The sequence below is a fragment of the Diospyros lotus genome, chromosome 2, assembly GCF_014633365.1.
Source record: "Diospyros lotus cultivar Yz01 chromosome 2, ASM1463336v1, whole genome shotgun sequence".
NCBI classification, from domain to species: domain Eukaryota; kingdom Viridiplantae; phylum Streptophyta; class Magnoliopsida; order Ericales; family Ebenaceae; genus Diospyros; species Diospyros lotus.
The window spans coordinates 20,058,031-20,130,119 of record NC_068339.1 but is presented as its reverse complement, the minus strand read 5'-3'; the positions used below and the strand labels follow the sequence as shown (position 1 = coordinate 20,130,119).

General features: G+C 37.9%; 3 protein-coding genes across 4 annotated transcripts; 2 read left to right on the top strand and 1 right to left on the bottom strand.

The window, feature by feature from the left end:
- Window positions 1–16,007: 16,007 nt before the first annotated feature.
- LOC127795116 (nonsense-mediated mRNA decay factor SMG7-like) lies at window positions 16,008–25,557 on the top strand. The gene is made up of 6 exons (XM_052326575.1): window positions 16,008–16,148; window positions 17,897–18,050; window positions 18,164–18,757; window positions 18,867–18,989; window positions 19,114–19,325; window positions 23,281–25,557. The coding sequence occupies exons 2-6, from the start codon at window positions 17,988–17,990 to the stop codon at window positions 25,265–25,267; spliced, it is 2,979 nt and encodes a 992-aa protein (XP_052182535.1). The 5' UTR covers window positions 16,008–16,148; window positions 17,897–17,987; the 3' UTR covers window positions 25,268–25,557.
- An 11,752-nt stretch (window positions 25,558–37,309) lies between these two features.
- On the top strand, window positions 37,310–50,167 carry LOC127795521 (uncharacterized). Its single transcript, XM_052327263.1, has 3 exons — window positions 37,310–37,509; window positions 37,600–37,757; window positions 49,695–50,167. The coding sequence occupies exons 1-3, from the start codon at window positions 37,429–37,431 to the stop codon at window positions 49,792–49,794; spliced, it is 339 nt and encodes a 112-aa protein (XP_052183223.1). The 5' UTR covers window positions 37,310–37,428; the 3' UTR covers window positions 49,795–50,167.
- A 914-nt stretch (window positions 50,168–51,081) lies between these two features.
- Window positions 51,082–63,359, bottom strand: LOC127795699 (30S ribosomal protein S5, chloroplastic). 2 transcript variants are annotated; one of them, XM_052327546.1, is made up of 3 exons: window positions 62,591–63,359; window positions 51,816–52,077; window positions 51,082–51,439 (listed from the first exon to the last, which is right to left on the bottom strand). In XM_052327546.1, the coding sequence occupies exons 1-2, from the start codon at window positions 63,256–63,258 to the stop codon at window positions 51,828–51,830; spliced, it is 918 nt and encodes a 305-aa protein (XP_052183506.1). In that variant the 5' UTR covers window positions 63,259–63,359; the 3' UTR covers window positions 51,082–51,439; window positions 51,816–51,827. The 2 variants fall into 2 exon arrangements, with proteins under 2 accessions (XP_052183506.1, XP_052183505.1); XM_052327545.1 differs by lacking the exon at window positions 51,082–51,439 and having other exon boundaries at window positions 51,673–52,077.
- Window positions 63,360–72,089: the final 8,730 nt, after the last annotated feature.

The window sequence follows — 72,089 nt, the reverse complement described above, 5'->3', positions numbered from 1 at the left end:
CCGAGCTTGCTAGGAGACTTAGGCATCGGATCAGCCAAATAGTCGGGTCTAGCTTAAAAGCATAGCATCAGACTCAATTAAGGGATCTCGGTGAGCCTATAGGCACAGGCTTTGGTGCATCCGGTAATCTAGGGACGGATCATAGCGCTGGCTATTGTGTCCTCCATGTCTGTCTCTCAAGTTAGTCTACCTCAGGGAATCTGGGTTTGGCTAATGGTTCGACGTGAGATTCCTACCAGACATCCGAGTTTATAGGGAGACCTAGGTGCCAGATCAACTAAGAAGTTGGGTCTAGCCAAAAAGGCATGGCACCTAATTCAAACGATGGATCTGGGTGAGTTTGCAGGCATAGGCTTCGGATGTTCTGGTGATCCCAGGCCAACTCGTGGTCATTGGCACTATATTGCAACTAAGTGACCCAACTCCGATAAGCGAGATCATGGCAGAACTGTCATAGGGTTGCTCTATCCCTCTTCACTCCTTCCTTGGGCCAGTTTACCTCAGGGGATCTGGGTTTGGCCAGTGGTCCAGCGCAGGATACCTACCAGACATCTAAGTTTGTTGGGAGACCTATGTGCCAGATTAACCAAGGAGTTGAGTTTAGCCAAAACGGCATAGTACTGAACTCAAATGAGAGATCTAGGTGAGTCTGCGGGCATGAGCATCAGATCTTTTGGTGATCCCAGGCCAGCTCGTGATCATCAGCACCGGATTGCCACTAGGCGACTTGACCTTCGGGAACGGGCTTATGCTAGAGCTATCATGTGATCGCTTTATTTCTTTTTCGCCTTCCTAGGACAAGTCTACCTCATGGAATCTGGGTTTGGCTAGTGATTCGGAGAGGGATTCCTACCGGACATCCGAGTTTGCCGAGAGACCTAGGTGCTGGATCAACCAAAGAGTTGTGTCTAACCAAAAAGACATAGCACCGAACTCAAACGAGGGATCTAAGTGAGTTTGCGGGCATAGGCATCGGATGTTCCGGTGATCTCGGTCCAGATCGTAATCATCGGCACCATATTACCACTAGGCGACTCAACCCTCGGGAGCAGGCTGTGCTTCAGCCGCCGTACTTGCATCATGTTCTATAACACATACAAATAATCTGGGCCCATGGAGATTTTACGTGACTCGACTTATAGTTTTTCCTACTTCACAAGAATACATGGGGTATATTCTTTTATTTATTGAGAGATTTTATTACAATGGAAAATTAAAGAAAATCTCGGCCCCCAGCCGGATTGAGTAACGCTTCTATTGACAGGCTCGGCTTTGCGTCTCACGCTTCGTCCCCTTCCCTGAGGTTAATGATTGGTGAAGCTAGGAAGTACCTCTTGAGGTGCACGGTGTTCCAAGCTTTTCCTATTGCTTCGCCTTATATTGTTTGTAGTATATATGCACGTGTTGAGACCTAACATCTTCTAAATTATGTAGGGTTCTTCGCAATTCGGGCTAGATTTCCCTTCCTCTTCTATTACATTCCTCTGCGTCCAAAATTTTGATTTGGACGATAAACTGTTATACTCGGTCGAATAGTTCAGTCACAGAATTTGGCTCGGAGAAGACTAAGGATCTTCTAAACGGGACGTATGTGGTTTCGTTTAACAAGGTTGATGCCGCCAATCCAATTGGGAGATCCCTTACTTCATGCATCGTGGCTCTGAATCGCTCGATATATTGTTTTAGGGATTCATTCGACTTTTGTTGCAAGGTCATTAAATATATAACATTCTTCTTCGAGAGAGATAAATGGAGAATGCATTTAGGAATTCTTTTTTCAATTGTTCGAATGATCGTATATGTCATGCTACTAGTTTAGTGAACCACTGCTGAGCTTGTCCTACCAGGGAAAGCGGGAAAGCCCTGCACCTAGTGACCTCATTCCATCCATGTAATACGGCCACTGCGACAAAAGTGTTGTAAGTGCTTCTCGGGGTCCTCCCTTCCCCAGTATACCAAAAGTTGCGGCAGTTTGAACCTTAGTTACATTAGTTGCCTTTGGAGTTCCTCAGATAGAGGAAACCCTTTCGGGGGAGTCACCTTTAGAACCATCATTACCTGTTTTGGCTCTAGCACATCGTCTATGAGGAATTTGATGTCAGACGCTCTGAGTATTTCATGTTATTCTTCATTTTGGCAAAGAGATGGGTCATAGGAACTCTTGAGTAGGTGCTTTCTACTGTCTCTTTATACATGGGAGCTTTCATTGCCCTCCTATCATGTCTCCTTCTCGAGTTTATTATTTCTGGGACTTGGCTATTCAGCCCTGAAGTTTTGATTCTTATCCCCTGCCGAGTGGTCCTTGGAGGATCATCTTGGGATCTCTAATGCTCTTTCCTTGTATCAGTTTGTCTAATATGGAGAATGTGAATGTCTGGCATCAGTTCACGTAACAAAGCAGTGACTCCCTGTAGTCTTCTCATATTCTCCTCATTGTTCATCTTGAGTTCATCATTCTGTTGTTCCAGCTCCTCAAAATTCTTATGCAATAGTTCATAATCTGAGAATAAAACTATGGATGGAGCTATCCCTGAAGTCACCATGAGGTTTCCATTTGGAATTGAAGACTGCCCAAATGAGTGTTGTTCCTGGCTAGTGGGCGATGCATGTGGGACTTGTTTCCCTTGCCCTGTCGCATGTCTTCCTAATCTAACTATGTGTACTTTTCCCTGTTTTGAACCTTCCATGCCCCCCAGTCTGGCTGTCTGGTTGCCTTCGAGCATAGGAAAGTTCCCTGAATGCACTTCATTGTCGGGGTGATCTTCTGAAAATGCTGGTACTGTAAGGTGCACTTGACTCGGGCTTCTTGTGGCTCCCGTCTTGGTACGAGCGCTCATTCAGGTGTGGTTAGGTGGGTTCGCCAAACCGATTGATTGTGTTCATCTCGGCATCTTGTGTTAAGATTGCCTTTTTGTTATGTTTCCCACAGACGATGCCAAAATGTTGTTGCTAAAAATACAACAATTAAAATTTGTGATGTGGGATCCATTCGAGCTCGGTGTCGGGTGAAGTTAGGTTGTCGTAAGAGAAGTTGCCTCAAGGGAGTTTGCCACTAGGATGCTCGCTGCAAGGATTTCGCCATTAGCTCTTCTACCATAAGGCTTCGCCACTAGCTCTTTTGCCATAAGGTTTTGCCACAAGGCTTCATCACAAGGTTTTGCCATGAGGTCTCACCACAAGGCTTCGCCACTAGCTCTCACCATAAGGTTTTGCCTTCGTCGCTAGGTCTCACCATAAGGTTTTTGCCTTCGCTTCTAGGTTCACCGCAAGGATTTGGCCCGGTTGATGCTCAGAAAATGGGTTAGAAGGATCGCAGTAATCTTCCCCCGCGAAGACCCTCCTATGCCAAAGTCAGTCTAAGATTCCAATCACTATTCACGAAAATAGTAAATGTGCATTCAAAGTGTCTCGATTTTATCAAAAATGGAAGTCCTCTTCAATGTCCTGTAGTTGGGTATTTATAGGGCACTACTCTTAAGGATGGCTAGTGTTGACACGTGTAAATTACTGAATGGGTCAAATTTAACCAAAGAAAATGGGGGGTCAATTACCACGAAGCCACCGCGGGGCAGCTCGCAATAGGCTACTACGAGGCTAGCCCTTGCGGCTAGCCTTGCTGCGAGGTTGGCCCATTGTGGCCAGCTCTCGTCTAGCCTTGTCGCTAGGCTGGCCCCTTGCAGCCAGTCTTGTGGTGAGGATGGCCCTGGCGGCCAGCCTGTTGCAAGGCTGGCCTTTACAGCTAGCTTGCGACGAGCTTGCCGCGAGTATAGCTGTAATACCCGAGAAATTCTAAAGGACTCAAGGGTAATTTATCTTGGGGAAAAAATGGAATTTAAGGATAAATTGAGAATATAACGATAATTTATTACCGTATGGATGACCGAAACGACTGCCGGGAGTGTCCTGGAGCCGAGATGCCAAGAAAAATGATGTGGCATTAACAAACACCCCAAGATAAGATTTATGGTGCAGAAAGAAATTGGATCGGGAACAGTTTTCGGTACAGCAAAATAGCAGCTGCCAATTAGGCTGCAATACCGAATTATTATAGACGACTTCTTGGAAGTCAACGGAAGCTTGAGGAGGCTTCGGTTTTTCATGAGGAACAACATTTCAAAGGTTTTAGGAAGAAACGAGAGGGTTTGAGGCCAAAACGAAGATTCAGGCCTAAGTGCAGTTTTTTGAAAATTGCTAGAGGGGGGCCGAAACGAGGTTGTTTTGAAATCTTCGTGGGTCAAAATGATATTTTAGGACTTGAGGGTCTTAAATGCAATTATGGAAAGTTTAGGGGTTAAGTGGAAAAGGGCCAAAATGAGAATACCAAAAATAGGGGGGTAAATCTGCAAAAAACGAAAATGGCAGCCATGGAATCTAACCATGGCACGGATGATCGCCGACCGGCTATCTGAGGCACGGGATGGCACAAGAGTGGTCGTGGGTCCAACTTTTGTAAAGGCCTAGCCGACAACGGCCAATGGGTTGGCCAGAAAAGCAAAAGAAAGCGGCCGAAAGTTGGCCGGATTTTTCGTGCGCCTGCAACTCCTTTTTTTGGTTGGATAAGGGTGCCTCAAAGTCGATCTAGGGTAGGTAAACCTTCCTAAGGCAATGGGTTGTCCGGGAAAGGGCTTTTGGAAGCTCGATTTTGCCTATAAATAAGGCTAGGGTTTGGCCGAAAATGAGGAAGAGATGAGCTTCAAATCGGCTATGATATTGAACGAATTGGAGCTCCAAAATAAGGGTCTTATGAATCCCATGAGGTGTAGAGTGTTTCTGGTAAGTTTGGGGCATTTTGGTCAAGGTTTGGTGGCCGTTCGAAGCTCGCCAGAGTTTGGAGGGTGGGTGGGTTGGCCGAGTGTAACACCCCGCCTCGCCGGGCGTGTCACTATAAGGGTATTTTCGGGAATCTTTTTTTTTTTATTTAACATCATCATGCACGGTGCTTCATGAACAACCTTCACATGCACGCACAAGATCCCGAAAATCCCAGTCTTGCCCGTTTAACTTAACAAGATCAATAATCTTAACAACTAAACGAGAGATATCATAATGCAGCAGATACATTAACATCAAACACCGTGATTCTTACATAGCATTTCCATAACGAAATACGTAATACAAGTAACCAAATGATAACAACGTTATCGTACAACTATTTATACACACGCTAGAATACATACAAAAACCCCAAAGTTTACAACAACTATCAATCTAAGCACTGTTGACCTTCAACCGGCCATGTCCTTGCCCTCGCAGCAGTCCTTGACTGGAACATTGAACGTTCCACGGGCATAACCCAAGTTAGATGACAAAACATCTAAATGACGGCATGAAACAATTTACAAAATGCATGAAAGACATACGAGCATGGCATACAAAGACAACGACAACGTGCAACACGTCTAACTTGAGAAATCTCCCTGACATACTTGACCTCCCGTGGAAAATCCAATCCACACACCGTTGGGGTTGACCTTGCTGCGACATACTTAATCTCTCGAGTGCCTTACCGTGTCACTCGTTCACTTGGATTAACCTTGTCCCATTCTCAAGTAGACCTCGTCCCGTCCCATACGGACCCAACAACGACACGGAAACCAATGCCCTAATGATATGAAAAATCACACGCCATACACCGACTCTTTTGCAAGTAAAAATAGTTGATGCAATATACCACATGATCAATATGCAAATGATGCCATATATATACATAAATAAAACGCATAAGCATAGCATCCCGAGTTCTGGTCTCGAGTGGCCTACCGTGTCACTCGTCCACCTAAACCCGCTACACTTACACCAAGACATGTACAAAATAAAGGTAAAACTAGGGTCAAATCACTCACCTCGAACATATTCAAATCGCCTCAATCCTCGTGCACTGTCTCGATTTGCATGCCAAATCCCAAATACTTGAACTTATACGCAATCTCGAGCCACAACACTTCCTAAACACCATATTTAATTAAGGAAGCATTAAAATCTATTTTCCTCAATTTTTCCATAATTTTCTCTAATTTTTCCTATTTTTCAAACATTTCTTCCCCTCGAAAAATCTTAATAAATACCGAACACCCAGTTCTTCCAAATATTTTTATACCAATATTTCTAAAATAATTTTGTAAAAATAATGGAATTAATTTCAGGCCCCGATTGTACCTCACGTGCCCTCACGCGCTGGCGCGTGGGTGAGGCTGAAGTCCGCGCGTGCACACGCGCCAGCTGCCTTCTCCAATCTTCTTCTCTGGCCACGGTCACCGGCGATGACCTCCGATGCCCGATCTGAGTACCGAGGCTTGAAGCCCTTCTCCACCCGACCTCAATGGAGCCTTCAACCACCGAAAATAATCGCCGGAAGAAGCCTTAAAAGGTTGTTGCAGGTCGCGGCTCCGTCGAGCCCGACTTTCCGACCATCTCGTTGAAACTCGAAGAATCCTATGCCAAACTCTCCCATTTTCTCCAGAAATGCTCCCCACAATGCAAAGATCAAAATCCCCCTATCCTCTTTGCTCGATTCAACCCAAAACGCCCTGAATTTCTCTCGATTCCTTTTGAAACCCTCGGCCTTGGTTACTTATTTATACCCGTTTTCGACGTCGATTTCCACCAAATCTCAATTGATCTTATCCCCTTATCCCCAAATCTAGCCTTTAATCCCATCGAATAGCCTTAAATAATGAGATATGGCCTTCGAAAAATTTGACCGAATCGGCGGTCACTTTCTCCATTAATACTGGTCACTTCGAGGCTTTCTCCGGCCAATAGCAAGCTTCAATGGCTTTATCATCACGTGGAGGCTACTCTGAAGCTTCCAGGCGACCTTCTCGACGCCTCCAGAGGTGGCTACCGGCGGCCATGTGTGGCTGTCGCGTTCACACTATGAAGTTTTGGTTTATTTCACTTTCACCCCCTATTTTCTTCAAATGCCATTTTTACCCTTTCCATGATACCCCTGATAAATCCAACTATACCACTAAGACCCACAAGATTAGTACTTCTCATTTGATTCTCAAAACTCCCAAAAAATTACCGTTTTGACCTTCCTCTGGCAAATTTAGAAAATTGCACTTAGGCTCGGCTGATCGATTTGATCTCAAATCCATTCGTTTCAACCCGAAATCACTTAAGGGTTGTTCTATACATAAAATATAGGTCCTTAGCATGCTCCTTTGACCTTCCGGATGTCTCCTACGTCGATTTGGTTTTCTCAGCCCAGTCGTCAGCTGTACCAAAAACTGTTTCCAATCCCACTTATTTCGTCACTAAAAATCATAATTCAATTCACCTGTCGATACTATACCATTTTCTTTGGCTATCTAGGGTCCGGGGTACTCCCTCCGACCGATTCAGTTGTTTAAAACTGCGTTAGTGTGTCCTATAGCCTTATTCTTTTGATAATTCCAGTTATAACTTTCATTAAATACCATTTATACCTTTAATAATTTCCTGGGTATTACACCGAGAGTTTGGCCCGCCGGTTGGAGGTCTTCCAGACCTCATTTGAAGCTCAAACTTGGCCATGATGATCGAATGGTCAAGAGGAACAAGCTGGTGGAGTCATCTCAGATCACTGGCCTGGCCGGCGCTGGAAAAGATGACCGGCGCGTGGGACACATGCGCTGGTCAGCACGCGCAGCCCACGCGCCAGCACGTGTGGGCGCGTGGAATGGCCTAAGAATCTGAGAAAAATCTCTAAATTCCTAGAAATTCGTGATCTTGGAGTGTGTGCAAAAAGATTAGGATTTGGGATTCCCGATGTCTTGGTTTTAGTATCAAAGAACCTCGTTTTGTGTGAAAACGCAACATCCGGGTAAGTTCAGTATTTTTCCTTTGAAGTTTATAGTCTATTATGAATTGTTATGAAGATAGATTTGAGAAAATAGTCCCGAGGAATTTATTGAGATTTTTGGAAAGGAAAAATGAGAGAAAATGAAGAAAAAATGAAATAAATGGAATATTGAGGATATTTAGTGATTAAATATCATTTTATGATTGAGGTGATCGAGATGATGTGATTGGTGTAATTTTTGAGAGTTAGCAGAAGAATCGAGGTCGGGCACGCATATCGAGGCGACGCACGCTTTTCAAGGTATCTTGATCTTTAGGGCAAAGATGAGTTTTCCTATCCTACATGATATGATTGTTTATTATGCATGATATTTATGAAAGATATGATTCATTTTGTCATATTGCATGGAAAGTCGTGATAATTGCATGGCACGATATTGTTGTCACGTTGATATTTGTGCATGGGAATGGGATGTCGCCCCAGAGTCTATTCGTAATTCCCCTAGGGCAATGATGGAATAACGTTAGGCTTATCCTGCAGAGGTTTGAGATTTGTCTAGGATTCCGTGCCGGGCTGGTGGGCCTAAGAAGTTACATTAAGAGCAAATGTTGTTCATGTTATTACATCATGTATTCGTATATATATATTTTGGACCCTCACTAGAAGTTTTATCTTCTAATAGGTTATGTCCCTGGAACATTCAACGTTCCAATTTAGACTTGCAACTTAGGCAAGGAGCAGGTTGAGATGAGACGGCACGTGATGGCGTGGCCGATGGATTCAGTGAGTTGATTCGGATATGTTTTAACTGGTATTTTATTGATGATTAGCCTTGTTAGAATAATTTGGAATCTCCATGTATTTATGTATTTCAATATTGAGGATATGATGTTAACTATGGTATGGATTCTTATGTTATAAATAAAGTGATTTGATTATGTACCATATCAGGTTTCGATTATCGCTTCCGCATTTTTAATGAATTGCTGGGGTTTTTGTTTGGAACTCGGTACTTAAGGTTTAAGTTACATACCGAGAAAGAATGAAAAATAATTTATGTATATTTTGGGCCCCAGCATAGTGACACGCTCTGTATGTTAGATATGAGCCTTAAAGACCAATTCTAGTGACACAAAGGGACTCGATCTTGTAATTCTTTAAATATTATTTAAATGGCAAGTTTATGTTTTATTTAAATTGCAATATGATTTAAATTATAAAACATACATCCATTAGTATAATAAGGAGTGGATACCATTCTTAAGCGTTAAGAATACGAGTTACGGATAATCCACAGTTCGTTATACTATAAACATGTTCCTGGCCATAGAATTCCTAATTTGGATAATAGCAACTCGTAAAGGCTAGCACATCGTCTTCTTCCTTATTCAGTATGAGATACTGAAAGATAAGGTTGGTGAGTCTCGTGCCATTCTATATGAGATATAGAAGGAAGATGAGTGGGTGCTCGTTACAAGAACGAGTTCACTGAACGAGACTGTTAACATTAAATCACATGGGTTATTTCTCACAGGTCAATGATTTAATGTTAGCTGCGATTTTTGCAACTAGTCCTTAGACCTGAGATGACATAGATATCTGTGTATTGGTGGATTAAGATATCAACGATATTATGTGGTTGTTCTAATCAAGGATAATCATACGTATCTATGTGCCTGATTCAGTGATACATGAGGTATGTGTGCATCAGACATGGGATCTATCATCTCGAGATTTATAAGGAAGATATCTTATGCGATCCAGTAATCACTTGACGATAAATCCTTGGCCGAGGTGATATGACGATGGAATTTGTTCCATACGGGTTGTGTCATAATTAGTCAAGATTGGTTTTGGATTTGGTCATATGACGAGATTAAGAGATTCGACCTACTGACCATGATCTCATATCTTGTCGAGATATAGGATGATAGAGGGATTGTATTGCATGGTAACATAGTAAAAGGTTCACAATACCCGCTTCACAATAAATTGGATAACCATGACATATTGCTAGATGTCACTCGTGATTTACAAGAATTAATTGTTGATTATTATTGTTGCCAATTTATTTGTGAACCCAGAAAGTCCCACCCAAAAAGAAATCACTTTCAAAGAGTAAATAGATAAATTAGTAATTTTATAATTACTAATAATAGTGCATTTATTTATAAGATAAATAAGAATAATTAAATAATTATATTATGAATATAATTGTTTAATTATTAATTGGGTTGGGCCTTTTACCAGTACATTAGGCTTGGCCCAATTACATTAAATGGAATAGGCTTGAGAAGCCCAACCCATTTAATATATATATAAAAGCTCTCCATCTCTTCATTTACTTCACTTGATGTCTTCTTGAATCACTTGAAAGTTCAGAGAGTTTTGAAGAAGTGTTCTTGAATCCAAAGAGGTAAGTTAGAAATTTATGTGAAAACTTTCTTTGCTTATCATTCTCTTTGAAATTCTTGGATAGAAGTGATTTCGGGTGGACCGACTCGGCATCCTACACTTGGAGGATTAAACAGCGGGAAATCTAATGGTGAAATCGGATTTTATCAAAAGAGGTAACTTTTCATTTTTGTTTCCAATTAGTTAAACTATAATTTCTAAAAAACGGGATACCTGCAAACTAAATTTTAATTTCCGCTGCGCATATGATAAGATCTATGTAATTCCAACACTGTAAGAGAAAATCGAGGTGTTACAATGACCCTTGTGGCCAGCACCTGCTGGCCGCAAGGCTAAACCTTTCTTTCAGAAAAGGTTTTATTTTATTTTAAAAAATCCTACATTTTTCCCATCAATTTTTCATAGCACAACAATTTTATTTTATTACTTCATACATTTGTTATGCAGACAAAGGAATTAAACCGCGAGTCCAATGAATTTGAGATTTTCAAGAGAACCCATACTCGAAAGGATTATCAAGGATAAAAAGTACGAGTTGATAATAGATGAAAGGGTGTCACGATAATTGTATTTATGTACATCATTACAATTTAATGATTTTTTTATTAATTAACAACGTCAATGTTTTTATTTATATAGGAGGCGTTCGAGAAATTAAATACAGAGGCATCTTCAGCATCAATCGGTGGTAGCGAGTCGTCCTCTCCACTTATAGTCGACGAGCGTCACATCTTTTATCAGACTGTCTTTGATAGGAGCAAGAAAGGTTGTGTTTACGTTCTCGGCTCTCAAGCTGGGTAATCCTACATTGTTAGATCTGATAGCAGCTCTAGTGGTTCATATGGGTTGCTATCGGAATTAGAACAAATGAGACTAAGGGTCACCCAGATGAATGAGGAGCTGTATTCTGCTCAGACCGAGGTGCGAAACAAGAATGTACAACTACGTCAGTGGCAACAACAAACGATGGCATGATAAGAGCAGATGAATAGATAGATGATGACGTTATAATAATCTGGACTGTCAACTCACTCTTATCAACAATCTGGATCGTCGACTTAACCTGGACTAAGAGACCAGTTTTATGATAATGAGAAACAAAATGATGATTTCAATGATGATGATTATAACTTAATATTTATGATTATATTTTATTAATTAAATTAATCGATTTGAATTTCATATTCATTTTTGTTATTTTATATATTTATATGAATTTTAATTTTTTAATCTTTAAATTAATGATAAATAAATTTTTATTTTCTATTCACTTAATTAAAATAAATTGTTAAATTATCATAAATTTCATTTATATATATAAATTTATTTTTAAATAAATAGAAAATATAAACAATTTTTTATATTAAATAAATATAAATTTATAATTTATATTCTTAATATATATTTTTTATTTACGTTTAATTTTTTAATTTATTTATGAATATATTAAAAATAAACAATATATTTATTTTATTTATAGATTTTTTAAACAATTTAATTTTTATACATTTAAGTTTAAATTTATTTATATTAAAAAATAAATATTTTTTATTTTTTATTTAGTGACGAAACAATATGTATCACTAAATCAACAACCGTCTTTATCTAATCCCACGCTCGCTGAAATTAGCGATGAGATATTAACCTGTTGCTGAATTAACGACGGGATAACTCCGTCACTAATTTTAGTAACGAGTGAAATTCTTGTCGCTGAATCAACAACAATCTTTTCTCATTGCTAAAATCAGTGACGATCTTTATCCCGTCACTAAAATCAACGACAGGGTTATATAGCAATGGGACAATGATTGTCGCTAATTGCATCACTAAATTTCGTTGCTGAATTTTAGTGACAGAATTTTTCATCTTTAAAACGTTGATTTTTTGTAGTGAGTTAAAAAGTCATCAAGCTCAAGTTTGAGCTCGAGCCCGACTCATTTATATTTTATGAGCATTAGATGAATCTTAAGTAAATTTTATACAAACTTTAAACGAGTTTTGTGCAAGTCTTAGGTGAGATTTAACAAGCATTTTCGTATGTTTAAATTTAAAGGTAAATTACATCTAATATTTCTAGGATTTGATAAAATAACATAGACACATTGTATTGCTAATTTGGTGTGTAAATTAACAATTTTATCCTCATTTATAAACTTTTCTCATCTCTCTTTTCTATCATCTCTCTATTCTCACTCTTCCTCCTCTTTCTCTTTCCCCCCTTTCCTCCCTTGCTTCTCTGTCTCTATTTCATTTGGTGATGGCCACCTACTATGGTTGGACCAATGACCATAATCGATTTGATGTTATGACGACCTCGCCCTTGAAGACCCTAATTGAGGAAACCAAGGGGGAAGTGTCAGAAAGAAAGGTACTTGCTGGAGTCATCTAAGGAAACACCACATCCATCTCTTGTTTAACAACAATGTTACATACACAAAATTACACAACGTTCAGTTGGATTATGTACAGTTAGGCCATACACCCATAACAACTCAAAAAAAGTAATACACAGCCCACAAAATAAGACAACAATTGTAGAATAACATCGCCAACATTCCCTTCCTAGGATCTTCTAAATGGAACTGCTCTGTACACATCTAGGTACTGAACCCCATACTGCTAGGTTCCCCCTTGGGCCTAAGGAGAGGGCCGAGATTAGGCTTGGACGGTCCATCCCTCTTTTTTAGCCTTGCCTCTACCTGGAATGATGCAAGTACAAGTGAACCACAAAGCCCAGCAAGCATAATGGAATAGAAGGTAGCAAGAGTATCAAGGACAACATAGTGTAAAGAATATTCCCACCCATACACAAAAGAAAAGGGTAGCTAGGTCCTATGTATCACAACCATGTAACAATATGCACCCATGATTTGCTTGTACTAAGCCACAATTGACCATATATAATAAATAAGGTGCACATGCCCATAAGCCCTGTTATAACCATAAACATAATAAAGGAATGAAGTCTCTCACGAGTCCAATATCATTGCCCACTCGAGTTTTTAGTTTTAAGCCATTAAGGATATATTCCAATGGATCCTGTTCACAATGTGCAGCAAGTACCACATGCGTTCCAAAACCATACCATGTATAAGCACAATCATCATGTCTGACAAAACCCATACGTAAGACCACTTATAAACATCATGCACAATGCCAACATAACCATAAAATCATGTTTAAAATGCATAGGTAGACCCAAGGTCAGAGAAACATGACTTAAGAGGAAGCAAAGGGACATTTTAGCTTGTAAGAAACATTTGGGCAGAAAACTCAAGCAACCGGTCAATAGTTCCTTAGGTAGCTGTCGACTGACAGATCCAAAGAACCCTCGAAATCTTGACCTTTCACGCCCAAAACCATGGCAAAATGGAATAAAACTTTGCTAACTCTTTATCATAGCAAAAAAAAGCATCATTTCCACGGAGAGTAAGGAGAATAAGCCCTATTGAACACATTTACAAAGAGGATAACCAAGCGAAATGAAGTAAATCATAACCATGTGGCCAGGGGCGGATCTAGGAACAGATCTGGGGCAGGGCTAGCCCCCCAGATCCATAATCCATTAATGAGGCTGGGAGAGAAGTGCCTAATCTTTCAGAACTATACCTAATAAATCTGGGGGGAGGGAGGGCTGTAGCCCGTGCCTACCACCCCTAAATCCGCCCTTGCATGTGGCTATTTTGCACCTCAAAATATAGGGTTTTCACAAAATGATTTCAAAGGCTTCAACTCAAGACTTTCAAACCATTAAAAAGAAAGAGAGCTTGCCTTTGTTTCACCCTTTATCAAGCCCTAGCCCTTATTTATCTTCAACACAAGCTTATAAACTACCATACAAAGGGGATTACGTTCATTTTAAGCCATAAAATAAGGAAAATAGAGTTTCTAAGTTAAAGATGGTTGGAAATTAAGTTCCTACCGAATTAATTTCCCCTTTTTAGGAGCCTTGGAAGTCATAAGAAAAAGAGAAATTGAAGGAAGAAGAACCCTAGGAACTGGAGAGTTTCCCCCAATCTTTTCCACCGCCTCCAACACACCACTTCTAGCATTTGCTATATATATATATACATATAGTACTTTGTCTTATTTTAATCCCCCACTTTCAACCCCACTTACATATTTAATACACATATTTGGTACCTAATTTACGTGAGTTTGGGATCCATTTACCTTGCATTTCTGCAACTTGTTGCTTTCATCCTTTGACTTTTGACTATTCCACCCTTTTGCTTGCTCTTTTTAACTTGTCAACCAATTTCCCTTTTATCTTATTTAATCCATTTATGCTTCACCTACTATATGCCAAGTAATTCCTCAAGTTATTTTATCACATATAAAGTAATTCGCACGATAAAAATACCTAAGTGGCTCTAACCCATTATCGGGGCGTTATAGATGTAGAGAACAATGAGGTTATTTTCAACCCCAACCTGACCTTGACTTTAATTCCACAATGTGGTTTTGAGTTTACCTAATCACACCAAAAGTACGAGGGAAAAAATAGTGACTTTGGTTTAAGACAAATAAAGTGATTCTTATTCACAATGGTGGCAATTTTCTTTTTCAATGATGGTAGGGTATCTTTATCTCTATCTCTATCTCTCTCTAATGGATGAAATCAATTAATGGAAGAGTTGATGAAAACCCCATCACCAATGGGGTTATGCTCGCTCTCTCTTTCCCCTACTTCATGGGTTCTTTCAATAAAAAACTAGATTTGGGCTTAGTTCTTCTATCAATTTAGATTCCTTTGAAAAGATTTCAAATTCTTCGTCAAGGCGACAACATTTAGATATGGTAATTTAAAGTGGCATCACTTAAAATTTGTGATTTGAAATATTTAAACTTCAAATTCATTTATCTAAATAATTAAATTTTAAATTTTATATTTATATTTTTAATTCAACTAAATTTTAAAAGTTCTAAAAAAATTCAAATGTGAGTAATTCAAATTAAAACTTTCATGAGATATAAATTTGAATAGAATAATTTAAAATTTGTAATTTGAAATAATCAAACTTCAAATTAATTTATCCAAACAATTTAACTCTAATTGTGAAAATTTCAAATGTTAGTAGTTCAAACTAAAACTTTTAATGGATACACTTGGACAGGTTAATTTATAATCCTACCATTTGAAAATTTTAATTGAAATATTGAAATTTCACGTTCATTTAGCTGAACAATTCATTTTTAAATGTAAAAATGATTTTGAAACAATAATTTCAAATTAAAAAATTTATAACATATATTTTGATAGATTTATTTAGCCAAAGAATTCAATTTTAATGAAGAGTTAGTAAGGAATTATAAGGTGACATTAAGAATAAGAATAGTCGAAGATAAAGGTGTTTTTAGTAAATTTTATATAAATTATTTGATTGGAAGGAGGTTTGCATCTAAATGTGGAATTTTTTATTTTTGAAAAAAATTATTTCCTGTTTTATTTTATATGTGAGGAGTTATCTAACATATATATAGTTATTAAATCAAATCATGGAGACTTTATTAAAATACAGATATAGATTGCGTAAATCACATCCCATCCCAACATTAACAAAATAGTCATGCTACTGACTACTCAATATTATTATTATTACCAAAATTAATGGTTTAATAATTTAGCCCATTCGGATCGGAATGGGAATCGGATCCCCATTTCGGCACCAGTGTCACTGCCCGAATCCTCGCTCACTTTGTTATTGTCCTAGTAACAGGAAATAACAGAAAATGGAAGGGCCAAGATAGTAATTTCACGCATCTCATCCGGACCAGCCACCTTTTACTTTTCTGATTTTTTTCTCGCTCTTTTGTCTTTGGCCAAAGCTTGTTTTCACTTGCTCTCTCTCTCTCTCGGAAGCAGTGTTATTATACCTTCAAAGTCTCTCCAATTAATTTGATTGGTCGTTGCTCTTAATTGCCAATTTCTTTGAGCTGCCTTGAGGTAATCACTTCCCAATCTTCCTCGTGATTCTGTCCGTTTGATCTCATCAGTTGCTTAATTTTGGTGGCGTCGGTTGGGGTTTTTGTTTAATTATTTGCATTTGTTGTTTCTTCAAGTGATGGATATGTTCTTTGATGCCACAACCAGAAGCACGCCCCTCAAATTCATGTGTGTTCTTTGCTTGCCTTTGCATACCGTGCACTCATCATCAAGTTATTTTAGAATTGTGAATGATTTCCCTGGAATTTGTACAAGTCGGATTACTGAAATTGATACGCAAGTTTCTGAACAGAAGTTGAATTTTGAATAATTTCCCTGGAATGTGAGGGAAAAAAAAAAAAAAAATTCTGACCACTGGAAATAGCGAGTCCGAGGCCTCTAAGTTCAAGTCTTGGTGAGTCTTAGATGCTCCCCCCACTAAGGCCCGAGCGGTATAATCTTAGTTACTGAAAAAATGAATTTTAGAATAGAAATGCTTTAGGAAGATATGCCCAGTGCTGTCCTCCACCCGTTGAAGTGCCACACTGATTGAAAACATAGATTCTTATGATTCAGTTGAAGTCATAGCACATACATATACTTTGGGCTTGACAGGATACACTCAGACAACAACTTGGAAACTCAAATCAACATCCCAATTACCATCTTGTCTATGTTATTCCTCCATTGTCCCAATTAGAGGCAAACATGTAAAATTTATGCTTTAGAGAATTTGTCTAGAAATCTATAGCAATAAGTGCAAGAGAAGAGCGAATAAGGTCTATAATTATTGGATGCATAGTTCGAAAAGGTATATTTGGAAAGGCCAAGAAAGAGCGTATTACTAGGACTATTCTTCTATCATGTTTTTAACCCTGTAGCTGTGTTCATCTTTCTCTTTCATGCTTCAGTTCTGTCATCAATGTGTTCATATTAATTTTTGGGAAAGATAATTTTTTGGAGTCATTTGGCTGATATATGACACGAAGTTTGAAGAAGAATGTTTTTCCAACCAGGGTTTCTTGTAGATAAGTTTTGTCTTGCAAAATCTCTAACTACCTATCAACAGCATTGTTTTTAATGTTAATTTGGATAATAACTTTTTGTTTCGCATGGAATGTACGCTAAATCTATCCTCATACCATGCATCAATGCATCAATCATTTGAGGGGGCAATCAGAAAGCATTTTTCTTCCTTCTGTTTGCGTTTCGGTGGTTATTCCATACTAATGGATGGATTGTGAATTTGTGATTACAAATGCTTTGAATATGAATGCTGCAAAATTTAAGATCTCTAAACACCTAGGCTAATTGTGCATGTGAGAACTGTGAAACAGTGAGCCTCAAGATACTTTAGCTGAATCCACTCTCATGTTTTTCTATATTACTTTTGGTTTCTTGCATCAACATACGTGATTTCCTATCACAAAAATGGCAACGACACAACTTGCTCATTAGTGGGGATTTTTCTTGGCCCTTTGGAACTGTCCTCAAATATACATACCATGCAATGCATACAAGCGCTCATTGGTTTGCTGTACTAGTCAATGGTCTTCTAGAACATGCTTTGTGACAGTTCTCAGTCCATCATGATGTGCAAATATAATATTTTGCATTTCTTGTGCTTCACTACACTTCCTGTTTGACAGAGGTTAAAGTTTAAACAGTCACTTGAATCTGGTAAGATATCATGAGAGTATAAGAAATAATATCTTTTTTTTGGTCCTCTCTCTCTCTATCTCCCCAATTCTGATTGATTGAATCAACAGCGTACTGGTCAGAGACGTTGCAGATATAGACATGTTATGCTCAAAAACAAAGAAGGTTGGTGACAGTTGAATTTTCTTGGCCACTCTCATCATGAATCTCGATCCACATGTTCCCCTTAAAGATCAGAATGAAAGACAAAGTTTATTATCTGAGGTGATTTTCTGAATCTGCAATTTCATTTCCGGATGATCATTTTTATGTAGGATTTATACATTATATTATTTGTGAAATACCATCCTCGACTTCTGAAAGTTTTTAAGCTTCAGGTTATTAATGCGGAAAAACAGTTGTGGGCATTGATCCATTCCAAAGATCTATCGCATGCAGGAGTTGAAGAGTTGTACTTGAAAGTCCGTTCTGGTTATGAGAAAATCATCCTGAATGATCATGAAAGGATTAACCCTCAAGATACAGAGTATTCCTTGTGGAAGCTTCACTATAAATATATTGATGAATTTCGTAAAAAAATTAGGCAAACTTCTGCCTATGCAGAGAGTGGAAAATCTGCCATTTCACAAAATGTCGTTAATGTGCAGAACAGCATTGAGAGCCATAAGCAACAATTCATCTCATTTCTGTCAGATTCAATTCAATTCTATCACAATCTGATAAAGAGAGTCAGAAGATGCTATGCGCTGCCAGAAGATCTTTCATTTTATGAGAACTGTGCTGTTGATACAACAAAATTGCATAAATGTCAATATTCATGCCAGCGCTTTTTAGTTTGTCTTGGGGATCTTGCCAGATACAGGGAACTGTATATGAAGCCTGATTTTCAGAGATGCAACTGGTCAGTTGCAGCAACCTACTACTTTAGAGCATCATTAGTTTGGCCAGATAGTGGGAACCCCCAAAATCAGGTATGGCTTGCTAATCCTGCTACTAATGAAGGGATCTGAATGCAGCTAAATTTTCATAACAGAGCATGTTTTGGGTTTTACAGATGTAATAACCATTGTTTGCTTGTAGTTGGCATTATTGGCTACATATATTGGTGATGATTTCCTTGCCTTGTACCATTGCATAAGGAGTTTAGCCATTAAGGAACCATTTCCTGATAGCTGGAATAACCTTATTTTACTATTTGAAAAGGTATAATATTCTTCCTATGAATTTTTCCTGTTTCTTATAAACTAACCTTTTGAGATTCCTATGAATTTTTTCTTGAGTCCATGTATTCACAGCAATTGTCAGTTGCCACTTGTGATTTCTGCAGAATAGATCATCTCATTTGTGTTCACTTTCCAAGGAGGTCCATTTCAATTTCTTAAACCCATATGAAAGATGTACTTCACTCACTCTATCACAATCAAGCTGTGGTTCCCAGAAAAATGATATACCTCAATCCACTGAGCGCCTTTCCTCTGCAAAAAGTGATCTATGGCCTCTTTTTGTCAGACTGATAAGTTTCTTTTTCATTGAATCCAGGTACCCAGCACCAGCCTTTTAGTAGTTGATTGATATGCCATTCTGTTTTTGATTTGTGGAATACACATAGAACTTGTTGGTGAAGCATCTTGCTTAGTTTTAAACTTTTTCCAATTTCTGTAGTTATACTGCTAGTCTGCTGCATCTATTCTGTTTTATCCAGTTATTTTTGTGCAACTGGATTTGAGTATGCTGGCAGAGAGACTTTTCTGAGGAAAGTAGTGCAGGCATTGAGATGGCTTTGAATTGGTAAAAATGGTGGTATGAGCTGCGATGGCCTTATTAGAGAGTGAGAGGGAGGTCAGTAATGAATATCCTTGAGTCGCGAACCAGTCCAATCTACGTAAGTGAGATTGGAGGTGAAGGGGAGGGGGCAATGTGCATGGAGCACATAGATCATGGACCTAACTCAACGTGGAGGGTGGATGGCACTTTCCCAATTAAGTATGGGTGATTGCCTCTGACTGGCCCACCAGATTGTTGGTGCTTTTATACATTAAGGCACTTGTAGTTTGTGGCATATTATAGTTCCTAGTTCCTTCTTGTGGAAATATTTGCCTTATGAGAGTAATCAAGGTTTAAGCCCCTAGAGGAGGGATGCAACTAGCACTTGGCCAATGCTAAATCTCCAACTACCGAATCACAAACAGGGCCCTTCTAGCCTTGCACAAGGATTATGGGATCTCCAACCACCCAATGACCACTGCACCAATCCCAACACCTAGGCCTACCCCTGATCCAGGCCAACATGAGAGTGTCCAGGTGCTATTAGAGAACCATGTGCAAAACTGTTGGAAAACTTAGGGTGGAGAATTGGCTCTGTCAAACTAGGAAAGGTCAAAAATGTTGCTCCCAAAGTAGGAGTAGCGGATAAGAGGACAGTTCAGTCAGTAGAGGGAGGGGGGCTGAGCACCACTAGGAGGCTTTTTCGAGATTAGCTTGAATGACTTGGCCCACAGCTAAGGCACTGTATATGTTGGCTCTACTCAAAGAGCTCTGTGACAGGGGAAGAATTAACACCGAGCAACATCTCATTGGTCTCAGTATCGCCTCTCAGGGCTACGCTTTGAACTAATTCATAAATGGTAATGGTATGTCACCCATAGCCTTCTGTGTAACCAATGGGCCCATATGGCTCCAACTTCTTCTCCTTGTCTTCACAATCATCCGCAATAATTCATAAATGAAAGTCTCAATTGATTGATGTTGATTATCTAGTGACTTCTGTAAAATCTATGGATAGTTTATGCATGTGTTGTTGGCCCATCAGATGCAAAAAGTAAAACAAAGCATGTTCAAAGCTTGTTATCCTTGAGTTTTATAAGTTATTTTATGATATCATGTACTAATATAGCTTTCAGAACAGGATAAAGCCTGGATCTGTCCAAGTATGGTGCCAGAACAAAGAGCGTTATTTACCACCCAGGACCCCTCTTGGAAGGACAGACCCTTGCAAATTTGCAACTATATGATTCTTGGGGGTTTGTTTGTTAGTATTATTTGGGACATAATCAATTCAATTAATAGCTATAAAATTATGGATTTTTCATTATAAACATAAATTTTCATCTTCAACACCATAGGGGGCTAGTTTCTGGAAATCATACATCATATAAGAAAGCACGACTTATGATAGGAAAACAAATCTGTAGTAACTAGCCATTGCCCCTTAGTCGCAATCATAGTAAGACCTACCGCGCTGGCGGCATGGTATGTGGTACTTCTCAACAGCTTTATAGCTGATCAACCTCCGACTTTGAGTGAGCATGCGTCGGCTAGACTCAGAACTCATGATGGTCTCTTCAGCATCGTCAATACAATTCCCAACTTGATCGTTACATGCAGAAATTCCATAGGAATGCAGTGAATCATGTTTAGGATGACCATCATGCATTGCTGATGACTCCACCACCATGGTCAAGGCCAGGAGAACGATCATCCAAAGACGAAATTCCATTGCATGAATGTAGAAGAGAACTCAAAGGAAGAGGTAGATAGAGGTAAAGGGTTGGCTGTTGCGTGGTCTTTGCCCAACCTGTCAGATGGAATAATATGTGGTGTTGTGCGATTCTCAAGGTAAAAATGGAGGATCAAAGTTTGCAATTTCAAGGTCAGCCTTAGAGTTACTATTTTCGTGATTTAGCCTATTTAAGGAATATCCATTTCTCTCTCTCCTCTACTCTGGTCAATGTAGTTTGTATTGATAGGTTCTTATTTGCTACTATTTTTAGTTTACCCATTTATTTTGGATGTAAATAGGCTTTACGGAGGACATCAGAAGAATTTGTATTCTCATGCTCTCCCATTTCATGGTCTCTCCCTGGTTGGCTGGATCGAAGATTAAATAATCATTCTTCTGCTCTCCCAAACAACTATTTGCTGAATTTTGGTAGGACTTTCCTAAAAGAATTGACCTAGTCAATGTAACTGAGTTTATGGGGGAATAGTGGTGTTAATGGCCAATAAAGTTTACCTAAAATTCATGACATATTTCTGGATTATTTATCTAAAGTTAAATTTAGTATTTTTCTAGGTATGTAACTATGTCGGGTACAATAATGTGAAAGGTTCACTACCAGAAGTAATAATTTTTTATTTTTTTTCTAATAACCATGCATTGGGTATGGAAACTCAACAGCACTTTCTTATTATGAATTTTTGGTTCATTTCCTTTCTTTAAATTCTCTGGGCGGACTTGGCCAAACAAGGGACAGTCAATAAATATGTGCTTTGAACCCCTGAGGGTAGCACAGCTGATTAACCGCATACGAGGGAGAATCTGGTTACCACAAGGTTGTGGGATTGATTCACGCTCCATGCGGAAGCGACCCACCTAGAAAGAGCTCCCCTTTATGTTAAGGGGCGCGTTGGCTGTTGCAATTTGAGGGGCCACAAACCCCGCCTTTGGGCTGTGACTTACCTGGTCCTGCTGTTGAGGTGCGATGGCTGGACCTGTGGTTTAGAGAGAGGGTGGGATGCTCAGTCCAAAGGCATCTGAGAAGGGGGGACCCCTCAATTTCTATGTACAAAATATATATATATATATTATATATAGACATAGGAAATTAGTATCAGCATTGAACACAAAAAGAACATGAGAAAAGCTTTTCTCATGTTCCTTTTGTGTTCAGCATTTCCCATGTCTATTTCCCTTATTTTTCTCATTTTGTTATCACCAAATACATTTTTTCAATTCCTTTGTTGAATACTCTTCTTTTGTCAGAATATACATTGTATCTAAGAAGCAATGTTATGGACACAGGACATGAACACAACAGGACACTTAAGCTGACACCACAATATAAAAAAAGTTTGGGACACATCAATGGGCTCATACTTGATCAAAGCAACTAGGAAATGTGTCTCAGGGTGCTTCCTCTCTTTTCTTAGAACCATTTTGCAGCATGGTTGAAGAGGCTGGAACTGGAAGGTGTGGTTTATCATGATAAGAAAGGCTTTTTGCATGTTTGTACTTCAGAATCCAATCTGGTTGGTTATGTATTACCAAAATACTGTCTTTCCTATTGATTACACAGGGTTTATGAATTTGCTGCACATACAATATGGTTTTTAAGAGAACCAAAGTATTAGGGGCACTAGAAGCCCTTATATTCTACCTGTTGGGAATGTCCAAGTTATTTACCTGATGCAGTACTGAGAAATAGCTCCTGACTGAGTTGTTAGGTTAAAGAGTACAAACGAAAGCGAGGATATAGCTGGTCCAAGGAGATAGTAAGTCGTAATGAATTAACTTGTTTCGCCTTGCAAACGATAATAACCCTGTCCACTCCCAGAGTGCATTCTAAAAGAAGTAAAGAGAGGAAACCTGTTATAGGACAAATCTTTTTGAAGCTTATGTCACCCTACACATTCTTGATGTCTTCCTGTTATATCCTTAATGATTACATACTTGGTCTCTCGGTTTTTATAATGAGGTTAACTTGATGTATTGCAGTTTGGATGAATTTTCTTGCACTTTAGCATCTACCATCAGAGAGTTGGATGTTCTGTTGGCACTAGATGATACAGAACTGAAAGCTGCATTAGAGCCCTACCAAAATATGGAATCAGGCAGAACAGGCCCTTTCCGAGCCCTTCAAATGGCTTCCATACTGATCTTCATCATTCATAACCTGACTGAAAGTTGGGAGCACAAGGAGTTGAAGGAAGAAAGCAATATGCAGGAGCCTATGTTGATTCAGTTGGCTCTGACTACTGCATTCGTTTGCCTTGCTCGCTTTGTTGAGCGATGTCTGAACAGCAAGCCTCTGGAACTTAGTCCTCTTCTACCTGCCGTGCTTGTGTTTGTTGAGTGGTTGGTCAACTTGCTGAATAAAGTGGAAACTTATGGTGTTCATGAAAATGCTAGAAGCGCTATGTCTTACTTCTTTCATGCTTTTGTTGACCTTCTAAATGAACTTCATAAAAACGAGGTTGAAGTCGAGACTCAAGACAATACTGCTCTGTGGGAAGATTATGAGCTGAGGGGCTTCACACCAATAGCTCTTGTACATAGTTCATTAGATTTCATCAGTCATCCAATACTTCCTGATAATATTGACAGTACAAATTCATGCTGTGCTCACCGCATCTTTCGTTCTGCAATGCATATTGTGGACAAGTCAAGTAATTCTCAAAAGTGGATTTTCTATGACAAATTGGGAAGAAAATTCTACACAGCAGAGTTGAAAAGTTCTCCGTGCCAGGGAGTAGCTGAATTGGCCGAATCCAAGACAGATCCTGAAGTAAAACAGTCCCCTCGGCAAAGAGAAGCAGAAATGGCTGAATCCAGTTTGGATATCGAGCTAAAAGAGCCCCATCAGCATGGATGTGAAACTGCTAAAGAAACCAGGGAAGATAACCCTGGAGGAAACCAAAGTCGTCCTATTGAAAATGTCAAGTCTGTTGTAGAAGAAGAAGAAGTCATTCTCTTTAAGCCTATCATGAGATATAACTCAGCACCGCTCCCTGTTGAAATCTTTACAGATGAAGAAAAGGAGAAAACGGCATCCTCTGATGAATGCCTGCGCCGCACCACTTCACTGTTTACAGCTCAAAGCCAGGCACAGATTGATTCTTTTAGTTTTGGCTCAGATACCAGTAATCTCAGAAGCAGCAACACGAACAAGGAGCAGGAGCCTCTGTTAAAGGATGCAACTACGTATCCTGCTGGGCCGCCCTCGCTCAATGCTTGGGTCCCTGATAGAGAAAGTTTGAACATTGAAGGGGAGAAAGCAACCAGGACTTTCTATAAGCGTAGCTTGAGCCCTATAGATGAAATGGTTTCTGATCCCTTTACCGGTCTCTCCATCCGCGTAACTGAGGATTCTATAATTGGCTCCAGGCATGGTGCTGCAGCCGCCCCCTACTCTCCTCCTCCCTATGCAGTTCCCGTGCCATCGGCTCCGTTGTTGCCTGATGATGCGATTTGGTTTACTGACAATGTGCCTCATATTCCTGAGTACAAGACCGCGAGGAATATCAAAGAGACAGGCGGTGTTCTTGGTGTGCCACCACCGGGCGGCTACACCAATTGGTCTCCTACTCATGGACCGTTGGGCTTTAGCCCGAGTATTCCAGGTTTAAACGAAGTGTATCAGCCTGTGGTTGGAATGAGCTCCTCGGAGTGGCTTCATCAGTACAGAAATCTAAATCCTGATCGAGCCAGCAGTCAGGTATGGCCGGTTCACTTCTATGCTGCACCTGGAACTCTTGGAAACTTCTATGCTCACGACACGCCCAGTTTTGATCTTCGTGATCAATGGGGAAACCCGCTGAGCTCTAGCCAGATGGTGTATCTGGAGAGCCCACAATTGCATCCTGCTGGTTCACCTCTCATTTACAGTGCTGATGAACAAGTAAGGGAGAAGCTCTTTACTGGTAACCCGAAGCCAAGCCCTTACGGGTATGGGTATGGTGTAATGGGTGATAGACCTAATTAGAGCCCACCAAGCAGCCATGATTTCTTCTTTACCTCAAAAGAAAAAGAATGTAGATTGCAGACTCATCACAACAGCACTGCCACTTTTGGAACTGAAAGTATCCCTTTTCCTTCTTTTCTTTTTCTCTCTCTCTCTCTTCTTGTGTTTGATAAAGATGTAGTGCATCCAATTGTAACTTAAATATCAACATAAAGTAGCTCTTGTGGATGTGTGTATGTATGTGGTATACATACATGTGTGTACATAAGTTGAAGCTCGCACTTTAAATGAAAGTTAAAGATTGCTCAAAATAGTTTTGTTGTCTTAGTTTATATCCTAAGTATCGGTTTTGATATTGGTATGCTATGTGTTGATTGACCGTTTGTTTATTTTAGATAAGTCATTGTACTTATAAAAATAATATAACCAGTTCAAACTTTCTTTTTTTTCCCCTATTTTCAATATAAAATTTTAAAAAAAAATATTTATACTTATATATTTATATATCCTCCAAACAGTTATAAAGACATATATATTTATGTATTGTATTTGTCGTCTTACTTTTAACTATTGTTAATATTTAATATTATTAATTATGATTAAAAATATAAAATTATTAATATTTAATTAATAACCCTTTACCAATTTTCAAGACTAACACTGAACCAAACCGAAAATCGATCCTCTCATAGGACTGGACTCTGGTCGAATCAGTAACCAATTGATCCAGACAAGAATTTGAACACCCCCAGTAGTTTATAGATGTTGTTAGATATTATTATTACTATTATTATATTATTATTGGCCCTGGGTTAAGTTGAGTTTTGTAATTTTGAAATAGTCAAATAAGTCATCCAACTTTTTAAATTAATGTTACGTCCTCCATTATCATTGAAGTTGTCAAAATACATGCTACTTAATTTCCATCAAAAGATGTTAAGTTCTCCCAAAGGTCAAGCCTTAACTACCCAAATCACTATAACAAATTTTATTTTTCTTTATGAAAATTTGTATAACAAAAATTAATCAACTATGAAAATTTATTCATCAAAACTAACGGTATTTAGTTAAGATTTAACATTTCATAACAAATGACACATTTTTTTTCTCTAATTTTATATTTGAAGTCTGAGCATATTTGAAGGCATTCATATTATTGGTAATCTGTGAAGTATAGTGGTTTGGGGAAATTTTTAACAATTGTTGTGGTCTGTGGACAATAATCTTCTATTTTCTATTTGGGTATGAGGGGTTACCATAGGGTTTTTAGTTTTATAGATTCTTAGTCTTTTGGTTTGGTTATGGTATTTGGGGGGTTTTGGCTCTTCTTGTTAATATTTAGCAAAATTTGAGATTGTATTTGTGGTGTTTTAGCTAGATTAGTTTTTTTTTTTAATTAAGCTATCGATTTAATTAAGAATTATTGTTATTTGAATACAATAATAGAATTTAGATGTTGGGGAATTGTATTCAAACCATCAAGATTATGCAAAAAAAAGGTGGTTAGAAGGGGTAGGGTATTTCTCGTGCAAATCCTTCAATGTTTAAGTCAAACTCGTCGAAAATCAGAAAACTTGTTGAAGGTTTTTGGAGTATTTTTGGCATATCTAGAGAAAAAAAGGCTCACCCCCTATTTATAGAAGTGATGGTTGAAAAGTAATATAATTTCATGTTATCTCGAGATTGTTTGTTTTGATTTTCAAGGAATATACGTGTGTTAATATTAGGAGACTACCCAAGAGAGTCTCTTGAGATCTCCTTTAGGGGCCTATCGAGGGGGTCTCATAGGAGCCCTTTGATCGATAGGGTTTCTCGAATTTTTTTGCTCAATAAACTTGTTCTTCTTTTGAGTTTAGGTTTGTGGGCTTTATCCTTTATGAGCCTTTAAAAAATGGGCCTTCGGGCCACATTTCTTTTGGGTCTCTCGGACATAAGAGTAGTTTTCCTACAAAATCATTCTCTCCAGGAGACCCCTTATCAAGAGACCCTTTTAATTTTTTTTAACTTTGGTGATGATTTTTTGGTTTTTACCATGGTCCTTACCAGACTTTTTTTTGGTTTTTACCATGGTTCTTACCACACTGAATCTTTTTCCTTGGATTCAATGGATGAGTTCTTTTGATGGCTTCCATCTAAAATGTCTCATGTCCCACCACTTCGTCTCTTGATCCAACAATGGAGGTCTTCTAGGTGTCCCTATAAAAAGAGGGGGACCACAATCATTATCTTTACTTTTTCACCAAATCGATTTGTGGATTTACCATGTTTTCCAAAAGACTTTCTTGCTACTTTCCCAAATCCTGTAAGACTCTTTCACCTTTCTTAGATCTTGGAAGACTTTCTCGTTTTTGTCAAACTCACTTGAGAACCTCCTTTACTCGGGATATTCTCATATGGACTATTTTGGGAGCTTTCTTGGTTTATTCATTGAACTTTTTCTTTGCAATTTTGCAACCTCTTTTCGGTGAGTTTGTTTATTTTATATGATAAGGGTAAAATAGACTCATAGACATGTTTCTCAACGAGAAGGGCAAGAGATTTTAGGTACCTCATTTCACTTTTGGGGGGCTAATCTTGTGAGAATTTGCTCTTTATTTCATTTTCTTGAAAATTATGAAGTGGCGCTCCTTAGGGTGAGGAACACCTACCCTACCTACATTAATAGTGATTGCATAGGAGTCCATGAGCTTCCTTGGTTGTTAGTCTTCCATTTCCTCTCCTTGATTGGATGAACTTTTTAAGAAAGAGCCACTTAGTCCTAGCTTAATTTTATCCTAGTGGATGGGCCTAACTAGTGGCTTTTACTATCCTCTGCCACCCGTGTGGAGTAGAGCCCACCACAAATCTATTTAGTTATCTTTATCAGGTGAGGCAAATTGATGGTCGTGTCAATTTTTTCAAACTTTAGCAGTTGTCAAGGATTAGGAAACTTTTCACCGATCTTCCCAACTTGAAAGATTTTGAAATAGAATGGTTGATGCTAAAAACCTCGGTGAGCTAGGAGGCCCCCCTAATGGTGTTGGGATGAGAAACAAGAAGTCCATGTGGTTTTCCTCCCTATCATTAGGTTCCCTTTTACTTTCTGTGAGGTTTTGACTTGAGGAAATATTACCACAATTGGATGAGGTTTGCCTATAGGAGAGGCATTTTGGTGCCTCCCGCAATGGAGCAAGGCTCCTCAGTTTATTCTTTAATTAAGGAGACAACTCTTCCTCTGACTCCAATGAGGGCCATTCATCCCATTATTCTTCTATAGATGATTCCTTATTTAGTGACGGGTAAAGGGAGAGGAGGAGCAAGAGAATAGAGGAAGTTCACTTACACACCTCCACACCCACCCCTCGAAGATATTTTTCCTTATTCTTTTTTCATCGTCCTTCATTTTCTCTTGTCTCCTTATAATCTTTTAGTTACTAACATTTTGTTTTCTTTTGTCTTTGCAAAACTAGGTCATTTTGGTAATATCGCCCATAAAAGGATTGAGGAGGATAAGGCCCAAATATGTAGGGCAACCAATAGTGCAATGAAGCGCAAATGCCTTCCTTTTCACAAAACTCTATAGGTCCTTCTTGACCTAGGTTAGGAACCTTGAGGACAAGCCACATTTGTTCTTGACCTAGCCAAGCATCATTGTTGTGGCCAAGCAGAGTGAAACCATCCTCGCTCCTCTTTTTGCAAAGACTAGAGGAATTTAGGGGCATAGAGCCATCTTCATACTACTTATGTTTTCTTCAAGGTTAATCCTCTAAGTTCCTACCTAGTTTAGATTCTAGACAAGTAATGGTTTCAAGGAGATCACTTCCAAGTTTATCCTAGTGTGACCAATACAAATTATGTGGAAGACTTAGGGATTGTTGCTTGTCTAATTTACTCCACCATCCTTCCCCAGGATGAACATAGAATCTCCAACAACTTCCCTTGGGTGTTGGACGAGCTTGATTGGGAGATCATCAAGGTGAGTGTTTAGGAATTCTTTTGCTTCTTCTCATTATTTTTGTCGAATATTTTTCTTTTCTTGACCTTCATTTTTTTGGGTTTTGTTTAGGGCGTGCAGAGGATGGTGGTTGTAAATGCCCAGAGCTAGGCTTACCACTAGCATATGCATGAGGAACTAGAAGGTTGGAGAAGGGATAGGGAAAGATGGGACCATAAGGCCTAGCGACAACAATCCCTTTATCATCAATTAGAGAGGGATCACGAAGAGTTGGGGTCATAATGCAGGGAGCTCTGTGCACAACTGTTAGACATCAACTTCAGCTTTAGTGCCTTTTAAGATGAGGTTTGAGAGTTGAAAATAAAGAAATCTTATTCTGCCTTTCTTCAAGATTAGAACCAATAAGTGAAAGAACTAGTTTCTAGTCGTGCCTACAAGCTTACGATTCAAGAACAACTATGGGCTTTGAAGCAATGGCTAGATCAAGGCCGTTTAGTAATCTGGATAGAGGTTGCTTGTGAGTATTAGCTCTCCTAGGATTGTTATAATAGGAATGAGCAGCTATCAGTTTTATCAAGTCTGGTTTCTAGCTACTTGGTCCTTTCTTGAGTTAAAGTGTCCTAGCCAGTCGTTCAATGAACTCGTATACACCTAGGAAGCTATAAGTTTTGACCCACCAAACTAGTATCGTTAAGATCTAAATCCCACAAGTCTAGAGTCCTATTCGGAATCTTGTTTGGATAACGATTTGGAAAATCTCTCCAGTCCCTAAAAACCTTACTCTTATGATCTAGTGACTTCAAGGATGATCGATGCACTTGTAGATCTAGATGCGGTGGCTTAGGATATGGTTGAGGATCTCGCATCAGTTGCTGGAGACATGCCCTCATCCTCCTTTTGAATTACTGAGTTACCAAGTGATGTTGATACCATTAATCCCTCCTTGACCTTGGTTCCTTTTGGTGTTTTCTCTCTTGGACCTCAGGTTGAGATACCCTTTAGCCAGGCAAAGCTGTAGTTGCTAACCTTTTTCTCTTTTGCCTTTGTACAATTTTTCCTTTCCTTTTAATGAAAAGGTTTCTTTTTTCTATTAGTTTTGTGTTTGAATCTTTTTCCTTGCTTCATCTTGTTATCTTTTATCATGCTACTTTATGTTGTTTGTGTTTTCTTTTCTTCATAACATGTTAGCAATACACATAGCACATATCACTCAACCCTAGGGCATAATAAAACTTCATATGTTTAATAGTGTCTTAAAAACATGATTTAGCATTCATAACATTAAGAAACATTTATAGTTTAGTTGCCTCTACACCTTACTCTTCATTTTTCTCCAGAGAGGGGTATTATGCTTGCTCCCCAATCCTTTGGAGAACTTGTTATGTCGAATGACTTCTGTATTGTATTGTTTTGATAAATTATTTCGTGCATTCAAGGCGAGTCCTTAGTTTCTATAATCCATGGTTTAATAGTGACCCGTAGATGTCTTAATTGTTTTATGTTTCATTCGTGTGCATCCAAGGTGAGTCATTGGTTCGTCAATGCAAGTGACCCCTACACATCTTAATGTGTCTTCAACATCCTAGATCATTCTTATGTTTTTGCATTTCTACTTCTAGATGTTTTATTCACGTGTATCCAGAGCGAGTCATTGGCTTGTCAACACAAGTGACCCCTATATATCTTAATGGGTCTTCAACATCCTAGATCATTCTCACGCTTTTGTGTTTATGTTTTTAGATCTTTTTAGATCATTCTTGCACATTTATCACTTTTGATTATGGGTTATCTTAAATCATTCTCACGCCTTTGCATTTTGATTCTATGCCATACTCATGCTTTTGCACTTTTGATATTATATTTTCCCTCTATCATTCTCACGATATTTTGCATTTCTACTACTAGTTTTATTGATGGATGACAATTCTTAGATTATTTTCACGCTTTTGCGCTTCTGATCCTAGGTTTGTCCATCCATCCTTTATTCATCCCAATGAACCCTAGGTCATTGTTGCATGTTTTTCACTTTCGATGCTAGATTTGCTTGGTCACCAAGATTTTGGTCTTTTTTTATGCATTCATTATCCTAAAAAACAAAATACACAAAAAAGAACTATAATGGAGTAAACGTTATCATATATTGAAACAAAAAACATAACTTGTTATTATTTTAATTTTTGTGCCTTTCAACACTTCCCTATAGCATTTGCAAAGTATAAGCGTTTCTACGGTTTCATTCGTGGACTTTTTCCTAAGAGTGATTTAGCTTTTTGAAGGCTTAGACTCTTGAGTGGTGAATTGTGGGCCCTTACCCATCGAGGTATTCTTTCTGTATAGGGTAATACCTCCTATCCCCAAGGTAATCCATCTTGGCCTCATGTCCATAAATATTCTCATTTTTTCCTTTCTAATCAAAGCCTTTATTTGATTCATCAACTCGTGGCATTTGTTAGTGGAGTGTCCACAAGTACCCTAGAATTGGCTTAGGGCTTCTCTTTTTCCCCCCAGAGCTTTGTCACTCTTCTTGGAGAATTTGACGAGGTTTGATCCTTTGATGGTTGCTATGATAGGGGAGAGTGGATGCATAAGTGAAGTATAATTTTGAATTGGAGCCCCCTTAGTCCCTTTTAATTTTTCTTCCCTCCTGTTTGTCTTTTCATTAGAATCTTTTTCTTTTGTCTTCTTATCTTTTTCTTCATTTCTTCCAACTATCCTCATTACCTCTACCTGCAAAATATATTTATTAGCTTGAATAAACAAATTTGCCAAAGATGTGGGCGAATCTAAAGCGAGGGATTTTTGCAGTGGTATTGATTTTGTCCCTTACAGCATCACAACAACTACAACACCCACCTACAGGTCTCTAATTTCTAAGGTTTCATTCTTAAATCGATCGACATACTATTTGAGAGTTTCCATGCTACTTTGTTGGATGCTAAGTAAATATGTAATATCTTTCTTTTTTTTAAGCTATTGACAATGAAGGCATCAATAACATGTCAAAGTTAAGGAGAAGACTCAACCATGTAATAACATTGTAGACTCATAGTTTTGAATGTGATCGTGGTGATCATTTTTTCTCAAATAAGTAGCAAGTTGGGGTACCTTAAATTTAGGGGGAAAGGGTTTTTCCATGACTTTAAGAGTAAAATGAATCTTCTTCTTATGCCAATCCACCTCTATGGGTACTAGTTTCTTTTGTTAAAACATTTGTTCAACCATTTTCTTTATGTCAATTGTTTCTTAGGTACTTAATATGGACTAATTACCAACCTCATGTTCTCTCCTAGGTTGATTTCCTAGAGGTACTCAATCTTCCCCTATAGTTGTACTCTATGATTTTTTGGTATTTCCAAGGCTGTGATGTCTTTACCTCATCTCTGGCTACCGTAACTTCCTTGGGCCAAACTAGGTCTAGGAGAGTCTCCTGATTTTCCCTCTCTTTTTGGGCCTCCAAGAAGGATGGATTCTCTTATTGGAGATTCTCACACAAGGTCTCTCGCAAGGCTTCAGGGGATGGAATATTTTGCCCAATTCTTACGTAGTTTTGTAAGGGTGGGGGATGGGCATGAGATATGCCATTTTGGAGAAAAATTGCTATTTTGTGGAGGGCTTCGGTACTTTCTTTGTGTTGTTTCCGTAGTACCTCATATTCATTAAGAGGGACAGTTTGCAAAGCAATCTTAGAGGATTTAAAAAGTCCTCTCGGGAGAGTTTCTTGGGTCCTCGGAGAATTCAGTGGATTGTTGACATTGAATCCTTCCTTGCTCTGCTTGTTTTTGGCAGCTTGAGATTTGTGTAAACCATGATGAAGTTTGTTGGACTTTTTAACTAGTTTCCTGTAGACAACGCTAATTATTGTTATTTTGATACAACAATAAAATTTAAATATTAGAGAATCATCTTGAAACCACCAAGGAAAGGTGATCAAAAGGCTTCCTTGCTCAAATCCTCCGATGCTTAAGCTAGACTTGCCAAAAAAATAAAAAAACTTGTAGAAGGCTTTTGGAGTGTTGTTAGCGTAGTTGGAGAGAAAAATGTCACTAAGGTAGTTAAAATTAGGATTTCAAGTGGGATCGAAAAATGGTCTATAAAATCGGATTGTAAAATCGAATCGTAAGATTTTAGAGACAATTAAAAATATTCTTTATTTTCTATAAATATATATTTATAATAACATATATTTACAAAAACAAAGAATGCCACTCCTAAGGCCTTCGTGAGAATTGAAAATAAAACAATGTTTCACTGGAAGATAAGATTAGAAAATTCTTTCATTAATGCTTCTCAATGTATATATTTTTTAAGGTCCAATTACAACAACATAGATGAGCTGATGGTCTCTAACCAACTAAACTAATAGCATTAGAGCTCATAGATGTCTTTCTGAATTAGTAAAAATTAATTCCCTATTGAGCTTATGTTATAGGGAATTCAAAAATTTTATGGAGAAAAATAGCTTGCCCCTATCTAAAAAACTACATTAATATAGGACGAAAAAAATCATTCAAATGGACAAAAAAATAAGTACTACAAGTTAAAAGTTGAAACTCATAATGGTAAGTCATAGACATGAGCAGAGTTATCATTGCAAGAACACAGTACATAAAGAGAGAGACAGAGGTTACGTTGTTGCTAAGAATGTCGAGATTCTGAGCATCGAGCAACCACCGAGTAGAGCACCACCAGGCATAGAGCACTACTGAGCGGCGAGCACCGAGCAATCGCCCAGCGAAGGAGAACAGTGGCGAAAGGAATAAAAGAGAGAAAGAGAGAGGTAAGGGTTTCTTTCTGCTTTATGAAAGCTCTGATTGTGAGTTCGTAAGGAATGTCTGGAAGCTAGGGTACAGTGGGTACTTAAATCAAGTTGGTCAAACTTAGAGACGAAATCTAGGCTTAGAGATGAAATTACTCGCGATTTCATCTATTTTACCAATTCAAATCGCGATTTTACCCCAAATTCTATTTTGCATGTGGTTTGAATCGTTTAGGGGTCTCCGACGCGTAAAATCGTAAAATCATACGCATTAAATCAAGATTTTAACAACAATTAATGTCACTTCTTATTTATAGAGGTGATGACTAATATGTGGCAAAGTCTCTAGTTATCTTAGGTTTGTCTTTTCCAACTTTCAAGGAAAAGACTTTAGAGGTAACAATTTGCCTTAATATAAGGGAAATGCCTTATGGGAGACTACTTAAAAGAGTCTCTTGGTCAAGGGGCTCTCCTAGGAGCCTTCAACTGAGGGGTAGTGAGCATGCTCCTTATTGCTCTTTTGCCCACTACATAGGGTTTCTTGGGCAATTCCTTGCACCATTGATTCCTTTGACTCCCTTTTTCTTTCTTCTTTCTTCCATGTGTTTATAGTTTTATAAGAAAAGAAGGTTTCAAAAACAAAAATAAAACACAAATCCCCTAATATTAATTGGCTTTTTTATGGGAAAAATTGGGATCTTATAAATTAAGGGATGGTCTCCCACTTGAGGAAGTGGAAGCAAGTGTAAGAGATAAGAGAAATAGAGAACGAAGAAAGGTAGGAAGAAAAGGCTTGTCATCAAGGTAACCAAGAAAATGTTAGGAAGCTAGGAAGAATGAGAAAAACCTTCTTCAAAGAAACCCTAAAGTAAGTTTTTTCGACCTACGAACTCTTATCGTGGCATTTTTCATGTTGCATGAGAACACGATTTTAGAAGTGTACTTCTGTTTGGCTTTTCATTTGCATCCATGATCATGTATAGTTATGTTATTTTGCTCTATGCCGCTTAAGCTTTAGGTGAACTGGTTGGAGACCTTCCAAGAGGCGCTTAAGGTACCAATTAAAAAAGGCCTTGGAAGGAATCCAACATTGTCATAAGTGGTATCGTGGAGTAGAAAATTGCATTTTCTTTCATGTTCATATTTTAGATAAATATTTTATTTTTAAGGGTTCCTCACTTAAAAGAAGATTCATCTTTTAACTTGGATTTATACCCTAAACTATTTAAACATTCCAAGTAAGATAAGTGGTTCGAAGGGGATGAAAGTCTTTAAAGCTTAGGCTTTGGAAGCTTCAGTATATTTTTTAGGCATGTTATGTTTTGTAAATGATATGTGTTTTTATGTGATGCATTAAAAGTATGTATATGTTTTATTTTCTTGATATCAAGTAGAGATGGCAAACGGGCCGGCCCGGCCCGCGGGCCGGGCCAAATCAGCCCGCTTAAAAATGGGCTAGTAGATTGTTGGCCCTAGCCTGACCCTACACGGGCCCGCGGGCCAAACGGGCAGCAGGCAGTGAGCGAGAGAAGGGCGAGACTGAGAGCGAGGGGCGCGAGCGACAGAGAGTGAGTGAGGACGAGCGAGGGCGAGGGCGAGATAGAGGGCGAGCGAGGGTGAGAGCGAGAGGCGCGGACGAGGGCGAGATAGAGGGCGAGGTGAGGGCGAGGGCGAGACGAGGGTGAGGGCGATAGAGACAGAGGGTGAGGGCGAGGGAAAAGGCGAGACGAGGGTGAGGGCGAGGGCGACAGAGGGTGAGGGCGAGACAGAGGGCGAGCGAGGGCGAGGACGGGCGAGGGCGACTGAGGGGCGAGGGTGAGACAGAGGGCGAGGTGAGGGCGAGGGCGAGACGAGGGCGAAGGTGAGACGAGGGCGACAGAAGGCGAGGGCGAGACAGAGGGTGAGGGCGAGGGCGAGACAAGGGTGAGATTAGCGGGCCAAGCGGGCGGGGCCAAATCGGCCCGGCCTTAAATGGGCCAGCAAAATGCTGGCCCTAGCCCGATGCTGGGGCCGGGCCCCAATGGGCCAGCCCGTCAGGCCAAGCCCATTTTGCCATCTCTAATATCAAGTATATTAAACATATCGAACTCGTTGTACGAACTCAATTCTCATTTAAAATACGTTATTTTATTTTAGCGAAATATAGACAATATTAATGTTTATATCTTGAGTTGTAGTAATTTATAAATTTATTTTAAAAGTTTTTAAATATTTTGATTCATGATGCTCAAAAAGTGTTTTTTTTTCCCTTTAAACTCAAAATTTTAGAATGATTCAAAAATTTAGATTTCTCAGTACAAGTTATGAATTAAACTAGGTTTAATCTGTGAAAATAAATGTACACACAAATGAAAAATGCTATTAATACATCATGAATTACACCTTAGGCTATACAATATAGTTAAAATGTCTAAAATATCCCTCACCCAAGGCAGTGAGGCGGCGTGATGCTTGATTGAAATACCCCTTACTCAAGGCGATGAGGGGGCGTGATGAGACGCGATGAATATTTTTGTCATTTGTAATGTATTGTGCAGTCTAAGGTGTAGCATAAGGGGTACCAATAGTATGATCTCACACAAATACAATTAGACTTTATACAATAATTTAAGTAAAAGACAATGCCACTAGAGGTAAATATTTAGGAAAATAATCTCTAGTAAATTTGAAAAAAAATAAACAATAAAAATGAAAGGTTAAATGAATAAAGATTTTAAAAGAAATAAGTAAATCGTAAGAATTAGTAAATGGATTTTACGAAAAGTGTTTTTTAAAAAAAATAATATATATTTCTAGAAAAAAATTGCACTTCTGTATGCGATCCCAAATCCTCTACTAACACTATAGCTCCCCAAAAAAATTATATTTAAGTTTTATCTAAAATTAACAAGTTGAAATTTAAAAATCATGACATAATTCAATATTAACAAAAAGTATTATTTTATTTATAAATAATGTACATTTACTACACTTTATTTTTAATTTCTACACTATCATATTACTTGATAATAAATGCGTCCCATGATTCACTTAACATCAATTGGTATAATAGTTTAAAAATTAAAATTAAGATATAATAAATATATTTATTATAATTTTTAATTATTATAAAATAGGATCAATTGCCATTATTTTTAATAAATAAATTATATTATTTGTACATCAAGAGGTATACTTTACCTTACGCACATAAATAACACGTAAGTAACTAAAATATTTTCTTTTCACCTCATTTCAATGTCTTGGGCGAAGAATATTTTTTTCATTTTAACTATACTGAATAACTTAACATGTAATCTAAAAAATACAAATAACATTCTCTTTAAACAAATTACCCCACGTCAAGACAGGTCATTTTGAAACCCAAATGGATTCCCTTTCGATTTTGATCATATATATATATACACACACGCATAGAGTTGGTTGTTGTTTCGGATCACAACGAAGTAGAAGCACCGTTAATCCGCTGCTCAAACTCAAAGCCAAAGCCCCATGGAGCAGAAGCAATCCGGTGAAGAACAAGTGTCATCAGCAAAAGCAGTTCTACTTGGAGCTCTAGCGCCCGGTGTTAATGTCCGTACAATTCCCCAATCCCCAATGATAATTTCTTTTCTGTAATTCTCGAGCCAGTTCTGATCTTTCCTTTTGCTGTTCTGATTTCAGGGTGCGACTTGGAATACCCTGAAATTTGCATTTTTGATGCTGGGTCTGTGTCTCGCGGCCATGCTTGGCTTGGCCTTCTCTTCCAGCGACTCTGGCTTGATGCTTCATGTCGTATTGCTTGTTCTAATCACTGGAGCACTTTTCACGCTTCTTAGCAGGTATATTGGCTTCCACTAGATCGGTCACTTTTGGTTTCTTTTGTTGCATTGTGGGCAGGTTGAAGATGGTCTTTTCGTTGGTTTTTGGTATATACAAACATATGTATTTTTTAGTATGTATGGATCTGATAGGCTCAAGAGAATTAGCAAGCCTAATCCCAACTATAATTGACAGTACATAGTTCATTCTAGTTACGTGGCTTTGTTTCATACTTTAATTTGTCTTTTACTTGGTCTTTAGTTGTTGGGGCATTTAATTCCTATTTTCTAGCAGTGTTGGGCCTGTTCACAGAGGGTTGGGTTAGTGCCTTTCGTGTTTGTTATTTATGCTTCCATTTTCCTTAATTCTAGCAAGTTTGGTCCCTAGAGTCTCTATATATTGTTGTGACCAATGGGAAGGAGATGGTCAAGTTGAAAATAAACTCTTTGTGGTTTGTTCCGACCCCATAACTGGAACTTTTTATTATGTGGCCTGTACCAGTTTGGTATCAGAGCCATGACGACCAACAAAGGAAAATTGGAAAAATTGGAGAGTGATGTTTGTGAGCTTTTGGAGGGTCTACAACACCTGGACGTTAGTTCACGAGCAGAAGCCAAAGCTCACTCTGAGCAACTCCAAAGCATGCAAAATACACTTAATGTGTTGATAAACAGATTGACACCTGGGCCTCCATCTCCCACAAAGGGCACTTCTTCCAATCAACAAGGCACTTCTTCCAAGCAACAAACTCGAGAGGATCATGGCACTTCCAACAACCATGCTTCTCCAAGGTATATCAAAATGGATTTTCCCAGGTATACTGGGACAGAACCCATAGAATGGCTTCATTGAGTCACTCAATTCTTTGAATATCAAGGGATCTTGGACGATCAAAGAGTGTTGTTGGCTTCTTTTCACCTTGAAGGGGAGTCAAATACTTGGCTTCGTTGGCTTTGAAAGACATACTAAGATGAGGGCTCTACAATTTCTTGGCCATTATTTGAAAAAGAACTACTTGCTCATTTTGGGCCAACTGATTATGAAGATTTTGATGAGGCACTCTCACGAACTAAACAAGTGGGCTCTGTTAAGGACCACCAACATTAGTTTGAATGGCTTGCTAACCATGTGGAAGGATGGCCCCAAAAGGCGTTAATTGGCACTTTCAGGCTGCCGGGGGGGGGGGGTTGGCTAAAGGAAAAGATCGCGGGAGAAGTCAAAATGTTCAAGCCAAGATCATTGCGAGAGACAATCGAAGTAGCCCACATGCGAGAAGAGCTACTTTCACACCAACATCAATTATCATGACCAACTCCTGCCTCTCAAGTGCCCAACATTAGCAGATTAGTTCTAGCCTTGATATGGAAGCTTTCATGGGAGGAAATGAAGAAACGCAGGGAGAAGATATTATGCTTCAACTGTGATGAACGTTATTCACCAAGACACAAATGCAAAACTCCTCAACTCTTGTTAATTGAGAGTGATCCCCTCCTGCCAGACAATGAGGCATCGATGAACATTGAAAGTGGTGAAGATGATGAGCAAGCATCAGAGGTAATTCCAGAGATTTCTTTGTAGGCTCTTTCTGGGTGGACATCACCTCGTACCATGCGAATCATTGGGTATATCTCTAAATTGCCACTTTCTATTTTCATTGATGGTGGCTCCCACTCATAATTTTATTAGCACCAAGGTAACATCCCGCTTGCAACTAGTCATCTCCAACACCATGGCCTTCCATGTGATGGTTGCGTGCGAATGTGAAAAACTCACTTATACTAAAAAGTTTGATCTTGTTACCATTAACATCCAAAGCTTTATGTTCTCTACTATTTTATATTCTCTGCCTTTAGTAGGTTCAGTTATTGTTCTTGGTGTCTAGTGGCTTGAAACACTTGGCCTCGTGTTGTGTGATTGAAAAAATGTCACCATGATCTTCAATACAAGGGGTCAACAATACAGACTTGTGGGTCAGCCTTCATATCCAACTCAACCTGCCTCACTCCAAGCACTAGAGCAAGATATAAATAATGGGGCTACTTTGTTTATTGTGTGCCAGCAAGCAATGAAGGTACCATTAACAAAGACCTGTCGGAGGACCTTGACAACCTGCTTAAGGAATTTGTTGCCATATTTGAAGAACCCAAAGAATTGCCACCAGTACGAGGATATGATCACTAAATTCCATTAAAAGAGCATGCTTGGCCAGTTAATGTGTGGCCATATTGTTATCCCTATTTTCAAAAAAATAAAATAGTGTCAAGTGGCTAACATACTCCAAATGGGTTTGATTCACCATATCAATAGTTCATTCTCTTCACCAGTGCTATTGGTCAAAAAGAAAAATGGGAGTTGGAGATTGTGTATTGACTATCGAGAACTTAACTCAGTCACCATAAAAGATCAGTACCCAATTCCACCCTTGGATGACATGATTGATGAGCCCTATGGGCAGAGTATTTTTCTAAATTGGATCTCCGTTCTGGCTATCATCAAATTAGAGTTTATGCAAAGGATGTACACAAGACAGCTTTCCAAACCCACAGTGGCCACTATGAATTTCTTGTCATGCCATTTGGTCTTTGTAACACTTCTTCCACCTTCCAAGTTGCAATGAATTCCATTTCTCAACCATACCTCTGTAAGTTTGTTCTTGTCTTCTTTGACGATATCTTCATCTATAGTCTTTCTAGAGAATTGCATCTTGAACACCTGAGATTGATTCTTTATACTGTTATCCCAAAACTCATTTTTTGTTAACCCATCCAAATGTGAATTTAGCAAGCAAAAGCTTGAATATCTTGGACATATTATCTCTCACAATGGAGTGCAGGTAGATCCCGCCAAAATAGCAGCTATGTAGTCATGGCCATCTCCCAAAACCATTTCCCACTTACGTGGCTTTCTTGGGCTCACTGGGTGTTATCTAAAATTTGTGAAAAATTATGGTGTTTTTGCAGCTCCTTTAACTGCTTTGTTAAAAAGGGGCAATTTTCATGGAACCCATCAGCAGAAGAGGCATTTCAAGCTTTAAAAATGGCCATGATGACTACTCCAATACTCTCCATGCCTAACTTTTCCATTCCTTTTTTGATTGAGACTGATGCTTCAAGTATAGGAATTGGAGCAGTACTTTCTCAACAAGGGTGACCAGTGGCATTTCCTAGCAAAGCTCTTAGCCCACAAAAGCAAGTGTGGTCCACTTATTCAAAGGAGATGCTAGCAATTCTAGAAGCTATACATGTTTGGCATCTATATTTGATTGGGCGACGATCTCAAATCCAAACAAACCAAAAGGGTCTTAAATACCTACTTCAACTGCGAGTCACAACTCCGGAACAACAATGATGGGTTGCTAAGCTCCTTGGGTATGAATATGAAATTGTCTACAAACCAAGAAGAGAAAACTCTGCAGCCGATTCTCTATCTCGACATCCATTCCCTCCTTCATTGGTGTTCATTTCTTGTCCACAATTCGCATTCATGGATAATCTTAAACAAGCCAACAAAACAGATCCATATTTCCTGAACCTATACAAAAAGATGGAAGATTCTAAAACCACGTCCCCATACTCTTGCAAAGATGGCCTTCTTTATTTTAACCACAGATTAGTTATTTCCCCCCATTCCCAGCTCAAAACAACCATTTTTTCTGAATTTCATGATTCTAAAGTTGGGGGCCATTCCGGAGTTCTCAAAACTTACAAACGTATAGCCCACTCCTTCTATTGGCCATCCTTACAGCAAGACCTAAAGACTTGTATTGCAGCTTGTGACATATGCCAAAGGAACAAGAATGAGGCACGAGCTCCAGCTAGTCTCCTACAGCCCCTTCCCATTCCAGAACAAGTGTGGGAAGATATTTCTCTTGATTTCATTGATGGGCTTCCTCTTTCATTTGGTAAGAACTCTATCCTGGTGGTTGTTGATTGCTTGAAAAAATATACACATTTCTTTGCATTAACCCATCCTTATAGTGCAAAGAAGATTGCTGAATTATTTGTGGATGGTGTCGTCAAATTACACGGGCTGCCATGGTCAATCATCAGTGATGACCCCTTTTTCCTTAGTCATTTCTGGCAGGAACTTCTTAAGCTCTAAGACTCCCAATTGAAGATGAGTTCCTCATATCATCCTCAAACTGATGGCTAAAGTGAAGTGGTGAACGATGTCTTGAACAGTGCCTTAGATGTTTTGCTTCTCAACAACCCAAACAATGGCCTCGTTACATGGCATGGGCAGAATTTTGGTACAACACCAAACTACCACCAATCTGCTGCTTTGTCCCCATTTCTAGCCCTTTATGGTCACTTGCCTCCCAAAGTGAACAGTTATTTGGGCACAATACCCGTGGATGAAGTTGACAAAGAATTGCAAGATTGTGATGTGATGCTTAAGTTACTTAAACAAAATTTTATCCATGCTCAAAACCAAATGAAGCAATGTGCTGATTACCATAGGAGGGATGTGCACTACATGATTGGTGATTGGGTGTATCTAAAGCTCCAGCCTTACCGTCAAAGTTCATTGTTTTGTAGAGCTCACCAAAAATTGGCCAGCAAGTTTTTTGGTCTGTACCAAATTTTAGAGAAAACTGGTAATGTGGCTTACAAATTGGATCTTCCAAGTGGTTCTAAAATCCACCCCATTTTTCATGTTTCATTATTAAAGCCATGTGTGGGCTCACCTGATGTGTTAGGCAATGTGTCTCCACCTATTGATGACAACGGTTCCATTGCCTTAAATCCAAAAGCAGTAACAGACTATCATTTGGTCAAAAGAGGACAGAAATATGTGGCTGAAGCTCTTGTTCAGTGGGAACATTTGTCACCTGCAGATGCAACTTGGGAGGAAGTGGACCAGCTCACCTCGAGCTTTCCTTCTCTGAACCTTGAGGACAAGGTTCCTTTCTGTGGGGGGACCAATGATAGGCTCAAGAGAATTAGCAAGCCTAATCCCAACTATAATTGACAGTGCATAGCTCATTCTAGTTACGTGGATTTGTTTCATACTTTAATTTATCTTTTACTTGGTCTTTAGTTGTTGGGGCATTTAATTCCTATTTTCTAGCAGTGTTGGGTCTGTTTATAGAGGGTTGGGTTAGTGCCTTTTGTGTTTGTTATTTATGCTTCCATGTTCCTTAATTCTAGCAAGTTTGGTTACTAGAGTCTGTATGTATTGTTGTGACCAATGGGAAGGAGATGATCAAGTTGAAAATTCAAAAAACTCTTTGTGGCTTGTTTTGACCCCATAATTGGAACTTTTTATTATTTGGCCTGTACGAGCATCAATGTATATATATGTGTGTGTGTGTAAATTTGTGGACGTTTCTTCATTGTGGAACTTGGGATTTGTGGTGGATTATTGCAAATTGACAAAATTTGACTCTTGTATAATTTCTTAGGAGTAAGATAATGGAATTTATCAACACAACTAAATTTTGCAAAAATTTGGAGTGTACATTCAAAATCTCTCCTGTACCCTACATGGATGTATTATTCCATTAAACAAAAAAAAGAAAATCCAATTTAAGAGGATATGGAAAAGGTAAAAGTCTAATGTGACAAAACTTGTAAGGAGAAAACATTTGTCCGTTCAGGTTATCAATATAATACTCCTTGATACCTGGTTTCCTATCGGCATTTCCTACACAAACACTTCATCAAACATAAAGTAGCAGTCTCTCTCACCCCCGTCTTGGTACCTTAGCCATCTCCTGCTGCAAGAGGTGAAAAGCATCCCTAACTATTGGGCAATACCCACTCCACTCCAAATTCTTGACTTCAAAGGGTTGTCTTAGATAATATATTGTCTAGTGTGGGTACGGATTGCTGGACGGTATGTTAGTAACATCTTAATCCTAAGCAGTTGAGCTTCCTTATTAGTGTATTCTAGTTTTCCTTCCCTCCACCCCTTTTGGTATCGTAGTGTTGCGTATGCCAACTTGCTTCATTTTGTTTTGCATCCAATAACCATGGGCTACACAACAAGTGAAAGAGGACATTTGTATGATTACCAAGTGACAAACTAACTGAGTGCCTGGTGTGGCTATACAAAGAAAATGGCAAAGAAGGGGAAAATAACTGTCTTTATTGCATATACTATGTCTATAGATGGCTTGTAGGAGTGCATCCCTTTTTTTTATTTTTATGTGGAGAAAACATTTAGGAAGAGGAAGAGTTAGGTAGAAAGACATGCTTGTGGAGCTTGATTATGATTGATGCATTGTGCTTTTTGCTGCCATGCATTTATCCTTGTGCTAGTTAAACATATTTCCACTTAAGTAGTTCTTAATTATTCTTAGAAAGTTTTTGCTATACATCAAAACCATTGCATAATTGGTTTGTCCCTCACACTAATAAAACCATTATTATGTCAACATATTATCTCATATTTGTCCAGATCTTCAGGGAATATTTTAGATAATTATTTTTCCTTTTATTTCATCCATGTCCATGCTTGTTCTGTAGTTTCCCAAATTTTACACTCTCATAACTTTGACCTTTTGTAATTAAGGTCTTGGTTAAATGTTTCTTATACATACATTTTGATGCCATTCTGCTAACTGCTGGTTATTACCTTTACCTGTGCTAGTTCCCTTATTTCCCCTGCATTTATCTTTTCTTTATTGTTGAATATCCTAGTGGATGAGGATGTGTCAGGTAGCTGTCTTTTTTTTCCCCCTCTCAAAATGTCTTGAGGTAGTAAATGCAATATTGCGGCAGTCAATTTTGTAAATTGCCCACAAGTAGTTTTAATTCATCCACTACTTAGTTGAAATGCATTGCTAAATTGCCAAGACTATGCAACATGGGTGCTGAAATGTTGGTTGTTGTCATGTGACTTACTCATACCTAAGGACCATGATGAAATGAGTTCTGATATGCATTTATTGTTGCTTCGAAGATTTTTTGCATTCTGGAACATAGTTTGACTACATGTGCCTATTATTTCATGCAATTTATTGCTCTATTTCCAATTGCATTATTAGAAACTTGTTAACATCAACTTTTAGCAAACTAGAAATCCAGAGAGAAGAAGCATAGAGATTGGGTGTCGACCGCATTGCTAAGCTGCAAATACTAGGCTGGAGGGAGAATGAGAGAGAGGGATGGTTATCAGAGGCATCGCCTACCATTAGCTTGCTGGAGAAGAGCAACAACTTGGAAGGTTAACCTCATGTTTTCATGCACTTTTGGTTCCACTTGCTGAAACCCGTTGGTGCATTAGAGCTTTGGTTGACCTCCAATGGCTCTTCTCCAATTTGCCTTCTTGTGATTTATGTCATGGTGACTTTTCCAACTACAAAAAAAAGAGAGAAGAAATAAATTTGCAAGGCAACTTACTATGATCACATGACTAGTAGCAACAACTTAATAGTGATGTTCCTTCTTTCCCATTTTTCTTTTATTTTCCTCTTTGTTTTTGGCTTGTAAGTGCCTCTTCATATGCCTCTTTTAGTTTTTAGGACCAATTCCTCTTTACCTTCTTTTTACACCTAGACAAGTGTCTGTTACGACTTTCACCTCATTTGAGGTGCTTGCCTAATTGAAGGTAAACAAGGCACTTTTGTGGGGCCTAGAGGAGCCCGAGCACCTAGGCTAGCAAGGCACTTGCCTTTGACTACATTGGTGTGTATTATGTACTTGCAAAGTGGTCATGTTACCCAAACTTGTGTATCTATTGGTGCCATGGAGTCTAACTAGCCAGACTCTTCTTCCTAAGCCCTAGGCCAGACACTAAAGAATTTATTAGGTACAAGCCCAAATGGTGGCTTTGACCACTAGGGATGATCATTGGAAGACTGCCTTTAAAATGAAGGATGGACAAATTGAGGTTCTTAACCAAAGTCTAGGAAATTTGTTGAGATGCTTAGTGCAAAAAGCAAAGGAATTGGGATTTGATTCTCCCCACTGCACAATGTGCTTATAATAGCTTTGTTAAAGTGTCCAATGATATGAGTCCATTTGAGGTAGCACAAAGTTACAAACCTAGGAAGCCTTCAGACCTCAATCCCATGTCACCTTATGTTTGAGTACCAAAATCCGTTGAGGCATTTCCCCAATACATTCATGATTTACGTGTTGAGATCAACAACTTGAGCCAAGTATTGTGTTGTACAAACTCCAAGCTGACATTTACTGACATCATGTTGAGTTTCATATTAGTGTTATGTGACAATCTGCCTTAGGCCAGAGCTATTTCCTCTAAAGAACTATCTCTAAGTTGCAGGCTCGAAGTGTGTTTAAAATTTTAAAATTAGTTGGACCAAATGCATATGTAATCGATATACCACTTGACTTAGTTTTAGCACCATATTTAATGTCAAGGACCTTATTGCATATAGAGGTCGTGCCACACCACCTTATCCTTTCATTAATTCCTATAACAAACCTCCTCAACCTGAACCTAACACTTCATTACCTTTAACTGTAAATTTTGCACATGAGGATAAATTGATGCTACTTTAGAGAGGTAGATTATTTTTATTAGGGATTGACATGTTAAATGGTTTCATTGGAAAGATCATCCTAATTCTGATTCTACTTGGATCACTAGAGCGAATTACAGCAACTTGACGTTGACCTACTAGAGTTATACAGGATCCAATAGGATATGGATATGATAGTTGTGAGCTCGTCTTTTACTCTTAGCGAATTGGTGTTGTTGACAACATACGACATCCAGTGACATTAGGATACACAAAACTTGAGAATGAGTTTTTCTCCCACCAAGGGAGATTAATAAGATGTTTACCTATTTTGGTTTATCTTATTTTATTTAGGTTTTAGATTTTTAGACTTTATCTTTTGTTTATTTTGTTAAGATAATTGTAAGAGTAATAATCTTTTAGTTAGGATTTCAGCCTATAAATAGGCTTATGATGTAATTAAAGATTAGGCTTTTAATTAATATTGAATTGACTTCTTCCTCTTCCACAATAGTTTGGCGGTTCCACTTCAAATTGGTATAAGATGAAGAAGACGACTCGAGCCAAGAGAGAGAAATATAATTATCTTATTAAAATAAACAAAAAATAAAAATCTAAATAAAATAAATCAATGTAGCTAAATATTCTATCAATTTCCCCTGGTGGGACAAAAACTTGTCCTTGATTTTTGTGGATCCTCACTACTAATCATGTAACCATAAAGGAAGTGGTTGGATGGTCTTTTCTTGCTGCCTAGCACATACTTGTGTCATTGGGTGTTGTGTGTTGTCATCAACACTGATTTGTCTAGGGTAAGAAGAGCCAGTCGTTGTCATCATGCTGGCTTTTGTATAACTCCAGTAGGTCAGGGTCAAGCTGATGTAATTAGCTCTGGCAATCTAGGTAGAATCAGAATTAGGATGACAATTCCAGCGGACTAAGAATCATTGAACCCCTCCATCCCAGGTAAAATAATCTTGTCATCTAAAGTAGTATCAATATTATCCTTGTGTGCAAATTTACATGTAATGTTTATAAAGTGTCGGGATCAAGTGGAGGACTTTTGGAGGAAAACCAAAGAAAGGATCATCAGGTGGTGTGATATGGCCTCTATATGCAACAAGGTCTTCAACATTAAATGTGGAGATAAAACCAAATTTAAGTGGTATATCAATGACATGCATTTGGTACAACTCATTTTTAAAGGACCTGCACTTTGAGGTTGTAATTTAGAAACAGTTACTGGAGGAAACTGCCCTAGCCTAAGGTGGATCATCTCATAATCACCAATATTAAATTCAACATTATGGCTATGAATGTTACCTTGAAGTTTGTAGCCTTGAGTTGTTTATTGATCTCAACATGTAAATCACAAATGCGTTATGTAAATGCCCCAGCGGATTATGACACTTGGACATGGAACGACATGGGAATGAAGTCTAAAGTCTTCCTAGGGTTGTAACTGTGTACTACCTCAAATGTACTTGTACCCGTAGAACTATTGATAGAGTTGTCATAGACAAATTGTGCAGTGGGAAGGATGAAATCCCAATTGTTTCTCTTGCACTCATCATCTTAACAAATTTCATAGACTTTGATTCACAACCTTAGTTTGTCCATTTGTTTAGGGATGACATGCTATGAAAAATTTTAGCTTGGTGCCTACTAAATGCCATAGGTTTTTCCAAAATAACTAGTGAATCAAGCATCTCAATCTATGATTTCACCAATGTATATCTTGGTAACCTTAGTAGCATTGGAAGTTTTGCTTCATGGGATAAAATGAGCCATTTTGGAAAAGTGCTTCACAATTGCAAAAATTGAGTCATGTCTTTTAGGGGTGCAGGAAAGACCTAGGACAAAGTTCATGCTTACATCTTGTCACTGATAGCTAGGAGCAGGTAAGGGGCTGTTCAGTTGTGGAAAACAGTCCCAGCTTTTCCAAAAATTACTCCACAAAAAAATAAAAATTGGGAAACCTCTTCAAATACAAAAAAAAATCTATATTGAAAATGGAGATTTGCAAATGAAGGTTCTCCAAAATTGAACTGAAATGGGAAAATTCATAAAATGAGTTTTACAAATTTACCTTGCTAAATTTGGAGATTTGGAAAATGCAGTTCTCAACAAAATTTTCCCCAAATCATCTTCCATATCCTTCTCTAACAAAAGTTACACAAAAGAAAAATCTCTCTTCTGAACATATGTTCCAATTTCTTAGATTTGTAAATTAGTTTTCTGTACTTCTAACATTTGAACATGTTTTTCAAATTTTCTATGTAAAATGAAAACTAAAGATTTTATAAAAAAATTGGAGATAGAAAACTGGAAAGTATTTTACACAATTAAGCAGCCTCCAAGGGAGTGTGCATGCTTGTATTTTGTTTCTTATCTTTAGCCAACTAACAAGTGTAACACTGGTTGGCTATCTTGGTCACATCCCTTTTTAGGCCTTGCCAATAACATTGTCATTCTACTATTTCAATAGTCTAGTTATGCCTAAAATATCCTGGAAGAAATGAGTTTCCCGCACTAAAAACATTTCTCAATAATGTTCATAGGATATAAAGCCTATTCACCTGAAAAAGATATCCATCTTGAAAATCATCCAAAGAGTTAGTTTACCCATCTTTTTAAGGATAGGTAGATATCTCCAAAGTTAGGACATATCTCGTACTCATTTTTTAAGTGACTCAAATCCTATAACCTCAATCCTAGGTGTGGTTAGTAAGTTAAGGCATTGACTAAGAGCGTTAGTGTCTTTATTTTCATCTCTTGATCAATGTTTAATAACAAAAGCATAGATATGTGTTGTCAATATAACTTTTAGAAGTCAATTGACATTATGAATATCGTGCCATTGACTCTTTAACTTACTTAGGATAAGATGCAGTTGATGCTGATGATGAGGGTGTATGTAGTTTAAAGCACATTTCAAAAGTTATTGATTATTGCATAATGGTGATTGTGATTGCTTGTTTCTGTTTTTTCAAGATTTTGAAAATTTTTAAAAAACTTTTGCAGAAGATGAGAACAAAAAGGTTTTTCCACATTTTCCATTCATCTTCATTTTCTTCCCCTCTACCCTTGAGGAGTTGTTGAACTCTGGACAACCCCATCTAGAGTCATTGAGATACCAATGACTCCTAGAGTAAGTTGTCAATGAAGTCGAAATTGACTGGTTTTATATCACCCTTCAATTCAAATTAGCAGTAATATGTCAAGTTTTAAATTTTTTAACTGAAAAAAATAAAAAGAAACTGACCAGAATAAAAAAAATAAAAGCAAAAAACTGGAAGCACTGTCAAATTGCCTTCGAAGTGGAGAATCAAATGAGTTTGCCATAGGGTTTTGGGCAAGCAAATTAAGGTCAACATCCTTCCCCCAAAATTGCAAGTATGTGGGTATGCAGAGAAGCCCATGTTGCGTTTCTAGATTTGCATTTGTTTGCCAATCTATATGACTGCACTCGCATAGATTTTTTTTTAGGGGCTTCCTTACATATCAAAGTGGGGACATTTTGCAGGTTTCTTGCACAGACTGGCCTAGTTTCAATCGAACATCAAATGCAGGAAATGGGATTGGCGCCAAAAGATGACGGGGGGATTGACAAAAAGAGCAGATGATTTTCAGATCAATATTATTACAAGTGAAAACATCAATAATTTTCAGCAAAAGACCTGGTAAAAGGCCAGTTTATATAAATACATGGAGAAGACAGTTGCAGCCTCCAATTGACAGATCACAACATTTGCTAAGATTTTCATCCTAGTTTCTTGGCTGGAGTGGTTGCATTGTTCAATCGGTCTTCTCTTCCTTCTCTTCCTTCTCTTTATGTTTGCTCTTTTTGGACTGGATGAAGCAGAAGCAGGAGCAGCAGGGCAAATGTAGCAAGAATTTCATTCTCTCTTCTGGAGTTGTTTCCCTAATGACATTGGAAGTTCTGGAAACACTCAATTTATAGAGTTGCAGTTTAGTATTTTCCTTTCCTTTTCCTTCTGTTCATCTCTGGCCATTCTTATTCCTTACAGATGAGGAGATGCCTATCTTTTATTCCCATGATCAATTCCACTAGCTTTTGTGCCGTGGCCCCTAAGGGGGGGGGGGGGGGGGGGATCACAAATAGGGTTCCTTATGCTTGCTTTTCCTAGGAACAAAGCATCCTTTTTCTGGTGGTAAACCCCATAAAATGAATATGAAGTCCAGATGCAACAACCCTTAGTTTTTTAAAGTTGTTGGCACCATTGATATGTCTGCAGAACATGATGGGAGGTATCAATTTATTCTTTAGTGCATGGTCGGGTTTACCCTGTTTAGCTTCAAGATAATTCAAAACTGCCCTCCCTTTCATTACTTCTGTTGTTACTCAGTAACTTTGACACCCATTTTATCATATCGGAAACATTATATTAAAAAATTTAGAAAATTATGATATAAATTTTATGTGGTTTGGCCCCGTAATGAAAAAATTCACCAACGTATATTTTTGTATAAAAAATTGTAAATATATTTAAAACAATTCTCTCTCAATTTAAATAACTGTCACACTTTGTTTGGAAATTCAATTTATCTAGTTGTGGGACTATCTTTGAACACTTATAATCACATTAACTTGACTATATAATCTTACAAGTGACTAGTATGGTCCATTAATATTTAACAACTGAATTAGGAATATTATTTATAGCGGGTAATTCTCACATTATCCCACATTCAATATCAAATTGGGTTTTATATAAGAATAAATTCTAATCATATATGAAATTGAGAAGATATCTAATATTTGTGCCATTTTTTTAATAAAAGAGAAGTTCAGGAAATTAAGAATACGTGTTATTTTTTAACTGGGTGAAAATTAGCACATTAGTCATTTGAGATTTTAAAAAATAACTGTTGTTAGGAGTCATTTAAGCTAACAAATGAATTCTCCCAAATTCTATTAATTACATAATCCATGTTAATTCAAACAATTGACGAATGCGACACATTACTTAAATTTAAGATGTGAAGTCTGAGCACATGTAGTCTTTTCTCTGGAACTACACTATGTTTATCACTGGAACACACTTCCCTTTCTAATTTCCTCCAAAACGTAGTCTGAGAGCAGAATAAAGTCAAATCATTCCAAATTGTGATCAAAACTAGCGTGCAGTTTGATCACCCAGAAAGCAGCCATTTTTAATAGCTTCTTGCGTTCTTCTGAATGTTCAGTAATGACATAAAGCACCATCACCACCCAGAAAACTCCATTCCAGCACAATTCAGCAAGTTCTGGTAAAAAGGAGAGTGCAACAACAAACAAACACGTCAAACCTTACTCGTGGTATTGGCTACATAAAATTCTAACTCATCAATCATTTTTATGTATTACTTTATCTTTTATAAAACTTTAATAACTTGTATCATAGTTTAATATTCTGTCACCCACCAAGAATTTCACCCGGCCGAATGAAAAGCATATATGAGAAATATAATTTTTTGATCTTGAGTTTAAAAACATGGAATGGAATGAACAAATCACTTTTATTTCTCAGAATAATACAAAGTACAGGAATCAGAACAGAGCAAGAAGCAAATTTCATTGCCTTTGCAGAGAAAACTAGCTTAGCATTGATCCTAGAGAGATGGAAGAATAACAAAAATACACCTGCAAGTTCCTTCACTTCCAGAGTTCTTCCATTGGGATCCCACGCTCAGCAGCAACCTCACTGAATTGTCGCATCTTCTGCACTGCAACGACGGTGGCTCTTGCATTGTTCAGGGCATTGTTACTGCCAAGTTGTTTCCCCAACCCGTTCTCAACGCCTGCCATTTCCAGCACGATCCTTACGGCACCTCCGGCAATCACCCCGGTACCAGGGGAAGCGGGTCTAAGCATCACCTTTGCCGCACCATAATCACCCTCCGATCTGCCATTTTTTTGCTCCATAGAATTAGCATGGAAGGATAAAGTGCCTAAACAAGAATCAAAAGCAATAACTTCACTAGGTTGAGACTCGGGTTAGCTACATAAATTTTAAACCTCTAGCCATCTACATATTTTTCAACAGAGAAAGTGTCAGATTACAAGTTCAGAAAAAATAAACATTATTCAACCAAGGAAACTAAACTATAAAATAATCAAGAAAATTCTTTAGCTAAATTTTCAACCAAAAGAAGAGATAATTGGTATCTCTCTCTCTTTGGATACATTTTCTTTCATTCTTTCTTTTCTTCTTTCTCTCCTTTTTTTCAGGCAAATGTGTAAGTATGAGCTATACCCATCGCATTGTGATTGGCACGGTATTTATCACTGAGACACTACAGAATATTAACCTGCCCTTATGTTATACTTGCGAAGTACTCATCTTGGACACACTTAAGAATGTTTATGCTATCAGGCAAATGATATAAAGGCAAGTCTGACTTTAAATAATGCACCACATTCTTCATAGGATGCCCCTAGAATTACTATAACATGTGATTAAGTACTGCCCACTGAGTACATGCAAATTCACATATAGGTGACCCAAATCTATGCTTTCTATGTTTCAATCAGACAACAATTGTTTGCATGCATTTGTAAGCCTCAATATGGCTTGCACAAAAAAGATTTTTTCCAGACTTGTCTTGTGTCTCCATAACAATGTGCATTTATTGATGGGCAAATGACAAGGATTGGGCTGCACATGGTGGATTCAAAATCTGTCACTACATCCTCCCCTACCCCATACAAGGTAAATTGTTCATATATATGAATTAGTATGATCTTTGACCTGTTTCTTCCCCAGGTTACTACTAAATTCCCACACACACACATTATAAATTCTAGCTTCTTTTCTTCCTCCCATATGCTTCCACTTTTTAAATGACCACAATTTATTCACCTTGATGCTCAATAAACACTAATCTCTTTAAGCAATAATTTGGTTTGACGCTCCTACATATACTTGAAATTTTGCCAAGTACCAGAGAAAAAAACAAGTAAAAAGAACTTTGGACAGTACACTAGGGGAGTTGATTGTTTCCACCTTGATCTCTTTCACTTCAGTTGCTGCACATAGGTACAGTCATATTTCGACTTCAGAGACTACCTTGTAATCTTATGATAAACCAGTTCCAAGTTTCTAGTAACTGTAATAACTCGATACATGGTATTATGCAACCGTAAACCACTTGGCTTAAACAACAGTGACCATCATCATAAGATGAAATAGTATCTCCTAGATGGCTTTATCCAGGATATGAATCAGGGGACTTGGAAGAATCATTTGTCGTGTACCTAGGGTTTACCTAGGTTTTTGATAGGAAATTGAGGGAAATCAGAGGAGGAATCAGACTGAGGGGAAGGGTATTGCAGCAAGAAATTGGGGGGGGGGGGGAGGAACAGCAAGGAGAGGGAAAACAGAGGAAGCAAGAGAGAAATGAGAATTCATTCAACAATTCAAAAACATATCCTTATCAACCCCAGCTATGGCTTATATAGCCTAACAGCCTCCCACATGCACCCATGTGCATAACAACAAGCCTAACTAAGGTGTGCTGGAACATTCCTCCAGCTAGCAGCCTCCCACGTGCACCCATGTGCATAACAAGAAGCCTAACTAAGGCACAACAAGCATAACAACAGCCTGCTAACGTGACAATCCCCTCCCCTTAAGGCATTTTTTGTCCTCAAGAAATGCGTAGCAAGCTGATTGAGTTGGGAAATTGCTTGAGAAGATCTGGCAAGTACTCCCATGTATTATTTTTTTCGTGTAGTGTGGACTACTTGACTAAGACCTGGGTGAGAGGAACTCCATGTCAGTGGATCACCCTCTTGTCCAAGATAGCGGTAGGGACTGCTTCTTCTACTTCTGCTCTCTCTATAGGTGGTAGTGTAGGGGATGATCTTTGCGCTGCAATGGCCTTCTTGAGGAGGGAAACGTGGAACACATGATGAATATGTGTTCCTGCGAGCAATTGCAACCTGCAGGCTACTACACCTATCTTCTCCAATATAGTGAATGGGCCATAGTATTTGGGACTCAATTTGGAAATGGGCTGGTGACTCAACGACTTGAGGTACTGTTAGCTAAGCTTCAAATAGACATCCTCCGGTACTAAAAATATTCTTTCATTTCTCTTCTCGTGAGCCAATTGTTTCATCCTCTTTTGTGCTCTAGCCAGATATGACTTGAACACCCTAATTGTATCTTGTCTTTGCTGCAAATATGCTTCAATTGCCTCCCCTGTAGAATGTCCCCCAATGGCCGGTAACAACCTTGGCTTATAGCCATAGAGAGCCTCAAAATGAGTCATTTTAATCGAGCTGTGGAAGCTCAAATTGTACCACCACTAAGCAACGACCAGCCACTTATGCCACCCTATTGGCTGTAAAAGACTGAAGCACCTTAAGAAGGATTCCAGACACTGGTTCACCCTTTCTAATTGGCCATCCATCTTCGGGTGGTATTCAATAGACATTAGTAGCTTGGTGCCTAGAAATTTCATCAATTCCTTCCAAAACAAACTGGTAAATATCTTGTCTCTGTCTAAAACTATAAACTGAGGAATCCCATGCATCTTCATCACATTGTCCATGAATATTCTCGCCACTTCTCATGCTGTGAATGGGTGGGATAGGCCTATGAAATGACTGAACTTTGAGAAACAGTTAACCATTACCATTATGAATCCTTCCCTTCTGACCTTGGAAGTCCTTCTATAAAATCCATAGTTATGTGTATCCATGCTTGGTATGGAATGGCTAAGGATTGTAGAAGACCCGGATGAGCCATTGTTTCATGTTTGCATCTCCTACACACATCACACCTCAACACATAGTCCCACACATATTTTGTAAGCTGAAGCCAAAAGAATATCTATTGCACCTTACAATAAGTGTTTTGAACGCCCGAATGACCTCCTATAGGAGACTTATGTAATGTTTGTAGTATCCTGTTTTTCAACGCCTCACTTTCTCCTATCACCAACCTGCCCTTATATCTTATCACTCCATTGTTAAATGAGTAATTTGGCCTACTATTGGCATCCAAGCTCAGTTGTTCCAACAATCCCTTGGTCCATTCTCCTTGTTGATAGCTGTCTGTGTCATGACCCAAGTAGTAACTAAAGGGCAATATAGTAATAGTATTATAATAATAGTTAGGAGATATTTTAGAAGCACATGGGGTGCATGTGCTAGGTCGTTATTGAGCTTGTAATGCCCATATAAGGCTTTTGCTATTGATTTGTTGGGGTATGCTGAAAATGAATCGAAAACTCTCATTCTCTCTCTAAGAATTCTCTCAAATCTCTCTCTCATTTCTCTCCTCTGCTCTCCCTCAATTTTCTCTAATTTCTCCCCCATTCTTCTTCAATCTTCTCTCTATACATTCTGTTCTTGACCTTAGTTCAATCGGATCCTTCCGATTACCAATTTTAGCCCGTTATGAACCCTAGGTTCATGACAAATGGTATCAGAGCAGTCAATCCTTGGCTGTGGATTTGATTTTAGTTGAAGGCGACTATTGTGGTGAGCGGTTTTCCTTGGCGATTGCGGTAAGGCGGATTTCAGCGGCGTGTGGATTTGATTCCAGTTGATTAGAACTTCCAGACGAGCAAGCAAGCCCAACCCAGACGATGAGAAGCGATTCTGGGTGAGGCGAAGCGTTGCAAATAGACATCGCTTGCGATTAGTGAGGGAGTCCATCAAATGCGTTCTCAGAAGCTCGTGGCCTGCCGTTTGCACATCGTCTGGCAAAGTCAAGTAGCAGTGTCGAAAGCGAATCAGGTTGCTTAAGACGAGGACAAGACTCACTTCAGAGGCGACTTTGAAGGACGGTAACGGAGCCGATCTTGGCCATCCAAGCAAGCTTAGGGAGCAACAGTAGTGACGCAGGTAGCGATTTCAATGGGTTTCTCACGGTCGAGTGAGCTGCGACTCTAATCGAAAGTTCTGATCCCAATTGGCGAAACAAACTGGTGGCCTTAGAGAGCGACCCACCCTGATCGGAAGAAGGTTCTGACTCGTTCTAGAGAGGCGACACTGAGGCTGAAAGAAGAAGGCGTGACTGGGCGGCTCTTATCGAAACATGAAGGCAAGTACTGTAGGTGAGCAAGATAGAGACAACTAGATCAAGATTGGGTCGAACAAGGAAGGGGGGTTCGCTATCGCTATCCATTGTAATTGTTGATTATGGCGCATGCGATTCTCTTGGGCTAGTGTAAGGCTATTATCTCCCAGAAATTTTGAACAGTCCTATCTAACTTTTGAAGGCAAAGACAATCGGTGATTATAATTTGGGTCGGTCTAGCACATTCAAGCTATCTGACAGAGCAGATCCCAGTCTTCATCTTCTTCTGCTGGTGCAATTCCATCTAAACGGCAACGTTGGCAGGGGTACACAGTTCTCCTTGTCTAATTGGGTAATTGAAAGTTTATGATTTGCCAATCCAAAAAGGGGGTTACTGGAATTAGACGAGAAGTAGAGGTACGTTACTGCTTGTAAATCACTTCACGATCAATGTTTCAGTGGTAAATTGTGGGTGATTAGGCAACAATTTCAGTGGGTAGCAGCGACTTCATTTTGGAGGGTGTGCATGCAAATCAGTTACTCGAACAATCTAGGTTGTGGCGAGTGGACTGGTAGTTAACCCGTTTGATTTCGGAACCGAAACTGAACGCATAATAGGTTGAGAGCAAAGGATTTTATTGGGTTGTGGTTTCCAATTCAAATTGAAGGCTACTAAACAAGGAAAACAACTGTAAAAAATCAGCAACTCCACTAAACAGTCATGACATTGGATGCTCCTTTTGAAAACTTGGAGAGAAGGTTGGGGCGCTTTGAGAGAAGGGTGAATGGGTTTCTAGATGAAATGAGGGATCAACTACAAGGTCTCATGGACATGTTCACCAGCCAAAGTCAATCATCCATGAAGAAACTGACTCCAAATATCCTAGAGAATACTAAGAGGTATGCTTCCTCTTTCTCATCACCACCTCCTTCATCTAATTGGAATGAATATGAAAAAGAAATGAGAAGACCTAAAAAGGCAACTACCCAAAGGCTGCAGGGGGGGATGTTTGGAGATTGATGTTTGTCTAATGTGGTGGAAGAATTCTACAAAATCAAGCAAGATGGGTCAGTAAGGGAGTACGAAATGAGGTTTGAAGAGCTGAAGGCCTTGATGCACAATTATAACTCCTATTTGGCAGAGGATTATTTCGTTTTAAGCTTCTTAATTGGCTTAAAACTAGAAAGTTGATTAGTGAAGGTGATCCAGCCCAAGACTATCAAGCAAGCTGTTGATAATGCCCAATTCCACGAATTTGTGTTCGAAGAACAGAGGAAGGAAGATGAGGAGAAGCTGAAAGAAAGAGCAAACAAGGAAGCAAGGAGCATTGATCATTTTATGGAAGAGTTGAAGCATGAATCAGAAATGAAGGAAAGGCGGAACCAGGAGCATGGTGAACACTGCAGTGAAAATTCTGCCCCATCCAACCGAAATGATGAGCTGCCAGATGATTTTGAGGTTGAGGAGCAACATCAATTGAAGGCTGAAAGACTGTAAGTTTCAACTGTTGCCTGTGACCAAAAGCAGCTAAATTCAATCAAGGCACTAGATGAGGATATATTGACTGGATTTGGCATCATATTGGATCCTCAATCTATGGGTACAAGCTATCTTAATTTGGTAGCTATCACCAACCCACAGGAAATGGTATGCCGCTCCTTGGAGGAAGATGCAGCTTTGATTGCACTGATTATCATTTTTGTTTCAGCTAAGGAGTATCCAAGAACAAAGAAGAAGCGGCTTAGAAAATGAATGATAAAAGAAAGAACAACCAAGCTAGAGAGAGTTGGTATTGGTTGAGGAGCAATGGCTAAATTGTTGTAAGTTCTTGGGGACAAGAATTCTCTCAAGGAAGGGGGAATTGTCATGACCCAAGTAGTAACTAAAGGGCAATATAGTAATAGTATTATAATAATAGTTAGGAAATATTTTAGAAGCACATGGGGTGCATGTGCTAGGTCGTTATTGAGCTTAAAATGCCTATATAAGGCTTCTACTATTGATTTGTTGGGGTATCCTGAAAATGAATCGAAAACTCTCATTCTCTCTTTAAGAATTCTCTCAAATCTCCCTCTCATTTCTCTCTTCTGCTTTCCCTCAATTCTCTCTAATTTCTCCCCCATTCTTCTTCAATCTTCCCTCTATACATTCTATTCTTGACCTTAGTTCAATCAGATTCTTCCGATTACCAATTTTAGCCCGTCATGAACCCTAAGTTCATGATAGTCTGTAACTTCTTGGAGCCAATCTGGGACCACTGTTAAAAAGACAGCATTCATTCCTTCCTCTTGACAGCAAGACAAAACGCCTGCTGCTATATTGTCCTTCCCCTTCCTGAATTGGATCATATAATCCAATCCCATGAGTTTTGTCATACTTTTTTTCTGCAACTGGGTATGCAATCTCTGCTGTAATAGGAACTTCAAGCTTTCATGATTTGTTTTAATAATGAATCTTCCTCCTAGATAGTGTTGTCATTTCTCTACAGCCATAAGGATTGCCATCAACTCCTCGTAAATACTGAGTGAGTCCTTGGTATCTGGGGGCTAAAGGTTGGCTAAGAAAGGCTAGGGGCTTGCCATCCTGTTAAAGGACTGCCCTTATGCCATGGTTGCTAGCATCGGTTTCCAGGACAAATGGCTTGCTAAAATCTAGCAATTCGAGCACTAGTACTTCACTTAGTGCTTTCTTCAACTACTCAAAGGCCTCCTCAGCCCCAGGGTTCCACTTAAAGCCATCTTTCTTCAACAATTTAGTTAATGGCTTGTTGATCATCCCATAATTTCTTACAAATCTTCTATAATACCCGGTGAGCCTTAGGAACCCTCCCAATGCCCTGATGCTAGTAGGTCTAGGCCATGCCACAACAGCCTCAATTTTCTTGGGATCTGTGCCCACTCCAGCCTTTGAAATTATATGCCCCAGATATTCCACCTGTTTTTGTGCAAAAATACACTTTAACTGCTTGATATACAATTAGTTGAATCTCAAGATTTCAAATGTAGCCCTAAGATGGTCTAGCTGTTAATCAAAGAAGGGGCTATAAACTAGGATGTCATCAAAGAAAACCAAAAAAAATTTTCTGAGGTATGGTTCAAAAATTTGGTTCATGAGGGCTTGGAATGTAGTTGGTGTGTTGGTTAGACCGAAAGGCATGACAATAAATTCAAAATGGTTGTGGTGGACATTAGGACGGGTGAGGCAAATGAGTTGTGGCTAGGTTGAATTATAAATTGGTTCAACATCTCCTTGATAAGTTTTTCAATCTCAAACTTGAGTTTAGGGGGGTATCTATAAGACCTAATGTTCACTGGTTCGTCATTCGGTTGAAGGGGTATTGTGTGGTCCAAGGATCTTTTTGGGGGCAATAACTTAGGTTCTACAAAAAGATCTTGGTATTCAACTAAAAGTACATCAAGTAGGGCCAATTCGTGTACCTACCAAGTGGTTGTAGATGATTGACTCTCGGGTTTAGGTTCTCCTTCATTCCCAATCTCAGCTGCTCAATGGCCTCAATTGGACCCACTCCCCTCATCTAATCAACCTCGAGAACAATATAGCATCCCCCTAGCTTAAGTAATCTTAAATCAGCCTAGTAATCTTCTCCTCGCATTTCCCAACAAAATCCCAAACAAGCGAATTTGCTGATGACCTTACTCCCATTTGCTATAGTTACTGACAAGGGTTGTGTGTTGCCTAGTGACCACTTCATCCTCTTGGTTGTTCCCTCATCAATAAAAATTGTGGGTACTCCCACTATCTATTAGGACCATGAGGGTACTATCTTGTACCTTCCCCTCTACTTTAATAATCTTACTTCCAGCCATTCCCTTGATTGCATGCAAGGAAATAGCTCCATTACCCTCATCCTCATCTTTAATCACAACCATTTCTTCCTCTTCCTCCCCTTCTAGTAGAAGTAATTGTTTCTTGCACTACCCGGGGAAATATTTATCCCCACACCTAAAACATAGCCCAATAGCTCTCATCTGCTCAATGAGCTTATCCCTCTACTGTAAACTTGGGTTAGGAGGTGCAGTTATCAAATATCTCACCCCTATTCCTCCCCTAAAATTCTTCTTACTCTACATTCTCCCTCCGGACAGTACTAATCCCAAATTACTTCCCTTGTTCTGACTCCTCTGCTTCTTCATTAAGGCCTCCACAGTCAATTCCTATAAAGAAGCTCCCTCAACTGCTTCTTGTACATTTTGCGATTTGAACATCTTAACTGTTGATTTGATCTCATCATTCAACCCTCCCACAAAGCTAGATACAAAATATTCTTCTGTCATAAAAGGGTTCCTACTCAACATGAGGGATTTCAATTCTTCAAATCGCAACTTGTACTCTTGCACGGTACCATCTTGCTTCAATCTATTGAACTCCTCCACAATATCCATTATTCCCCTTTCACCAAACCTTCCACACAATCCCTTAGTAAAGTCATCCCACATAAAATTCTCCCTTACCTTAGACCATCCCTGGAACCACACGTCCCCCACATCATTAAGGTAGTGGAGGCTAGGATCACCTTCTAATCTTCCAGGATCTGGTGGATACTAAATAGCTTCTCACATCTCCGTATCCACCAGCAAGGCTTCTATCCCTCACACGTCGGTAATTCTAGCTTTGGTACTGGAAAACCAGCTTGTTGCGAAGGAATTTGAATTTCCAACCTCCTATCCATCGGATTCTCTTCAACCACTGCTGGATCTCCCTCCAATTCTAATGATTCAACAGTACAGTGGCTGTTTCCATGACTTGGTAGGATCAACTCCACCCTATCTCTAGGGGGGAAATTAGGAGAAATTCTTACTTGATTTTGGCTAGAGAACATGAGCATGAATTGCTGCAATTGGTCATGTGGCAAATTCCCTTGCCCCTGCATCTCTTTTCTAATTTGTTCACGCATGTCCGTGCGCAACCTCTTCATCATTATCTTCAACTTTCGATCTACCGTTGATTCCGACCTTCCTTCTATTGATTCCACCATGTTCTGCATTTCCGATATTGACATTGTCATTTGCTGCAGCTGCATCTCCATATGCTTCATTCAAGTGCCATCGACCATGTCTAATCGCTCTTATCACTCGCTGGCCAGGACCTTGCTCTGATGCAAAATTGTCATGTACCTAGGGTTTACCTAGGTTTTTGATAGGAAATTGAGGGAAATCAGAGGAGGAATCAAACTGAGGGGAAGGGTATTGCAGCAAGAAATGGGGGGAAGAATTATAGACAGAACAACAAAGAGAGGGAAAACAGAGGGAGCAAGAGAGAAATGAGAGAATTCATTCAACAATTCAAAAACATATCCTTATCAACCCCAGCTGTGGCTTATATAGCCTAACAGCCTCCCACATGCACCCGTGTGCATAACAAGAAGCCTAACTAAGGTGTGCTGGAACATTCCTCCAGCTAGCAGCCTCCCACATACACCCATGTGCATAACAAGAAGCCTAACTAAGGCACAACAAGCATAACAACAGCCTGCTATCGTGACATCATTTCATGAGTCTCATTTCAGATCCAAAATGTCTGATGTGATGAGTCAACCTAACAAAAAGACACATACAAAACCCAAAATCCAAAAGTTATGTTCAACCCGATGCAACAACTTAAAATGGGACAGCAAGCTGGTAGACCAACGATGAATCACCTCGCAAATAAATTCTAAAAAGACCATATAATCTATCTATTTTCTTTGGAATATCAGCCTCAACCATTCTGAAAGCCCTCTAATTCTCAATTTAAAATTCCCAGATTTCTAGCAAAAGCTTGGACTAATTAGTTCTTCACAGCCTACAGTTCGATGTGATGTTGCCTCAAATTGCTTAGAATTTGTGCAGGTGCCTATGCATTCATATAATTCCAGCATCCCAATGGTGCTTAACTCCTGCAAACAAAGTTCCTACAAACACCCAAGACACGAACTTCCTACAAACAAAGTTCCAAAAATATAAAAGCTCCAGTCGAAATGAAATAAGAAATTGAACAAATGAAAAGTGTCCATTTGGATAAGGTCATTTGACCCTTTCATCTATAATTTGGAATTCCAAATTCACTATTTGGATGCGTTTGTGTTAAAAGCATATTTGAAATTGAGTCCAAATCAACCCTAGATTTGTACCCATAAAATAGAAAATTTTCAAATGATTCCAAAAGGGCTATTATTTGAAATGACATAATTTGATAAATGGCAAGTATTTAAGTTTCAATTTTCAAATGACATCATTTGAACGCCCTCTATCCAAATGCAACCCAAAGGAATCAGAATCAAATACTTCTCTATATCATATATACACATCCTAGAGATTCAGACATGCAATTTCATCCACAAATTCCCCATAAACTACATGATGAGCACAATGCGATTCAAATTACCTGTGAGGAAACGTCAAGTACTTGGTCATGGGCACGGTGATGATATTCCGGCGGGCATTGGCGGCCGACTTCTGCACGGCGGCGATCACCTCCTTCGCCTTCCCAACCCCAACCCCCACCCGCCCCTGCTTGTCGCCGACCACCACCACCGCCCGGAAATGCAACTGCTTCCCGCCTTTCACCACCTTTGTCACTCTCCTCACCTGAACCACCCTCTCCTCGAACCCATCCCTCACCTTCTCCTTCTTCGCCTTCGACCCGAACCCCGTCGTCTTCTTCACCTTTGAATCCATCACGAACACGTCCTTTCCCAGCATCGTCATCCCACTGTACGCCGGGCCGTAGAGCTCCTCGTACGCGGCGGCGATCTCGTCCTCGGTCTCCGGCGGGTCCTCGTCGAAGGACGGCGGCGGGACGAAGCCTTCCGGGGCTTCGGGCGGGTCGAAGGCGATGTCATCTTCGGGGTTCACGGTGTCGAAGAAGGTGGTCTCGATGTCTGAGGGCGTGGCGCGGAGCAGGCCGGGTTTAGGGGGTTTGGAGAGGAGGGAGAGAGAGGGCTGCAAGGGTTTGAAGGCGGCGGAGAGAAAAGGCAGCGGCGGAGGCGGCGGCGGGCAGAGGAGAGAGAAACGAGGGGCGTGGATAGAGAGAGAAGTTGCAGAAGCGGCCATTGGGGTGAAGGGAGAAGATGAGAGTGGAGTGTGGAGAAGGAAGGGGCTTATCCCAAAGAGGAAGAACAGGTCATCTGTTCTCGGACAGTTGGGACCTTCTCTTTCTACTGTGTTTTTCTTTTTGGTTTAAAATTAAAAAATCAAAATAAAATATTTAAAGAGAAAACAACCTTTGGTGTCACGAAGTTCAGCATAATTGCAAATAGTATCTTGATATTTGAAAAAATACATTCATCTCAGATCTTTGATATTTTATTACAATTTATCCCTTATTTTTAACTTACCATCGTTAAATTTTTATAAGAATCTTCATTTCTCACTCAGCAATCTCTCTTTCATCTTTCTCTCACTTTTTATGTTTATCGTGTTTGCAAATCGATTATTAGTTATATTTTTTTTTTCTATTGTAATTAATGCATCAAGAACTCTTCATCTTGATTGTCATCTATAAAAAATTAAGCAACACCATATTGTTATTAGAAATAATTAATGAGACCACCAGTTGCATTATCATTAACACCATCTTATCATTAATATAAGAGTCGTGTTACAGTGCCCGAAAGAGGTTGACGAACGAATTTATTAAAAAATTATCATGAATTGTTGAAGTTCGCCCACTGTGCAGTTGGTGGATTTCATCTGTGATGAAATCCGCTGTTGAAGTCCGCCCGTTCAGTTCGAGTAGATTTCATTATAGATGAAATCTGTCCAGATTTTATTTAAACACTCATGCAGTGTATTCGAAATGAGACAGCAATTTCAAAATGAAGATATTTTTTATATTTGATGTCTTTAGTCATCTCGTACATCAACTAATTCAGACAAAATAGAATAATCCATCAATATAATTGCAGAAGTTCACGTGGCATTGACAATTCTTTTTTTTTTTTCCTTTTCATCGACATATGTTGAGTTTAAAAGTAATCCCTCAATCATTCACTAGCTATAACAATGGTCGTTAATATTTTATGATTTTGAGTTATCTTTTATTTTTTCTATTTTATAAAATCAAATAAGAGAAAATGAAGAAAAAATGATTATTTTATGACTTTATTTAACGATGGTTCTTATAATTAACCTAAGCCTAACGGGTTATTGCAATTTTATAACATTTACAATTTTATTTTCAATAAAAATATATATAGGCCACAAAAACGTTTATTTAGTGGTAAGGTAGAGGAATCAAGAACTTTTTAAATCTCAAGTTTAATTGCTCTAATTTTGTAAAGATTAATTTTTTTCAATTTATTTACTTTGTATTTGTATAGGTTATACTTGATTTATAATTTAATACTTTTTTGATTATATATACTATAACATCTCGAAATTTTAGATACAAATAATAATTAATAATCTCGGTGTTTGAGATCATTATTAAATATTTAAGGATCTAGAAAAAAATAATAATTTATGTTGTTTGAAGAAATGAACAATTAGGATAATTAGTTATTTTATTTGAGAGTATTTATGGAAATAATGAAAAAAATAAAATAAGTTGAATTGGTGAAATTTTGAAAAAATTGGGGAAAAAATTGAATGTGGGGTGCAAGTGTCAATTTTTGGAAGTTCTGGGTATTGAAATGATTTCTGGAAAATAGGTCGTGGATCACCTTAAAATTAGCCACGTGCCTACATGGGTTGAAGACGAGTGGCAGCACGGGCGGTAGCATGCGAGGGGCTCCATGGGCGAGGTGTGGGTTCGATCCTGTGGGAACGCACGCGAGGCTAGGGAAAGAAATGTTGATTTTTCAACAAAATCCTTCTCGAAACGACATTTCAATGAGACGGTGGTGTCTCCCAACGGTCGCCACATGGCTCTCCCCCCACCACTCGTTTTACACTTTTTTTAAGCCCATTTCAAGCATCTCCGAGCCAGTAAGAACAAAAGGAAAAGTGCCAGCAGCGTGCACAGGGAAGAAAATTTAAGAAAAATGGGGGGGAAATCTAGTTTTATCAGTGTTTAAAGTGGCCAGATAAGCTAAATAGATTATTAGAGCATTGTATATATGGGAATATCAATTTTACATGGTTGAAATTAATTATTTGGGATCCGAGAATTCATTATTTACTTTAATTGTAATACTTCGTAGTGTGAATACAAAATAAGCTAGGATCGACTATTTGTAGGCAAGTTCCTAACCCAATTCGTGAACTTTAATTCCTCTACAAGTCCTTGTAGCTATTCATATTTTATTCTCTCCCTTGCTGTTATTCGGTTCCCCGTATTAATTGTGTAACTACGCATGGTAACCATTTTTATTATTGGTGTAATATTTCTTGCAAATTGACACGAGGTTTTGTATAGCTCCATTTCTTTGGGAATGATGTTGCACCTGGTTGTGTTAGGTTCTAGATGGGTGTGTGTGTGCCGGTTGTGAGTCTTGGGTGTGTGTGTGTGAAATTATTATTTATTTAATTACAATTGATGTTGTGTCGGGGTTGGGAATTGCATTAATAGGGGGTCATATCTTGTGAATGCTTAAACACAGGCATCTTAGGGTGTATGGAGTGTGTCTCACACGAGCACTGCATTGAATATGTATTACTATGTGAGCGAAGCATGGCCTGATGCTTGATTTATGGGGGCCTTGTATCATGTTTATGCTTACTACGACATTGCATTCTTATTTGTCCATTGCATGGTTCTATTGTGCGCGATTATTATTAATACTATTATTACTATTATTTCGGGCAGGAGTATCATGTCGGTCAAAGTGTTGAGAGTACCTGCCCGGGGAAACTTCAGCTCAGATCGGGTGGCGGGAGTATTGACCCGATAGAGCTTCGGCTCGACTTTTAAACTAGCTCAAGAAGGCCTCAAATGAAAACCTGATTGGGCATGGGGATCTACATGCTTGAATTACGGGCGGAGAGACCATCCTGGGAAGGCTTGGGATCTTGTGCTGGAGCACAGAGTATTGAAAGGTTGGAATTCAGTGTAGGAGCTCAGAATATTTATCGCTTGCCAATTCATGGCAATGGTCGGTTTGTTAGGGACTTGGGTGCCGGTGTCTTCTATATGGGCCCCAAGAACCATTATGTGTATGTTTACTTGTGCGGTTAATCTTTGTTTGGTGTCTTATGTTGTGAATGTGTACGTCATGGGCACGGGGTGTGCAGAATGTATGGGGTTATTCCCTTGAAGTCTTAGCCTTTGTTTCTTATATTCACTTACTGAGTCTTATGACTCACCCTTTGCTTTCCATCATTTCAGGTAAAAGAATTGTTTGAGTGACGGGTATGTCTAGTGGGGTGGGGTCCAAACCATAGAGTCGCGATAACCCATGCAGAGTTCTCCCCGAAACTAGGGTCTTGAGTGTTGTTGTAGTTTTGTCAGGTTACTGTATTATGTTTTGGGAATCAATGTATGTTTTGTAATCCCAGATCGTCGTATGTTGTGTACAATTATATAAGGATGGTTATAAAATGTCATCTGATCATATAAATGTGGTTTCTAATGTGTTGAGTTTGATGCTTGTTTAGACTTGTGTTATTATTTTATATATATTATTCAAATAATGACTCTCTCACAAATTCTTTATGTTGGCGAAAACTCTGAAAGGCGAGTGGTTACATATACTTATGTAATACCCCGAGAGCCCAGAGAGATTAGTATATATCGAAGATAGTGTAAGAAAGGAAACAACACCAGCTGGATACCTTTTGGGCTGAATGTTGGCAAAGAACTCTCAAATTAAGCGTGCTTGACCTGGGGCAATCCATGGATGGGTGACCCCCCTGGGAAGTTCGTGTAGGCCCATCAGGGTAAGTTGTTCCGGTCCTTCCTATCGCTCGATGCGGGATGTTACAAATGGTATCAGAGTCGACCCTTGGCGAAAGCGGTCCGATGAGGGCGGGGAGTGGCGCCGGGGCTCGAGGGCCTGTACAAGAAGCGGCTTCTGGCAGGCTTCTAGGATGGCAGCCCCCAAGGGGAGAAGGTCTGGGACCAGTTGTAAGGTCGCATGACGAGGACGTCATGTGCTTAAGGGGGGAAGAATGTAATACCCCGAGAGCCCAGAGAGATTAGAATATATCGAAGATAGTGTAAGAAAAGAAACAACACCAGCTGGATACCTTTTGGGCTGAATGTTGGCAAAGAACTCCCAAGTTAAGCGTGCTTGACCTGGGGCAATCCATGGATGGGTGACCCCTCTGGGAAGTTCGTGTAGGCCCATCAGGGTAAGTTGTTCCGGTCCTTCCTATTGCTCGATGCGGGATGTTACAACTTATATACTTCATTAATTATACTGTTGAATTGTACTTATAAACACAAAAAATATATATAGATTGAATTAGCAAATATTGATGAATTGTACTTATACACACAAGCATGCTTTCAACATTTTATGTGAATATTGGAAAAATAAATGTAAATAAAAAGAAGTCCAGTCGGTGAATATCTATTTTTTTATCTTTTAGATGTTAATATAATTTTTATTTTTATTTTTGGTATAATGAAGCGTTATTTTTATTTTTTGTTTGTTTGTAAAATATTACTTTTATTCTTTGGTTGGTCATAAAATATCGATTTTGGGGGGGGGGGGGGGGGGGTTATTGAAATATTATTTTTATGTTTGGTATTAATAAATATTTTCTTGGGTCTTAATAAAGTATATATTTTTTATGTGTTAATAATATTTTTTGTGTGTCTTAATAAAATATTATTTTTATTGTAATAAAATATTATTTTAATATTAGTTTTGGGTGTTCTTAGAATATTATTTTTGAGGGTTAATAAAATATTTTTTTTACTTTTTATGAGAAAATATTTGAGTATATTACTATTTCTCTCCTACAGTTTGATGAAATTTGTGATTACATTTTTGTTACTGGCATTTTCTGAACCATTTTGGGCCATTGATGGGACTGCTACGGGCTGGGAATGGTCCAATGAGAAGGCCCAACCTCTCAAAGCCCAATAGGCCGAAGGCCAAAGTTATCTCTACGATGTTGCATGACTGTTAAAGCGCTAGTCAACCCGATTTGCTCGTAAAGAAAACTACAAAGCAAAATAACCGGATCTGATATCTACCTGTCCTTATCCATGGAAACCAGTCTCTACGTAATGCGGAACTTTTACTTCCTATTTTATGGAGATAATAAGGACACATTATCCCTCACGATACGGCCCACTGCTTTAAACTTTGTGTAAATTGTCAATACCCCACACTATAAATAGGGGATTGAAAGCTATTGTATAGACATGATAAAAAAATACATACTGTGACTCTGTCAAAATAATTAGAAGATAGTGGTGAACTAGACATCATTCCGACCGAATCACGTTAAAAATTTTTGTGTATTGTTTGTTGATAGTGTTATTGTTTTTTTCCCCCTGTATTCATAATTACTGGATCAATATAGGCTGACAAATCTCAATCGACCATTTCTCAACATCAACAATTTCTATATTTTGAAGACACCTTGTTACCCCCCCAGCATTTCAAATACATCAATATAAATTGTTGATGTGACAAATGGGTTTCAAAATAACTTTCTAATAATTTCATAAATACTTTTTTTAACAGAAAAAAAAAGAAAAGTTGTAAAGAAAATTAAACAAAAAAATTATATTAGCAAAATTTAAAATTTATAAAACTTATTTTAAATTCCTCTAATATATTTAAAATTTAAAATTTTATTTAACTTCAACTTATTTTTCTTAAAATCTTGCCTAAACAAATTAAAAAGTAAATTATAATCATCAGAAAAAATTATTTATAATTTTTCTTTTTTTTACGCTTGAGTTACTCCTTTAATATGTGTGTATAGATATATATATATAAAAATTTGAAAACATAAATTTAAAGAAAAAATATTTATAGATAAACTTTACGCCTAAAATGGATAAAAAAATAAAATAAATATTTTTTTCTTAATGAAAAAAGATAGATAAAACAAAAAAAGGAAATTGATGAGAAATAGTTAAATCTATATATATATATTATAACAAAACAGCCGTCAAATTTTTTCCCGCCTATTTCTAATTACTATTTTGATATTTTATTATGTTTTTTTAATTTTTTTTGCTTACCTAAAATATAATTTTTATAGGTCATTAATTAAGTCTTGGAGATGTAATTCTTGGAACATGTAAATGGTTTTTTCATAATTAAATAGTGTTTGGAGAATGTGTAATCATGCTGGTATATAAAGAGCCAAGATAAATATTATTAATTTATCCATATTATTAATTTTTAAATATTAGCATCAAATTTTAATTGAAATAAATTACAGAAAAATGAGATTTTTTTAAATCGGGAGAAATCTTGAAATATTAGGTAATACTATTGAATACCGACTATCAAGTAAATTTTTTATTTTATTTTTATTTATATATAGTTTAATTAATTTAAATTTATTTTTTATAATTTTAAATGTTATAATTTTATATATAAATTAAATGTTATAATTTTATTTTTTAACTTTATTTTTTTTGTTGCTTTTTAAAAAATGTGATATGTCTTAAATGTGATAATTGATTGCTAGGATAAATATGTAAAGTCATGTATGGATAATCAATTTTAAAATTTTGATTATTATTATTTATATAATTAATTAATTATTTAAATTATCTTTATTTTATATATAGTTTAATTATTTTAAATTTATTTTTTTATAATTTTAAATGTTATAATTTTATATATAACTTAAATGTTATAATTTTATATTTTAACTTTATTTTTGTTTGTTGCTTTCTTAAAAATGTGACATGTCTTAAATGTGATAATTGATTGCGAGGAGAAATATGTAAAATCATATATGTATAATTAATTTTGAAAAATTGATTATTATTATTTATATAATTAATTAATTATTTAAATTATCTTTATTTTATATAGTTTAAGTAATTTAAATTTAATTAAATTATAATTTTAAATGTTATAATTTTATATATAACCTAAATGTTATAATTTTATTTTTTAACTTTATTTTTTTTGTTGCTTTCTTAAAAATTTGATCTGTCTTAAATATGATAATTGATTGTCAGAAAAAATATGTAAAGTCATGTATGGATAATCAATTTTGAAAATTTGATTATTATTATTTATATAATTAATTGATTATTTAAATTATTCTTTTTTTATATATAGTTTAATTAATTTAAATTTATTTTTTAAATTTTTAAATGTTATAATTTTATATATAATTTAAATATTATAATTTTATTTTATTAACTTTATTTTTGTTATTTTCTTAAAAATTTGACATGTCTTAAATGTGGTAATTGATTGCAAGGAGAAATATATAAAGTCATGGATAATCAATTTTGAAAATTTGATTATTATCATTTATATAAATAATTGATTATTTAAATTATCTTTATTTTATATATAGTTTAATTAATTTAAATTATTTTTCTTATAATTTTAAATATTATAATTTTATATATAACTTAAATGTTATAATTTTATTTTATTTATTTATTTTTTACTTCCTTAAAAATTTGACATGTCTTAAATGTGATAATTAATTATTAGGAGAAATATGTAAAGTCATATATGGATAATCAATTTTGAAAATTTGATTATTATTATTTTATATAATTAATTGATTATTTAAATTATCTTTATTTTACATACAATTTAATTAATTTAAATTTATTTTTTTATAATTTTAAATGTCATAATTTTATTTTTCAACTTAATTGATTATTATCATTTATTTAATTCTCTTTTTTTCCATTAGTCTACACTGAAGATGTGTTATATGTTGGACTTGGAGAAATTAAATGCAAATTAAATTTGTGTTTTGAAAATTATGTTAAGTGAGTAAGATTCAAATTGTGTGGCAAAGCGTGGGAAAAAAGAGAAACTTAATGGTAGATGGCATGTGATTTGATAAATTGAGAGAAATAAAAGAATTTGAATGAAGAGAAATTAATAAAAGAAAGTAAATATCTATCTCTCTTCTTTTTCTCCATTCCCGTTCAACCCTTCCATTTTTTCTTTTCTCCTTTCTCGATTATTCTTCTCAAATTTTCTCTTCTTCTTTATTTTTTTTTAGTAAATTTTAACCGTATTTTTTTACCCAGTTTGGTCTTCTGGTGTAACATAGCACCACTATTTTGTCAAGTGAGTGATGTGAATGCAACTAAGAAAAATTAGACCTTGAGGGTTCATGTGGTATGCACATATGAGACAAATACACATAAAAATTCCCCCCCAAAAAGTCTACCATTGAATGTATATTTCAAAATAAAGAGATTGGTTATCGTTTATTTTTTTTCCTGTTATTGTGTAATTTTTTTATTTTTTACGCATTGCTTATTGTATTACATGTTAATTTAGATTTATTTTTACATGGTTTCAGGATAGAGTTATGTGTTTTTAATTGTTTGTCTACCCTTGAATGCATATAAGGAAATCTTTTAAAATCTATAATCTTTTTGTTGTATTTTCATGATCGTAACACGGTTATTTTATTTCTTTATTGTGATTTTCATTTATTGTAACTATTAAATTATATAATTTTTACTTTAACAATTTTTTTTTTTTTACGATATCCATTCATCCATGCATCGCATGGGTGATCCACTAGTATGATATTAATTATAAAAATTTAGATAAATCCATATATATTCTGATTACTGTTTTTTCTAACCCCCATTTTCAGCGAACGAACCAAACACTACTGTAATGAGTGGAGTGTAAGAAAATATCGGTTTGGGCCCAAATTGGGGCAGGGGCCCATGACCCAAGGCTAATGACAGTTATAGCCAGCCCATTACCAGATGGCCCAAGATGTGCTGGGCCTACCGGCCTAGAGCTCAGCGTTTTTCGATTGAAAATTTAGAATCAGAGACATCTTTGTGATTTATTATTGTTGTG

What these genes read in the sequence shown, in the direction of transcription:
- LOC127795699 (XM_052327546.1), bottom strand. Translation starts at nt 63,258, where the DNA reads ATGGCCGCTTCTGCAACTTCTCTCTCTATCCACGCCCCTCGTTTCTCT. An exon ending in TACTTGACGTTTCCTCACAG is followed by an intron (nt 52,078 to 62,590) that starts GTAATTTGAATC and finishes AAAAAATGGCAG; the next exon opens with ATCGGAGGGTGATTATGGTG.
- LOC127795521 (XM_052327263.1), top strand. Translation starts at nt 37,429, where the DNA reads ATGGAGCAGAAGCAATCCGGTGAAGAACAAGTGTCATCAGCAAAAGCA. An exon ending in CTCTAGCGCCCGGTGTTAAT is followed by an intron (nt 37,510 to 37,599) that starts GTCCGTACAATT and finishes TTCTGATTTCAG; the next exon opens with GGTGCGACTTGGAATACCCT. An exon ending in CTTTTCACGCTTCTTAGCAG is followed by an intron (nt 37,758 to 49,694) that starts GTATATTGGCTT and finishes GACATTTTGCAG; the next exon opens with GTTTCTTGCACAGACTGGCC.
- LOC127795116 (XM_052326575.1), top strand. Translation starts at nt 17,988, where the DNA reads ATGAATCTCGATCCACATGTTCCCCTTAAAGATCAGAATGAAAGACAA. An exon ending in GACAAAGTTTATTATCTGAG is followed by an intron (nt 18,051 to 18,163) that starts GTGATTTTCTGA and finishes TTTAAGCTTCAG; the next exon opens with GTTATTAATGCGGAAAAACA. An exon ending in TTATTTTACTATTTGAAAAG is followed by an intron (nt 18,990 to 19,113) that starts GTATAATATTCT and finishes TGATTTCTGCAG; the next exon opens with AATAGATCATCTCATTTGTG.